The 72,089-nt window shown below is 37.7% G+C and overlaps 2 protein-coding genes across 2 annotated transcripts; one reads left to right on the forward strand and one right to left on the reverse strand.

Moving 5' to 3' along the window:
- The first annotated feature begins 35,367 nt into the window (after positions 1-35,367).
- LOC127101033 (protein ADP-ribosyltransferase PARP3) lies at positions 35,368-39,632 on the forward strand. The gene is made up of 18 exons (XM_051038345.1): positions 35,368-35,530; positions 35,614-35,906; positions 36,007-36,202; positions 36,307-36,420; positions 36,505-36,562; positions 36,639-36,708; positions 36,786-36,960; positions 37,050-37,183; positions 37,266-37,503; positions 37,600-37,727; positions 37,815-37,891; positions 37,969-38,129; positions 38,209-38,418; positions 38,501-38,603; positions 38,686-38,768; positions 38,856-38,999; positions 39,080-39,262; positions 39,343-39,632. The coding sequence occupies exons 1-18, from the start codon at positions 35,525-35,527 to the stop codon at positions 39,409-39,411; spliced, it is 2,442 nt and encodes an 813-aa protein (XP_050894302.1). The 5' UTR covers positions 35,368-35,524; the 3' UTR covers positions 39,412-39,632.
- A 451-nt stretch (positions 39,633-40,083) lies between these two features.
- LOC127101034 (beta-1,6-galactosyltransferase GALT29A) lies at positions 40,084-42,144 on the reverse strand. The gene has a single exon (XM_051038346.1). It carries the CDS (start codon positions 41,554-41,556, stop codon positions 40,294-40,296), a length of 1,263 nt encoding a protein of 420 aa, XP_050894303.1. The 5' UTR covers positions 41,557-42,144; the 3' UTR covers positions 40,084-40,293.
- Between the last annotated feature and the right edge of the window lie 29,945 nt (positions 42,145-72,089).

Below are 72,089 nucleotides of genomic sequence, written 5' to 3' on the forward strand. Positions count from 1 at the left end.
GGCATCTTTGAGCCCATCTCCATCAAGACTAGCTCCTGATTGACAAGTGCAAATTTTTGGGCATTCTAGTGTTCAATAATCTTCCACCTCCAGACCACGAATGGTGCACATACCATTCTACTCTCTCGGTTCAAGAATATTGAACAGGGGCAGCTGTCATACCCCAAAATTTGCCCAAGGCATTTTTCAAGACACTCCGACTTGTTATGCAAGACACTGACCTCAAAGGAACAAAAGCCCAGCTCACAACAGGCCCAATCCAGAAGATGGCCCAAACTGGCCTGCTCGTTAGGCGAGCAATTCCTTCGCCTAGCGAACACTTCGTTATGACACTCGCCCCAGCGAAGCACCAGGTCCAGTAAAAGCCCAAAATAGCTTGCTCGCTAGGCGAGCAACTCCTTCGCCTAGCGAAGCTTGCGAATATCAGAATTTCTGGGCTTCATTCTGAGCCCATTAGGTCATAACAAGAGCACTATAAATAGCCAAGCCTTCAGTCACGAAAGGGGGGGGACGAAAACAGACCAAGACGGACAGAGAAGGACGTGTATAAACCCTGGCATAGAAACCCTGCTAATCCGGAGAATTCAGAAGGAGGAAACCCTGAAGGCAGCCCCTCCGCTCCGAAGCTACCGCCGCCCAACTCCATCCGATACCAAAAGCGATCAGTCTCTTCAACATAGCAGCTTAGTTGCAAACAGGTTTGCGCATCATTATTGTTTTATGCTTTTAATCGGTAATCTCTATATACATAAAGCATCATGATTGAAGTTTCGAATACGTAATTTGATTTCACATGCGAATTTAAATATGCTTGAATATCATGAATGTTTGTCCATGCTGTTCCTGTAATCAAATGCCATAAAAGTTCAGGTTTTCGGAGGTCATGCTGTTGTCAAAATCCAAACCCGTGGCCGCTCGCTAGCACATCGCTAAGCGAGCCTGTAGCGAGCATTCGCTGAGCCTTCGCTAGGCGAAGCAGAGGCGAACGGGACAGTGGCTGCTTTGTTTCTTTTCTATTCTATCTTATGTTTGTCTAATCATGATTTATTATAGTTCTGCATCATTTGGCCTGAGTTCATGACTGTTATGTTTATTTTATGGTGCAATTGTCAAATCATACTTTATCTCAATGCTCTAACCCGTGTGTTAAATGGCGTAAAGGCTTACATATTCTCGAAGAAACGGCCGGCTAGGTATTCCACCTTAAGTATGGGATACCCTTATGGAGATTCATCCTGAATTACTCAATTGATTTTAATGTATTCATTTCATGGCGAAGATCCACCCTAATGGCTTAATTGATCTTAATGTACTGATTTTAATGTGGACCTAATTACCTACTTGATTACGGTTACCTAATTAATTGTAAAACTTTGCCTTTAAATAAGTGATCTCGGACCTCTCTTTGTTACCCTACAATTATGGTATTATGGTCATGTCCCGCGAATATGGGGATACACTTAGCGAAGACCCTTCGGTTAAATCATCATAGTCCCTCGAATGTTGCCTTTGTCCCTCGACGACCCTTCGGTGTAGCCTACGGTTAAATGATGATAGTCCCTTCGAATGCTAAGGTATCCTCACAACTGTTGCCTTCAACGACCAATCGATGACCCTTCTACTTCCAAAGGATAAAACTACTTACTTCTCAATAGTAAGGACAGTTTTACCCTCATAAGGATAGGAAATGCCCGGAAAGACCTCGGATAGGTATAACTCTTAATTGCTTATTCATAACTTAAAACTACTTTTCACACCTTACACCTTTCAAAACCTCCATTAGAAAATCACCACTTGGCATACATCCGCACTAGAATCATTACCGAGTTATATTTTTCTAAACTATTTTCAAAACTAAACGAGATAACCACTTTGTATACATTCATTCAAGAATCATTACAAAGTTAAATTCTCCTTTTCAAAACATTTCCTACACATTTCTCAACCACTTTTTCAAACTAGAAAAACATAAATGATTGAGCAATTAAGAGCCCATGGATAACCATGGATAAAAAGGGTGCTAACACATTCCCTTTGTATAATGTACCTCCCGAACCTAAGAATCTAAATTAAGGTCTTTCCTGTTCTTTTCCACCTTTCCTTATTGGATAAAAGAAAAGTCGATGGCGACTCTTGCTAACCGTGACATTATGATTAAAAAAACACAAAAAGTCTGTTCACCGTATGACAGAAAGGTTGCTAAAACTGCTCACAAACACCACACACACACTGGAAACAACACAGGTGGGAGAAAAGGGGAACGGGCTCGCTAGGATATCGCATCCTATGCCTACATATCTCATCTGGAATGAGAATCAGAGCTACCGTAGTTCAGCTCACGCACGCCGAAACAAAACACACGCAAACAGGCAAACATGGAAACCGAATGCCAATCGCTGGACTTACATCAGACTTCGAACCAACAAACACACACAGGAAACCAACTGCCAATCGCTGGACTTATGTCAGACTCCACGCAACAAACACCAATAGGATACGGAATGCCAATCGCTGGTCTTACATCCATCTTCTAACACACACAAGAAGGATAACATACAAAACAAGTTACTAAGGAGTCTGGCACTCGAGCCTAGTAACTGTCAAGCAAACACACACAAAAAGAAAAAAAGGTGCCCGAAGAGATCTCGTACGACCTCCTGCCTACGTACCTCATCTGGTATGAGGATCAGGGCAACATAGTTCCCCTTAACAGGGGAGAAACTTTCTCCTAACCAGAGACTGGGAAATGACAAACTAGAAGAGAGACTGACTCGAGCCTAATAGTTATCATGTAATCCACAATGGTCCTAGGTTGAGGTTTCTGTCTAACTTGCACAGGCAGCAAGCTATCTTAAACAGTACAAGCAAAGCAAACATACACACAATTAACAATCATATACCTAATTAGCACACACTATATACAAACAAAGTGGGCTCACACAAGGTTAGGCTGTGAAACACAAGCCAACTGAAATCGGGTGTAGTTAGCTCTTAACCCTAACATTGAGAGTTAGGGTGAAGCAGATGAAATGGGAAGTGAGGGTAAGACCTCACAGCTCTTATCCCTGGCCTAGGAGAGCTTCAGATAAATGAAAGCGTGGGAGTTCAGAAAGTTGGAACTCTTCTATCCACATATGACTGACACAACAAAGATCTTGGGTTAATATCCACAATGCATCAACACAAAGTGTGTGAGAAAAGTGGATGACACACTGAGTAGCAGGAGATGGATTACACATCTCTTGTATCTGCCAATTGCCTTATCAAAGGACTTTTCCTGCTTGGCACAAAGATAAACAAACACAAGCATTGCCTCTTAAGGAGGGCTTCAGACAGGTGCCTGCCCAAGTAACAGGACAGGTCTTCCAGACTACATGAAGTCAAAGAAATTATACCTCAATGCTTAAGCAACCAAGCAAAGCAAAAGCAAGTTCAAAAGAACTTAAGCAACTTATGTACCTGTGGAAACATCAAACAAATCAGTTAAACTGTACAGACAAACAAACAACATGAATATCAACAGTCAAACCCAATGATCAAAGGCATAAGCCAACAAGTCAAACTCAAATGAGTTAACAACCCTAAAAAACACACAATGTTAGTAGTCAAAAGCTAGCATCAAATGCTCAAGTGAGGTTGCATCATGAACCATATAACCTGGATGTTCAACCTGAAATCAAAGCTCAAAGATGAGACAAACCACTAGGTCAAGGCCTAGGGTCAAAGATGGAGAAATAATCCAAAACAGAACATGAAAATTGACATGAATCAACTTCAATCAATTAAGAACATCATCCAAAAGGTCTCATATCAATATCATTCACCAATTTCATTTCATGAACAAAATATGGCAAGGTATGCAAGTTGAAAGCGCATTGTGACAACAGAATGAACAAATGCACAATAATTCAAAAATGATTCAATTAATCTCAACAAAATTCATGGGTAAACAGAGCACACAATATGATCAACACACAAAAAATTAGAGCATTTGGACAAGATTAAGCATGGTAATCAAATTGTATAAGGCAAGGCAATCAAAACAAGCTCAAATGGGACACAATTTGATACATCAACTTAGCACAAGCCTAAAACAGAAATGAATCAAGGTAAAAACCTCAAACCAAATCCAAAATAAATTTTAACATGTCTAGAAAGAGTGTGCAAAATTTCACATCCATAGGATAAAGCACAAGCATTTCACAAGCAATTGAAATTCAAGACACTTCAAAAGCCCAAACATGACCATCCAGAATGAAAAATCTCAATCAAATCAGAAATGATTCCAAAAATTCCACAAAAACTCATGAGCATTCACAACATGCATATAAAGTACCATACAAAAAATCAGAACATTTGGAGATCATTTGATAGGGCAAATTCATCAATCAATTTGGACATCTCAAGGTGTGACACAAATTGTCACACCTAACTTAGAAAAATCATAACTCAGCATGGCAATTGATAAAAATGCAAACTCAACACCAAAATGTCCAGCAAGATGTCTAGTTTAAGCATATAAAATTTCATGAGCATTGGATGAAAATTGAGCATTTCACAAATGAAGAAGCAAGGCAAGGTCAAGAAAGGACATGTATACACAAACCCTAGCACAAAATATTATACAGCCATGCACAATTTGCAAAGTAATATTCATAAAATTCTAGACAAAAAATGTGACATAGTACAAAAAATCTCATCATTTTTGGATCTTTATTTTAATTGTTATGAATTTTGAAAGTTTAAAGAGAAAATAAAAAAAAAACATGTAATGCATATATGAACATGTGGAAGAAAAATGGAATATAGCTCATGAAAATCTCCACTGCCTAGTATCGAACCCAACACCATTTTAAAATCCAAATTGGCGCGCTGCATGGGAATGGCATGCAGCCAATCACAGCGCTGCCCTAACATGACCTACGGGAACGGTTTTGAAACCGTGGCCTAAAGGTCTGAATCATCTTCTTCAAATTCTCGCGCGTGATGAACAGCAGATGTCAAGAACAATCATGAACATTTTTTCCAGTTTTTTAAATTGAACACATGAACATGTAGATCTCTCAATGTAGGTCACAAATCAAGCAATGGTTAAGCATCTAACATCATGAATCGATTGGATCGAGCAAAATAAGATTCATCATGCAAACTTTAAATCATTGAATCTCAGTGAATAATGCACGGTTTTAAGTGATTCAAAGCTCAGCATGCTCACACAATCAAGATCTACAAGTTTAGCATAACAAAATTGAGAAATAAGAGACACGAATTTATGACCTCTTGAAGAGCAGTTCTTGAATTCGCGTTTTCCAGGCCTGGCTATGCTTAAATCTTCCTCTACAAAGCTTGTATGAGTGAATGGATGAAGTCTTGATATTCAATTGAGCACGATTCAACAGATTTTGAATTCCACCATTGATGATCTTCAAGCTTGCATAGGCTTCAAACTCCACGAATTCATGTGGTTCTTGCTTGCATCTTGCTCAGTAATGATACTAGATGATGAATGAGGCAAGGATTTGTGCTTCGATTTGGAGAAATTGAGAGAAAAAAATGAGAGAAAAATTTGATCAAAAATTCTAGATCTGAGATTTGTGAAGTGTTGTTATGAAATTCTGTTAGGGTTAGGCATTTATAGTCCCTCCTAATCAAGTCCTAATCATGCTTAACCAAATGCTAATGAAAATTAGGGAATTTAGAGTGTAAGTGCAAATTTACCATTTTACCCTATGCATGGAAATTGTTAGTGAACAGTACACGAAAATGAATTGAAATGCACTTAAAATGTCCTTTTGAAGCCAATGGAATTGATAGAATGTGTAAACAATGCCTTATTTTTAAATTTTAATTTTCCCTCCAAAAGTGCAATTGAAAATGCAAATATTTATGGGAATGGAATGCATGCCATGTAATGCCAATTTTGGAAACTAGATTAAAAGGAGAATGTTGCAAAAAGAGCCACTTCATTTGGACTTATGGTTTGAAAGTTATGCTCCTTTGAAGTTCAATGTTCAATTGACCAAGATTGATCCATATCTCTTCAACCATACCTGAGAAATCCATGATCTTGGACTTTTTGGAAATGGGAGAACAAGATCTACAACTTTCATGTTCAACAAAATTTCATTTGAAGCTTTCTTGATGATCTAATCTTGAGTTGAAAACCTTTCCATTTTTGGCAATTTCAAATTACAAGTCACTTTCTATTTTTGGAAAGTTTTGTCCTGACTTTATTTTCTTCAATGTTGATGTTTGAAATGTCAAATGAGACTTGTTTGAACATGAATGAAGTATTTCTAACCACTTCCCACCTCCAAATCCAACAGTTGACTTTTGGTTGACTTTTTCAGTTGATAGATGACTTGGTCATGCACAGATGAATTTGAGCCTCAATCTTCTGATGAAATGGCTCCAAAATGAAACCCTAGCTTATACAAGCTCAATAAAATCATATGATGATCCCCATCTCATTAAAGACCTCATCTCCTTGAAAAACCCTGACTGGCATAATTCAACTGATTAGGGTTGACCAGAGGTCAAAACCCTAATCCCAAGGCACATGATCGGGAATAAGGAACCTCTTGGTGATGATAAAACCATGATGATGGTGATGTACCACTTCAACCAAGATGATGATCAATCTCCTTGAGGAACCAAGAAACCCTACTTGAAGCACAAACCCTCATATGGCTAGTGATCAATTCATGAGACCCTCAAGCTTGAATCTTTTAACCTCTTCATCTTCTGAGCAAGACTTAGGATGATGACTTGCTTATTGTCTCCACATGATATGCAAAAAAATGTAATGCCTAATGTCCTACAAAATGAAATGCAATATGCAAAGCTAGTCCCAAGAGAGGAGGGCAAATTTTGAGGTGTTACAAATTGTTCATTAAAATTTTGCGTCGGGCAGCGGAACCCTTGGCCAACTCTGCGTAGTGTGATCGGTCGTCGAAATTTAATTTGGTTTATTTAATTAATAGAATTTAAATTAATAATAGTAATGTGTTTATTATTATTGTCTTGTGGTGATCGGTTATGGCCTTAGTTTTCCTTTATTTTGTTTTGAGATTTTAAAATACGACTTGCGTGTCGGGTCTCTCTTTTAATCTCTTAATGTATACTTCTTTTCTCATCTCACTCCCTTGTATGTAAAACGAGTTTCTTTTATGTAATGTGATGTTATGAAGAAAGAGAAGAATACAATATCAAAGGAGGACAACCTTGAAGATTTTGCTTGGAGAAGCTTATATCGTTATTATGTTAGCTTAGCTTCTCTCATTGGCTTGGGAGAACAATTGCGCTAGGGGTCATAACTGTTCCATTTTGTAGGTATGTTGATGAATGTGAATGTATGTTGATGCATGTGAGAGATGATTTATATGATAAATAAGCCAGTGAGATCAGAATAATTACAAATTCCCTCAAATTAAATATTAAGTTTATGCTTTCCAAGTTTTAGCACTCATCAAGACTAGTATCGAATAATGTAGGTTTCTCCTACGCGAGGTGCATATTCTATATTAGTAAGGTGTGATGGGATAATTGTAATATCCAATTGCTAAAACAATGGGTCAAACTTAACTAAACAAATTATAATAAGATTATATATGTTTAGAAGCAAGAGTTGGAAATGATCCATGTGATGGATTGGAATAAGGAGTTATTCACCCAACTAAAATATTAGAGAGTTGTATTAGATGCAATTGGAAGGAGTTCCTACCTAAATAACCTAGTTTTGTGTAATCCTCCTACGCGGACTTAAAACAAAGTGAAATGTGGATCTCGACCCACTAGAAAATCTTCTAACGGGATTTTCCGAATCAAATGGTGAGGGTCATTTGTTTTGAGTAAAATAGTGGGAGCATATTTAACTAAAGGCCTAATTAAATATGTTATTGGTACTTATATTTTCATTATTTTCATTATTTTCATGTAGATTACCATGAAAACAAACACCTCTAACAACATTTTACGATCAATCCTTGATAAGGAAAAATTGTCTGGGACAAATTTTCTGGATTGGCACCGAAATCTAAGGATTGTCCTCAAACATGATAGAAAGTTGTATGTCTTGGAGAAACCTGTTCCTGAAGAGGAACCTCCTAGTTTTGCGCCTAAGGCAAAAATAGATGCTTATAGGAAGCATGTCGATGATGCCAATGAAACTGCTTGCCTCATGCTAGCTACCATGAACTCAGAGTTGCAAAAGCAACATGAGAACATGGCAGCGTTCGATATGATCGAACACCTGAAGATGTTGTATCAAGAGCAGGCAAGGCATGAAAGGTTTGAAGTTTCAAAAGCCCTTTTTCAAGGCAAGTTAGCTGAGGGAGCCCCTGTAGGTCCCCATGTGCTCAAGATGATTGGGTATGTGGAGAACCTTGAGAGGTTTGGTTTTCCCCTCGAAAAGGAACTTGCGACTGATTTGATCTTTCAGTCGTTCCCAGATAGATTCAGTCAATTTGTCCTTAATTTCAATATGAATGATATGGACAAATCTCTTCCTGAACTGCTAGCCATGTTAAGAACTGATGAGCAGAATCTGAAGTCAAAAGGGAAGTCCATTCTGATGATCGAAAATGGAAAGAGACAAAACAAAAGACCCACCAAGCAGGGTGATAAAGGGAAATGCAGGGAAGTTGCCAAACCCAAACTCACTACTTCTGTTTTGAAGCCTAGTGGAGGCATAGAAAAGGAAGGCACCTGCTTCCATTACGGTAAGATCGGACACTGGAAGAGAAACTGCCCAAAGTACCTGGAAGATAAGAAGAATGGAGTAGAGACTTCAACTTCAGGTATTTTTATTATTGAAATAAATTTATCTACTTCTGCATCATGGGTATTAGATACTAGATACGGTTCTCACATTTGAACCAATGTGCAAGGGCTAAAAAGGAGTAGAGATTTGGCAAAAGGTGAAGTTGACCTACGAGTTGGCAATGGAGCAAAGGTTGCTGCTTTAGCCGTAGGAACTTATGTATTGATTTTACCTAGTGGTTTAATAATTCAGTTAGAGAACTGTTATTATGTACCTGCAATTAGCAGGAATATTATTTTTATTTCTTGTTTGGACAAGGTTGATTTTTCATTTATAATAAAGAACAATTGTTGCTCCATTTATTTGAATGATATATTCTATGCTACTGCACAAATGAATTATGGACTATATGTCCTTGATATTGAAATGCCTATTTATAACATTAATACTAAAGGATGAAACCTAATTAGTTAAATCCAACCTACCTTTGGCATTGTCGATTAGGCCACATAAATGAGAAACGCGTTTCCAAACTCCATAAAGATGGACTCTTGGACTCTTTTGATTATGAATCATATGAGACATGCGGATCTTATTTAATTGGAAAGATGACAAAGTCTCCATTCACAAGAAAAGGTGAAAGAGCTAATGATCGTTTGGCCCTAATACATACTGATGTATGTGGACCACTGAACATACCAGCCAGAGGAGGTTTTCAGTACTTCATCACATTTACTGATGATTTTAGTAGATATGGTTATGTGTATTTAATGAAACACAAATCATAGTCCTTTGAAAAGTTCAAGGAATTCAAGAATGAAGTACAAAACCAACTAGGTAAGAATATTAAAACTCTTCGATCAGATCGAGGTGGTGAGTATTTAAGCCTAGAGTTTGATGACCATCTGAAAAGTGTGGGATCCTATCCAAACTTACTCCTTCTGGAACACCCCAATGGAACATCTATCTGAGAGAAGAAACTGAACCTTGTTAGACATGGTCCGATCCATGATGAGTCACGCCGATCTTCCAAACTCCTCTTGGGGGCATGCACTGTTGACAACAACTTACCTACTTAACCGTGTTCCATCCAAAAAGGTTGAGAAGACACCATATGAGATATGGAGTGGTAAGAAACCACATATGTCTTACATGAAGATTTGGGGTTGCAAAGTTTATGTGAAACGAAAAATTTCAACTAAGCTTGAGCCCAAATCTGACAAATGCTTATTTGTGGGATATCCTAAAGAAACAAGAGGGTATTACTTCTACAATCCTTATGAGGGAAAAGTGTTTGTCGCTCGAAATGAAGTTTTCCTAGAAAAGGATTTTATTGCCAAAGGAATCAGTGGGAGGAAAGTAGATCTTGAAGAAATTCAAGAATCACAAAGCATTGATACACCTACGGAGGAATTAGAGCAGGAAACACAAGTAGTTGTGGAAGAGCAACCTGCTCAAGTAGAACAAGACCAGCGTAGGTTAAGCAGGATACATCACCTACCTGAGAGATATGGATATCTCATAACTGATCAAGGTGATGTATTACTCATGGATCAAGATGAGCCTGTGACCTACCAAGGGGCCATAATTTGTCTCGAGACTGAGAAGTGGCTAGAAGCCATGAAATCTGAAATGGAATCCATGTACACAAACCAGGTTTGGACCTTGGTAGAGCCTCCTGTAGGAGTTAATCCTATAGGATGCAAGTGGGTCTTCAAAAAGAAGACTGGCATGGATGGTAAGGTACATACCTATAAGGCAAGACTGGTTGCAAAAGGATATAAACAAATTCATGGGGTTAACTATGATGAAATCTTTTCACCAGTTGCAATGCTTAAATCTGTTTGAATTTTACTTGTTATCACTGCATATTGTAGCGGTAAAGTCATGATCATCAAGCTATGGATAAGCTAGGCATCAATAAAACCAGATTCGTCACCGCGCTTTTATTGTTTCCAAGGGAAAAGGGAAAAGTACGAACAAAACCCAAAAGTAAGAAGTTTTCAAATCAAAACTAATAAAATGTCAGCGATTACAGGTAAGGGGGTTGGTTACACAGAGGGAAGGTGTTAGCACCCAAAGTGTCCTAGGTACTCCTAGGGAGCCCTTTTTGTGTGCATATGTATTTAGTACAAAAATGATGTTTACAAACAAATAGAATGCGGGGTGAGAAAAGAATTCATTAATTATATTTTTGTGTTTGACAAGACCTTCGGACTTATGCCTACGTACCAACATAAAAATGAGGGATCAAAACCTCGTAGTTCGTGATACAAATTTCAAAGTGGATGCATTGCTTTTAACAAAATTTATGTTTGAAAGGCACAAAGGCCTGAAAATGGTTTGAATGAGTTAGTTCTTTTTTGGATTTTTGAAAGTTTAAGTCAAGTATAGTTAAGTTTATTTACAAGTTTGATTTAAGAAAAGAAGTTTTAAAATGCAATGGCATAAGGCCAAAGTTTCTATCTTTTTGCAAAGTGGTCAAAGTTTAGAACAAAACAAGTTCAAACAAAGAATTTTTTTTAAATGGAGGGAGAGATTTTGAAATTTAAGAAATGGGGAGAAGATGAAGAGACTAATCCTATGCACAAAATTAAAAGTTAATGGTTGAAAAGATCTGACCAATGGGTAGCAATCCAATAGACAAGAATGTCAATAGAAACCCAGATTCCCTTGAACATTTAGAATCAAGCAACACACAAATGCACAATTATATCATCTTGAAGAGCAATGAATCAAATAAAGATAGTCACATCCAAGATTTAGCCACTCCATGATCTTCTTCAAATTAGCCCATGTAACAGATGAATTCCACAAGTCACAGGTTCAAAATAACAACTTCACAATGATCATGTTGTAGATGAACTTAAAGAGATATTGAATGATGCATCAGATGAAGTTTCAAGTTGCCATCACTTGGTTACACAAAAGTTGGCATTGGCCAAGTCCTTTAGCATAGGAATGTTGCATAAGTTCTAAGTCCATTTGTCCAAGATCAAGTCAACAGTCCACACAAAAGTTTTTTAGGGTTTTTGTTGTTATTATGTACATTAATGATCAAAGACCACACAAACAAACAAAGTATACACAAAAATGGAATATATCACACAATATGGTCCAAGTGGACAAAGTGAAAATTGCATTAACATAAACAATTAGAATGGTATGAATAATGGCAAATGAATAAAGACTAAAATTAAATGACATTAAAGTAAATGGCTTGAGAATAAAAGTTAGTTGTTAATGAGTTAGAAGTTAGTATTTGTTTTGCTTTTGCTTTTCATTTTTTAAGTCATTCTTTGGAGAACACTCAACCCACTTATCACAGGCATGGATCCTTGAGCCAAGACATCTTCCAAAGGAAGGAAAAAAGGTCAAGTTTCCATACAATACCATGAAAGAGTGGAGACTTACAATCTCACTAACTAGAATGATATGCCTTTTATGTCACAAATTTAACGCTATGTTAAGCAATCGTACTTGGACTTATGTAGAAGTCGCAACTATTTGAGGTCAGGCAATAGAATTTTGGTGTTAATGCATGTTAGAGACATAGTATAATGGATTATGCTCATGAAACATATCACACATAAAAGAATATGCAAAAGAGGTGGCCTAATCTCATCCTTACTTATGTTGATTTTTCAATCAACTAGCCTTGGGACTTTGAGATATCATAGGCCAAATGAGATGAATGCATAAAGAATGGGAATGAGATGAAGAGGGAGGGGAATGGATCAAAACTCAAATTGGTCAAAGGAGGACTTTTACCTAATTAATATCATCCATTCATTTTGGGAGATGGAATGTACATTCCATCAATCCCCTAAATCCAATGATATTAACTTGACAAAGTCAAATCAACATTGACCAAGGCCCAACAACAAGAGTCAAACTCAAACAAGTCATCACAATTGGTCAACACAATTAATTGGCATTTATTCAAATTAAAAAGACTAAAATAATACATTTAAATTAAATATGGTTTGTCAAATTCCTAAAACCTCATCAAAACACCAAATAAATGGCCATGAGATTTATCATAGGTCAAACAAGGTCAAAGGACATTGGAGAAAAAATTTCAGAATTTTTAAAGACTTAAAAGTATTTTTAAACAATTAAAAATAATCACAAAATCAATTAAATCATGAAAAATATTAATAATGATCCAAAAAATAATTTTAATTCAAAATATGAAAGAGGAAATTATTTGAAAATTTTTGGTGAAACACTCATATTTTTTGGATCAATATTAAAATTAATATGAATTAATGAAAATAAGCTAATTAAAATAAAAATCAGAAAATAGCAAAAAAACGTGGACCACTTGATCTCCCTCATTAATTGAGGTGGCAAATCAAGTGGTCCTCAGCGCGCGTTCCACAATGGACACTCGTCAATGCACTGCAGGGATGGTATTTAAAACCAACGCACAAGATTAAAACGTTTGAAAAGGATCCTGTGGTCTGGAGAGATACCAACACATCGCCGGAGTTGTAACTCCGCTCTTCTTCTCCGATGGACCTCACCGGACTGGTCCACCCTCAATCATCACCAAAATAAAAAAGGAGGATATCATCTGAAAGAAAAAATAGCGTGGAGCACGAATCTGACATCAATTTTAACTAACTCCACATATATAGAAAGATATGAGGAGTTGAATTTTGAGGTGTGTCAACTGAGTTGCTTCGATTTGATCTCTAAGCAACTCAATCTTCTTGCCTACATTGGTAGGACTTCAGACAACCAAAGATCCAAGAGAATTGAGTTGAATTGAGTGAGAATCGAAGAGATGAAGTTTTCTGAAAATTACCTTCAATGTTATGCAGTTCTTGATGTTGCATGCTTCAAACACGATCTGATCACACTTGAGAAACTAATAGGAAGTGATTGGAGAGGTTGCAAGTTTGTGGATCATGGAGTTTTTGAATCTCCAACAGTTGAGATTCAAACTCAAATTTCAAATTGAAATTTCTCAGGTTTTCCTTTAAAATGAGAGGGTTTTAATGGGGGGAAAAACTGGCGCGCAAAGTGTGATTCAAATGAGCTCAGAAGCCTTCTATTTATAGCCAAAGAGAATGATATTTGCACACTTCAAAATCTGTCCAAAATTGGCAATGTGGATGGCACGAGTGCATGGGCATGTACAGGCCCATGATGCAATGCAATAAGGTCCAAAATGATTCAAATTGAAGTTTGAATGAAGCTTGAATGGAAAGGCATTGTGAACTGAAGTTTGTACAATTGATTCTTTCCAATGATACAGCCCTGTTAAAGCCATGCGCAGACCTAGCAAACTTTGTCCAAAATGCATGAACTTAGGTTCTTTGGAAAGCTTGGATCAAGATGAACAAGTTTGATGTTAAACACTTTTTCATTTGGAGCATGGAACATGGGGAATTTTGAGGTGGAAGTTTGGAAATTTCAACATGTTGAAAAAGTTTCTAAGTGTCAAGCTATATATCTCAATATCCCACCTTGCTTAACGTTTTATGTGAGCTTAAAATGAGAAAAGTGTCTTCGGAAAAGTTCTAGATATTTCAAAGACCTTAAAAATGATCACCAATTTCATGTCATTTGGATTCAAAATGATAGAGTTATGCATTTTTGAAGTTTGGAAAAATCACTTGTTCAATGGTATAAGTCAAAAATGACCTATAATGTATCCTCATGTCACATGCTCATAAAAGTTGAATTTGCTATCACTCCAAACATAAAAGTTTAATTAGAAATCTTGAATTTGATTGTGCAACTTGAAAATATTTCATCTCATAAAAATTGAGCAAGTTATGGCTTTGGGAAGTTGACTTTCAAATTAGGGTTTAGACAAAATGACCTATAATGTTTCAACATAGAAAATGGTTTTCCAAGCAAAACTAGCTCTAGGACTCAACATGAAAGTTGTTTGTAATGTCATTTAGAGTAACTTTTATCTTGGAATCATTTTCATATGGTGAAAATTATAGGAGATAGGGTCTAGGGAGACCCAGTTTTGATCAGATGAATTCATCTGGCCAACCACCATCAACCAACTTGCTAACCTTCAATTATCTTGACTTTCTAGGCTCATGGTAGATAATATATGCATAAGATGATGAATTTTGGAGTGTAACTTAAGAAATTTGATCAATTGGTGAGATAGTTTGTTGGAGAAGTTACTCAAGATACCCAGTCAAATTAGGGTTTCCAAGGCAAATCACCTCTAAACTCTTGAAGAAAATTTGATCTATATAACATATAGGAATCAATGGAACTCATATATGATGATCATAAACATTCTTGGATCAATTTATGGTTGTGCTCTTTGCCATGAGGGTCTCAAACCCTAGATATGAACCTGATAAATCAATGGGATTGTGCCTTACCTACAAAAGAGTTAGGCAAATGCAAAGACATATTTTTGGTATTTTAGTTAGTCAATTGATAAAATACAAGTATGATACAATAACATAGTGCTTGGTGATCTCTCCTAAAACAAACCCAATGAAAGAGGGGTAAGGAGGATGCCAAGGTATGATCCCAATGCTAATGCTTATGATGAAATTGCATGAGGGATCTTAGGGTCAAAATTGGGTCTTACACATATCATGATTATGAAATATGGCAGATGGATGTCAAAACTGCTTTCCTTAATGGAAATCTTCTTGAAGATGTGTACATGACACTGCCTGAAGGATTTGACATACCAGAAGAAGCCCCAAAGATATGTAAGTTACAAAGATCAATCTATGGATTGAAGCAAGCTTCCGGAAGGTGGAATCTTCGTTGTGATGAAATAGTAAAACAATATGGATTCATCAAGAATGAAGATGAGCCTTATGTCTACAAGAAGGTTAGTGGGAGCATGATCGTCTTCTTGGTATTATATGTAGATGACATATTACTCATTGGAAACGATGTCCCTACCCTACAACAAGTAAAGTCTAGGTTGGGTAAATGCTTTTCTATGAAGGACCTAGGTGAAGCAGACTATATATTAGGAATCAGGATCTATAGAGATAGATCATAAAAAATGCTTGGCCTAAGTCAGAGTACATACATAGACAAAGTGTTTAGACGCTTTAATATGCATGATTCCAAGAAAGGATTCATACATATGCAACATGGCTTGTGTCTATCAAAAACACAATCCCCTTCAACTAAGGAAGAAAGGGATCGCATGAATAAGATTCCATATGCATCTGTAATAAGATACATCATGTATGCCATGTTATGTACTCGACCAGATGTCTCGTATGCTTTAAGTGAAACGAGTAGGTACCAATCTGATCCTGGTGATGCTCATTGGGTAGCTGTCAAGAATATCATTAAGTATTTGAGAAGGACTAAGGACTCATTCTTGATATATGAAGGTCAGGAAGAGCTTGCTGTAATTGGGTACACCGATGCTAGCTTCCAGACAGATAAGGATGAATTTAGATCACAATTTGGTTATGTGTTTTGCTTAAACAGTGGCGTTGTAAGCTGAAAAAGTTTAAAGCAAGATACGGTTGTTGATTCTACAACTGAGGCCGAGTATATTGTTGCCTCAAGTGCAGCAAAGGAAGTTGTTTGGATCAAAAATTTCATTAGTGAACTTGGTATAGTTCCTAGCATTGTGGATCCCAATGGTCTCTATTGTGATAACAATGGTGCTATCGCACAAGCTAAGGAGCCTAGATCTCACCAACGATCCAAACACATGCTTAGGCGTTATCACCTCATTCGAGAGATAATAGTTATAGGAGATGCGAAAATATGTAGAGTACCTACACTTGACAATATTGCTAACCCACTCACAAAGCCTCTTGTGCAGCAGAAGCATGATGGCCAAACTAGATCTATGGGCATTAGGGGTATGCCTGATTGGCTCTAGTGCTAGTGGGAGACTGTTGGTGTAAGCCCTAGAGGCCAATACTTTTGGTACTTGTATTGAATTATTTATTAATAATAAAATGATTTTTCTTTATTATGTTTGTTTAATAAAGTCCCTCGAATAGATAATTCGTTTAATGTACCAAGTGTGACTTAATCATGAGATCCCATTAAACATAAGGACATTATTCTTAAAGTATTCGTAGTCGAGCTTTATTGTGAAGTGGGATAACATTAAAGCATTAAGACTATTATGTATATAGACTGATGATCACATCTCATGGATCGTGGATAAGGAGTTATCAAGTCTTAAACATAGGTATGAATATTAGGAGTAATATTTATACTGAATTGACTCATTCTGAGAATACCATATAGAATGTTATGCAAAGTGTCATAAGTTATTCTCATGGTGATAGTGGTGTATACCACCCTTCGACCTGAAACCACTATGGACCCTAGATGTATAGTCGAGTGCTTTATTGTTATTCAAACATTGTCCATAACTGGATGACCATAAAGACAGTTGGTGGGTACTCCACGAAGCATGATAAGGGACATGAGTGACCTAGATGGAATTTTCCCATCCTGCGTAACATGATAAATGTCTACGGGCCCAATATTGAACTGGACAAGGATGATACGATCTATGCCTTGTGTTCAATATAGATATAGGGGCAAAAGGGTAATTATACACATAAGTATTATCACAAAAGGATTTGTCAGATCACATGACATTTTCGTGTCTTAGGTAGCAGTGATGTGTTGCTAGATATCGCTCACTGTTTATTATGTTAAATACGTGATTTAATATAATTGCTAATGTCGCGAAAACCTACAGGGTCACACACAAAAGGACGGATTGATGAGAGATAGAGTAAATAAGGAACACCGTAAGGTACGGTACACTTAAGTGAATTGTAGAACAACGTAAGGTACGGTGTACTTAAGTAGAATACGAAATATGGTAAGGTACCACGCGCTTAAGTGATTTTGGCATATCATAAGATATGGGCCACATACACTTAAGTGGATTTTTTAGCTTACATCCCACACAAGTGGTTCTATAAAGAGAACCCTTGTGCAGAAGCATTTGTGTAGTTGAAATTTAGTTTCTCTCTCTCTCTCTCTCTCTCTCTCTCTCTCTCTCTCTCTCTCTCTCCCTTTCTCTCTCTCTCACTCATAGCCTTCATTCGTAGCAGCTACCACTGAGATTGAAGGAACTCATTCATATGGACTGAGTAGAGGCGTTGTCACTATTCAACGTTCGTGATCACTCCTTAGATCTGCATCAAAGGTTTCAATCTCCACAAGAGGTAACGATTCTATCACTGAACATGCCCATTCGCAAGGATCACTAAAGGAGTTTTTTTTTAATTTCCGCTGCATTTTGGATCGCTATTGTTCTTCATATTTAGCAGGGAAAAATAGTAATGTTGAATCCTATGTATCTGTTCCAGATGAAGTTTGCAAACAAATGTGGGCCATTGTTCATAGATTGCAAACTAAACTCATAAATAAGAGAACTCTAAGTGAAAATGTAGTAGAGGTTGATGTGGAAGATGGTAAAAGAAAAAAAGTTGAATCTTCAAGTCTTGCAAATATTTTCAAGAGGGGGATAACTTCTCAATCAACTATCAACAATGATTTTAAGAAAAAAGAGAATGAAGACACTGACTTACAAGTTGCAACTTATTTTTACAACAATGTTATCTCCTTTAACATTATAAAAGATGAAGAATTTATAAATATGTGTGAAATAATTTCTCAATATGGTAAAGGATATGAGCCACCATCTTACCATGACATTCAAGGTAAACATTTAAAGAAAAAAGTTGAGTCTATAAATAGCATATTTGTGGAGCATAAAGTTGGGTGAAAAAAGTTTGGATGTACAATAATGACTTATGGATGGACTGAACAAAAGAGGAGGACTATCATAAACTTTTTAGTCAAAAGTCCTATGGATACTTTATTTTTAAAATCAATTAATGCATCTGGCATTTCAAAGATAGCTGATAAAGTTTTCAAAATGATGGATGATATTATTGAGGAAGTGGGGGAAGAAAATGTTGTCCAAATTATAACAGACAATGCTGCAAATTACAAGCTGGTTGGACAAATGTTTATGGATAAAAAGAATAAGCTTTATTGGACACCTTGTGCAACTCATTGCATTGATCTAATGTTATAGGATTTTGATAGCAAGATACTTATGCATAAGGAGATTATTGCTTTGGGTAAAAAGATCACAACTTACATTTATGCTAGGATTGGTCTTATAACTTTGTTGCATCATTACACTGAAGGAGGTGAGTTGATAAAACCTGACATCACTCGCTTTGCAACATCATATTTGTGTTTGGGTTGCTTGAATGATAAGAGGGGAGGATTGTATAGGATGTTCACTTCCAAGCAATGGAAGGATAGTCAATTTTTCAAGACAAAAGATGGAAAATTTGTTGAAAATATAGTCACAAACAAGGACTTTTGGAAGAATTTGATTATTTTCCTTAAGGGTTATTTTTCTTTACTTAAAGTCTTATGTATGGTGGACTACGATGAGAAGGAAGTCATGGGCTATATCTATGAAGCAATGGATCAAGCAAAAGAGGAAATACAAACTAGCTACAATAATAAGAGAAAAAATGTATAATTTTATAAAATATCTTATATTGATTTATTTGATATAAAAATTATATTAGTATTATTTATGAACTAATTCAATGTTTTATTTCATAACCTATCAACCTTTATGGAAAATTATAGATAACAAATGGGACAAACAATTGCATAGGCCTTTGCATGCTGCATGTTATTATCTTAATCCAATGTTGCATTATAAACCTAATTTCAAAGCAGATAATAAAGTGAAACAAGGAATATATGCATATTTTAAAAGGATGATGGGAGGAGACATGGATATGGTGAATAAAATTGATGGTCAACTTGAGGATTTTAAGAGTAAAAAAGAATTCTTTGGGAGTGAAATAGCTCAACGTGGACTAGAAAACAAGACAATAACTCAATGGTGGGAATCTTACGGTGATGCACACCCAGAGTTGCAAAACTTATTTATTTGTGTGTTGAGTTTGACATGCAGTTCTTCTGGCTGTGCGAGAAATTGGAGTGCTTTTGAGATGGTGTGTTTTTAAATTTACCATATATTTTTTTTATAGTTATTATATGTTATGCATTTTAATTTAATAGTTTCCCTTTTTAGGTTCATACTAAGAAAAGAAATCGGTTGAAACAAAAGACTATAAATGATCTTGTGTATGTGATGGTAAATACAAGATTGACCAAGAATAAGGCTGAAAGGAAAAAGTGAGATCTAACAATTGATGATTTCTAAGATGATGACGATTGGTGGTATGTTGTTAAGGAAGAAAATGCATGTGGTAATCATGTCAATGTGGCTGATTTAGATGAAATTTGATGCAAAGTACTTGTGCTAAATCAATTGTACATGTAAATGAATTTGATGTCCTTGAAACTATAGAAAGTGACAATGAAGAAGGAAATGCAGATTAAGGTGATGGAGGAGATGATGATGATGATTATGATGGAGGAGATTATGAGATTAATGAAGATGAAGGAGTTGACATTATGGGGGAAATCCAAATTATCGACGCATTTGTGATTTGTACTAGCCTCTATGATTTTGAGTATTTTATTCTATGGATTTTAATATTTTAAGTTAAGATTTGAGATTTTTAATTTTATGGTTAAGATTTTAGACTTGATGGTTTTATATTTAATATGCAAACTTATGATTTTATTGTTACGCAGGATGGGCAAATTCCATCTAGGTCACTCATGTCCCTTAGCACGCTTCGTGGAGTACCCATCAACTGTCTTTATGGTCATCCAGTTACGGACAATGTTTGATCAACAATAAGGCACTCGACTCTACATCTAGGTTCCATAGTGGTTTTAGGTCGAATGGTGGTATACATCATTATCACCATAAGAATAACTTATGACACTTTGCATAACATTCTATATAGTATTCTCATAGCGGGTCAATCCAGTATAAATATTACTTTTAATATTCATACCTATGTTTAAGACTTGATAACTTCTTATCCATGATCCATGAGATGTGATCATCAGTCTATATACATAATAGTCTTAATGTTTTAATGTTATCCCACTTCACAATAAAGCTCGACTATGGATACTTTAAGAATAGTGTCCTTATGTTTAATGTGATCTCATGATTAAGTCACACTTGATACATTAAACGGACTATTTATTCTATGGACTTTATTAGACAAATATAATAAAGAAAAAGCCTTTTATTATTAATAAATAATTCGATACAAGTACCAAAAGTATTGGCCTCTAGGGGTTCCACCAACAGTCAACTCAAACACATGGCTTTTACCTTGCATTTCAATAAGAAAATCAAGCCATGCTTAGTAACTCACCTGCTAAACTGAAAGAGATCCAACATGGAATTGCAAGAGCATAGCCAAACTTACTGCAGCAAAGGAATCAAGCAAACATTGAACCAAATACATTCATCATTTCAAAGTACAAACCAAAGTCTTTTAAGTTTAAGCTGCAACATGAACAGCAGGTCATTGAAAATCATTTCCAATGACTATAATCTCATCCTAACTTGCAATAGCCAGTCTAATTTCATTTCACTCATTCACTAATCAACTCAAGCTAACATAACTAACTGAGTTAACTAACTGAGTTTGCTATCTACTTAGTGAGTCATCCTTAACTAACTCCTAACCACACTTAACTAATTCCTAACCTCACTCCAAAGCTAACAAGTTCCAAGCCTAACCTCTATTTAAGAAACTCATCACTCACATTTTGAAGCCCTTGAATTTTTGCTTGAACTTGCACTCTCTCTCTCTCTCTCTTGCAATCGCTTCCCTCACCCTCATTAGAGCTCTATTTTATCTCTCAAAGAATCCATTGAAGCTTCACATTGAAGCTTCAATTTCGCTTGAGTTAAGCCACTACATCATATTTTCACTGTTCTAGTTCAGAAGAAGAAGAAAGAGACAAAAGAAGAAGGAGAAGAAAGAATTAAGCTTAGGAAACTTACCGGTGGATTTTCCGATCATCTTCTCTGGTATGTCATTTTCCATTCAGTGTCATTTTCTTGCTCTGAGCTCATCAAGATGCAGTACCTAGGTTAGGGGGTAGAAGCCCCATAGTGTTAGGGATTGATTGGCACCGAGCGCCATTTAATTTAACTTATAGATAGTTAGGGTTCCTCCATTTAGCTGCCCGATTCGACCCATACAGAGACTGTTTCATAATTTCATCCCCATACTCGTGCTTATCTTGTCGTTGTGCTTCTAATGATGGTGGTAGTTAGTCTGAAATCCAACGCCGGCGCGGTGAGTCACGACGAACGAACGGTGAGATGAAAGTGAGGGTGAGCGCGCGCTTTGGTTTTCATTTTGAATTCGGTTGACTTGGACAAGTTAACAGAAGAGAGAGATTTGGGCTCAGTATTGGTTAGGCCCATGGATTTACTCATCATATGCCCTGTACCAATGACACACCCCCAGTGATTATGGAAATAATTGGAACCGGGCTTAACCAAGCCCATTAGCCTATTTTTCTAATTCACCTCACATTTCCAACGTGTACCCCCCTTTGAGTGCTTGAATTTTGATTGGGCTCAGGCGCAACCCAAGTTCTTTTTTTTCACACACCACCATTTTTTGGAATTAGCTTGCTGTACAAAAAATAGCAGTGGACTCATCCTGCAGCCCAATAACCAGAATCCAGTTCATACCACCCTTTCCATTTTACACCTCCTGATTTGATTACATTTCTTTGATTTTTCTTAATTGTTTTTAAAATTTATAATTAGACTAATTAGGATAATGTTAGTTTAATTAGGTTAATAAATCTTGATCATTAGGATATTAGGATTTAATTAGAATTGCCATTAGAATTTAACTAGAATTTCCCTTAGAATTTAATTAGGACTTTTCATTAGAATTTAATTAGGGTTTTATTTATATTTCTCTAATTAGGAACAATTAGCCTTTGATTAAGTTTAGAATCATGACTCTTTTAACATTAGGTTAGGGCCGACTTTAGACCATAAAATTTGACATATTTTGCAAATGACTATTTTGCCCTTATGGACTTATTTTTAGTATTTTGTGTTAGAATTACATGCTCCCTTTAGGATTAGAATATGACATAGAAGTTAATCATTTCCTTACAATTTTAGCACTTAACATAGAATTTTAATCAATATTTTGAATAATTTGCACATGCTCCCTTATGACTTCTAACTTAGATTTTTAAATCAATTTCTAATGCATGATCCCTTAGGGTAGTTTCTAACAGTTATTAACTTTGATTAGATCCAAACCTAGTTCCCTAAAAACAAAGCAAAACCCATGATTAAATTGATCAAAAGCAATTTTGATTAATTAAATCCTTTGAACTTGTATAATCCCATAGTCTAAATTGAGTGACCAAAAGACCCTTGGTTACTTAATAAGACTTTTCTTCCAAGCTGTGGAGCTCAAGGCCTCAACTCAAGATCTTCGATCAAGGCATCCTCAGTCATACCAAGCAGCGGATTATTCAAGCACATCAAAGGTAGCATCTTCAATACTTGTTAAATCAAAGTTAGAAGTTGTACGATACGAGCCTTGAGTAATAGAGAAGGAGTGGGATTGGAGTATTCCTACCCCCATTCTGAGTATCTTTGGGTATGGGAGGTATGACCCAGCGCTCATCGTATTCACCTCTATTCATAGACTTTAGCACAATTTTAACCATACGATTGACAAGTCTCTCACAACAAAAGCAAAAACAATAAAAGCAAAGACAACAATCAACAACTTATCAATCATGAATCAAGTCGTACGATACGAGCCTTAAGTAATGGAGAAGGAGTAGGACTGGAGTATTCCTACCCCCATTCTAAGTATGTTTGGATATGGGACGTATGACCCAGCGCTCATCGTATTCACCTTCATTCATAGACTTTAGTGCAATTCGAATCTAACGATCGACAAGGTCTTCATCATCAACACAAGAAACAACAACAAAGATCCTCCTCTTTCCATTCATATCACTTCAATCTCAATCATCTATTTCTTCTTGCCTCCAATCATCTTGTTTTCAGCTCTAGTGGGCTGAACTATGAAAGCTCTGATTTCCTTATTGCACTATAAGGGTACGTAGGCAGGAGAACCCAGTTTTTTCGTGAGCTATCTTATATATATCTTATTTATCAATCTACCTTCTATATCTCATGGATCACTCTTCATTCACTCAACCAATACCATCTTTTTGAGATCAATCATACTTCTCCTTGGACTCTTTGTCCATCCTTTTAGGACGTCTTGATGACAATCAATCTCTTCAATTGAGAGTTGTTTGGCCCGTATCCCAAACATATATACCATTCTTTTCCGGCTAATATGCCACTTTTCTCTTCGATTAAGAGTTTATCCTTCTCTTGGATCCAAGATACTATCCTGAGTTGATCTCGAATCGCCAATTCCACAGCAAGTGATACACTACTCCTTGCATCCCAGTACTGCAATCCTTCCTTGAAGATGTGTTTATCTTGTGAGTCCCTGTTGCTTAGACGAATCTCTTTTTCTATTCTCGTAGTTCCGAACTACGATTGCTCTGACTTTCTCATTGCACGATGAGAATACGTAGGCACGAGGATGTGAATCCTTGGCGAGCATACTACTAATTATTACTTCTTTCGCCTTAGGGAATCACTCATATCTTTCACTATTCATTACCTACCTTCGATCATAAATCATCCATCCAGTGACCTATTGTCTCTTTGACATCGAGATACACTTTCCTTGGAATTCCACATACACCCTTTTAGGACGCCCAACGAATAGTCCGTATTTCATAACTAGAGTTATTTGGCCCTTATCCCAAACATTTAATTCCTTCCCTTTTTTGGCTAACACCCTGTCGCGGTCAGAGTTGTTTCCCTCTATGGTAGAAATCTCATTTCTCTTATGGATTCCAATACAATTTCACCTTTCGATTTCAAACAATATTTCTTCAGTCACTTATCACTAAATATCCAATTATGTGACTTCGGTCACTTCACTCTATTCATTTCACGATACACTCATAATCTACCTTCCTTCACTCCACTTGATACACCTTAATCTTTGAGCCAAATACCCTATACCTTTGTGCTCCATCTTGTACCTCTTTCTGAACCAAGAGTTGTTTGGACTTTATCCCAAACACCTAATTCCTCTCTTTTTCGGTTGTCCCCATACAGTGATACAAGTGTTATACGCCCTCACTTGTCAGTTCATACCTGTTTACTCTTGGGTTCATGTTTTCACCCTTTTTGGAGTTCACATCATACCTTCTATCACATTTCTTTCCACCTTCTTCCTCTAGTTCCTTGAACTACGAAGCTCTAAATTCCTCATTGCATTATGAGGATACATAGGCATGAGGGCCCTAATCCTCACTGAGCACTCTATCTATTTCCCTTCCTTTCCCCTTATTCTTTTGCGAGTAATCTTTAGATAACACCTATTCGAGCGAGAACAATCAAAACGGTTCCCATGTAGTACCATGGATGTTTGGGGTGCTAATACCTTCTCCTTGCATAACCGACTTCCTTACCCAGTATATCTCTTTCCCCCGGATTTTATCGATGTTTTCCCTTCCCTTTGAGGATAAATAAAGTTTGATGGCGACTCTGTTGTATGTTTGAGCGTGTGATACGTTCGGGTATATTTCCGCTAGCTTCAATATGGAATCTTATTCATGTGATCCCTTTCTTCCTTAGTTGAAGGGGATTGTGTTTTTGATAGACACGAGCCATGTTGCATAGGTATGAATCCTTTCTTGGAACCATGCATATTAAAGCGTCTCAGCACTTTGTCTATGTATTTACTCTAATTTAGGCCAAGCAGTTTTTATGATCTATCTCTATAGATCCTGATTCCTAATATATAGGCTGCTTCACCCAGGTCCTTCATAGAAAAGCATTTCCCCAACCAAGACTTTACTTGGTGTAGGATAGGGACATTGTTTCCAATGAGTAATATGTCATCTACATATAATACCAGGAAGACGATCATGCTCCCACTAACCTTATTGTATACACAAGGCTCATCTTCATTCTTGATGAATCCATATTGTTTTACTGTTTCATCAAAATGAAGATTCCAGCTTCTAGAAGCTTACTTCAATCCATAGATTGATCTTTGTAACTTACATATTTTTGGGCTTCTTCTGGTATGTCAAATTCTTCAGGTTTTGTCATGTACACATCCTCAAGAAGATTCTCATTAAGGAAAGTAGTTTTGACATCCATTTTCCATATTTCATCATCATGATATGCAGCGATAGCAAGTAAAATCCGAACAAATTTAAGCATTGCAACTGGTGAAAAGGTTTCTTCATAGTCAACCCCATGAAATTGTTTATATCCTTTTACAACCAGTCTTGCCTTATAGGTATGTACCTTACCATCCATGTCAGTCTTCTTTTTGAAGACCCACTTGCATCCTATAGGGTTAACTCCTATAGGAGGCTCTACCAAGGTCAAAACCTGGTTTGTGTACATGGAACCTATTTCAGATTTCATGGCTTCTAGCCACTTCTCAGACTCGGGATCGGTTATGGCCTCTTGGTAGGTCACAAGCTCATCTTGATCCATGAGTAATACATCACCTTGATCAGTTACGAGATATCCATATCTCTCAGGTAGGTGATGTATCTTGCTTGACCTATGATGGTCTTGTTCTACTTGAGCAGGTTGCTCTTCCACAACTACTTGTGTTTCCTACTCTAGTTCCTCCATAGGTGTATAAATGCTTTGTGATTCTTGAATTTCTTCAAGCTCTACTTTCCTCCCACTGATTTCTTTGGAAATAAAATCCTTTTCTAGGAAAACTCCAGTCCGAGCGACAAACACTTTTCCCTCAGAAGGATTGTAGAAGTAATACCATCTTGTTTCTTTAGGATATCCCACAAATAATCATTTGTCAGATTTTGGCTCAAGCTTAGTTGAAATTTGTTGTTTCACATAAACTTCGCAACCCCAAATATTCATGTAAGACATATGTGGTTTCTTACCACTCCATATCTCATATGGTGTCTTCTCAACCTTTTTGGATGGAACACGTTTAAGTGTGTAAGCTGTTGTCAACAGTGCATGTCCCCAAAAGGAGCTTGGAAGATTAGCGTGACTCATCATGGATCGGACCATGTCTAACAAGGTTCGATTTCTTCTCTCAGATATACGTTCCATTGGGGTTTTCCAGGAGGAGTAAGTTGGGATAGGATCCCACACTCTTTCAGATGGTCATCAAACTCTAGGCTTAAATACTCACCACCTCAATCTGATCGAAGAGTTTTAATATTCTTACCTAGTTGGTTTTGTACTTCATTCTTGAATTCCTTGAACTTTTCAAAGGACTCTGATTTATGTTTCATTAAATACACATAACCATATCTACTAAAATCATCAGTAAATGTGATGAAGTACTGAAAACCTCCTTTGGCTGGTATGTTCAGTGGTCCACATACATCATTATGTATGAGGGTCAAAATATCATTAGCTCTTTCACCTTTTCCTGTGAATGGAGATTTTGTCATCTTTCCAATTAAACAAGATTTGCATGTCTCATATGATTCATAATCAAAAGAGTCCAAGAGTCCATCTTTATGGAGTTTGGAAATGTGTTTCTCATTTATGTGGCCTAATCGACAATGCCAAAGGTAAGTTGGATTTAACTTATTAGGTTTCATCCTTTTAGTATTAATGTTATAAATAGGCATTTCAAGATCAATGACATATAGTCCATTGTTCATTTGTGCAGTAGCATAGAATATATCATTCAAATAAATGGAGCAACAATTGTTCTTTATTATAAATGAAAAACCAAACTTGTCCAAACAAGAAACAAAAATAATATTCCTGCTAATTGCAAGTACATAATAATAGTTCTCTAACTGAATTATTAAGCCACTAGGTAAAGTCAATACATAAGTTCCTACGGCTAAAGCAGCACCCTTTGCTCCATTGCCAACTCGTAGGTCAACTTCACATTTTTCCAAATATCTACTCCTTTTTAGCCCCTTCACATTGGTACAAATGTGAGAACCGCATCTAGTATCTAATACCCATGATGCAGAAGTAGATAAATTAATTTCAATAACAAAAATACCTGAAGTTGAAGTCTTTACTCCATTCTTCTTATCTTCCAGGTACTTTGGGCAATTTCTCTTCTAGTGTCTGGTCTTACCGTGATGGAGGCAGATGCCTTCCTTTGCTATGCCTCCACTAGGCTTCAAAGCAGGAGCAGTGGGGTTGGGTTTGGCAACTTCCTTACCTTTCCCTTTATCGCCCTACTTGATGGGTCTTTTGTTCTGTCTCTTTCCATTTCTGATCGTCAGAATGGACTTCCCTTTTGACTTCAGATTCTGCTAAGCAATTCTTAACATGGCTAGCAGTTCAGGAAGAGATTTATCCATATCATTCATATTAAAATTAAAGACAAATTAACTGAATCTATCTGGCAACGTTGCAAGATCAAATCAGTCGCAAGTTCCTTTTCGAGGGGAAAACCCAACCTCTCAAGGTTCTCCACATACACAATCATCTTGAGCACATGGAGACCTACATGGGCTCCCTCAGCTAACTTGCCTTGAAAAAGGGCTTTTTAAACTTCAAAACTTTCATGCCTTGCCTGCTATTGATAGAGCATCTTCAGGTGTTCGATCATATCGAACGCTGCCATGTTCTCATGTTGCTTTTGCAACTCTGAGTTCATGGTAGCTAGCATGAGGAAAACAGTTTCATTGGCATCATCGACATGCTTCTTATAAGCATCTCTTTCTGCCTTAGGTGTAGAACTAGGAGGTTCCTCTTAAGGAACTGGTTTCTCCAAGACATACAGCTTTCTATCATGTTTAAGGACAATCCTCAGATCTCGGTGCCAATCTAGAAAATTTGTCCCAGACAATTTTTCCTTATCAAGGATTGATCGCAAATTGTTGTTAGAGGTGTATGTTATCATGGTAATCTACATGAAAATAATGAAAATATAAGTATCAATAACATATTTAATTAGGTCTTTAATTAAATATGCTCCCACTATTTTACTCAAAACGAATGACCCTCACCATTTGATTCGGAAAATCTCGTTGGAAGATTTTCTAGTGGGTCAAGATCCATATTTCACTTTGTTTTAAGTTCGCGTAGGCGGATTACACAAAACTAGGTTATTTAGGTAGGAACTCCTTCCAGTTGTATCTAATACAACTCTCGAATATTTTAGTTGGGTGAATAACTCTTTCTTTCAATCCATCACATGGATCATTTCCAACTCTTGCTTCTAAACATATATAATCTTATTATAATTTGTTTAGTTAAGTTTGACCCATTTTTTTAGCACTTGGATATTACAAGTATCCTATCGTACCTTACTAATATAGAATATGCACCTCGCGTAGGCGAAACCTACATTATTTGATACTAGTCTTGATGAGTGCTAAAATTTGGAAAGTATAAACTTAATATTTAATTTGAGGGAATTTGCAATTATCCTGATCTCACCGGCTTATTTATCATATAAATCGTCTCTCAAATGCATCAACATATATACAAAATGAAACAGTTATGGCCCCTAGCGCAATTGTTCTCCCAAGTCAATGAGAGAACCTAAGCTAACCTAATAACGATCTAAGCTTCTCCAAGCAAGATCTTTAAGGTTGTCCTCCTTTGATATTGTATTCTTCTCTTTCTTCATAACATTACATTACATAAAGAAACTCGTTTTACATACGAGGGAGTAAGATGAGAAAAGAAGTTACATTAAGAGATTAAAAGAGAGGCACGAAACGCATGTCGTATTTTAAAATCCCAAAACAAAATAAAGGAAAAGTAAGGCCACAACCGATCACCACAAGACAATAATAATAAACACATTATTATTATTAATTTAAATTCTGATAATTAAATAAACCAAATTAAATTTCGACGACCGATCACACTACGCAAAACTTTAATGAATAATTCATTTGAAATCGACGTCGTTTTTTACATCAACACTTAATGCTTTAAAGCACAACTCTTGTGCAGTCACGACCCTAATCACATAACTCTTTGACAGCACAATCCTTGTACCGTCATGAACCCTAATGCACCAATTTCATACCTTCAAACACACCTCCATTGTTAATTCAGTATGATTCATCAACACGTCATTGTTTCACCATACTTTCGTCGGATCAAGAAGCAAATGACCATTGATCGCTCAAAGGAAAACAACCATTAAGTGTTTGAATGAACGAAACAAAAATATTATATCATATATACCGTATTTTGCATCAGAATTACTTATATCATATATATAAATTGATCGATCTCAATTGTGTAACCTATGGACGATCGATGTATCGCTGCTTCACCATACTAATGTTGAATTTCAAAGCATAGTCAACATCAATCATCCAAATCATACACACATGATGCTAAATTTAACTACTCGTTTACTCTTTGATTCATTCTATCTTTTAATCGTATTAATACAGAAAATACAGAAAATAAACAGCTATCAGATGCATGGTTTCGTAAGTGGCTATAATACCACTGAAGGAGAATAGTGATCCAAAACGCAACGGAAATTAAAAATTTCTCCTTTAGTGATCCTTAGGAATGGGCATGATCAGTCATAGAATCGTTACCTCTTGTGGCGATTGAAACCTTTAATGCAGATCTAAGGAGTGATCACGAACGTTGAATGGTGACAACGCCTCTACTCAGTCCACACAAACAGATTCCTTCAATCTCAATGCTAGCTGCTATGAATAAAGGCTTTGAGTGAGTGAGTGAGTGAGTGAGAGAGAGAGAGAGAGAGAGAAAATTTCATATGCACAAATGCTTCTGCACAAGGGTTCTATTTATAGAACCACTTGTGTGGGTTGTAAGCTAAAAAGCCCACTTAACTGTATGTGGCCCATACCTATGATATACCAAAATCACTTAAGCATGTGGTACCTTACCATATTTTGTATTCTACTTAAGTGTACCGTACCTTACGATCTTCTATAATTCACTTAAGTGCACCATACCTTACGGTTTTCCTTATTTACTCTATCTCTCATCAATCCGTACGTTTGTGTGTGGCCCTGTTGGTTTTCGCGATATTAACAATTATATTAAATCATGTATTTAACATAATAAACAGTGAGCAGTATCTAGCAACACATCACTGCTATCCAAGACACGAAAATGTCATGTGACTTGACAAATCCTTTTGTGATAATATTTATGTGTATAATTACCCTTTTGCCCATATGTCTATATTGAACACAAGGCATAGACCGTTGCATCCTTGTCCAGATCAATATTGGGCCCGTAGACATTTATCCTGTTACGCAGGATGGACAAATTCCATCTAGGTCACTCATGTCCCTCAGCATGCTTCGTGGAGTACCCATCAACTGTCTTTATGGTCATCCAGTTACAGACAATGTTTGATCAACAATAAAGCACTCAACTCTACATCTAAGGTCCATAGTGGTTTCAGTTCGAAGGGTGGTATACACCACTATCACCATGAGAATAACTTATGACACTTTGCATAACATTCTATATGGTATTCTCATAGCGGGTCAATCCAGTATAAATATTACTCCTAATATTCATACTTATGTTTAAGACTTGATAACTCCTTATCCATGATTCATGAGATGTGATCATCAGTCTATATACATAATAGTCTTAATGCTTTAATGTTATCCCACTTCACAACAAAGCTCGACTACAGATACTTTAAGAATAGTGTCCTTATGTTTAATGGGATCTCATGATTAAGTCACACTTGATACATTAAACGGACTATCTATTCTAGGGACTTTATTAAACAAAAATAATAAATAAAAATCCTTTTATTATTAATAAATAATTCGATACAAGTACCAAAAGTATTGGCCTCTAGGGCTTACACCAACAGACCGTACATAGCCAAGAATCTGATACTTGTCTCCGTACTAAAATCAACCCCAACCAATCAAATCATTTTCTGCCTTAGGGCATCTTTCAAAACCTTTTCAGAAATGGTGTGTTACTTCCGTTCTTCCGTGAACGACGCTTAAGCTTCATGTGTGAGCAAGTAATGTTTAACTGCTAGAGTATGATCCAAGCGCATTCATTCTATCGCAAACAAACAAACACTTGACGCTCCCATGCTCGAGCATACAAGTAAGTTGATAGTAGAACGTGAATGTCAACATTGTTCATAAAAAAACCAAACAAATACTCTGTTTGTGAGCGGAAATAACGGAGCTCTGACTTCCTTATTGCACGAATGAGAATACGTAGGCACAAGGATTCGAAACCTTGGCGAGCACACAAATTTAAAACTTTTTTTCTTTTTCCATCTCATTATTATTCATCTCATTTCACTGATAGCAAGCAACGTTCAGATAAACAACATCCATACACATTGATACAAGCTAGTGGTTCCCATCGAGTATGATGGATGTGAGTGGTGCTAATATCTTCCCCTTGCATAACCGACTTCCGAATCCGCTCTTGGTTGCGAAGACCATTCTCTTTTGGGGTATTGACTTTGAGTTTTCCGCGGCGCGACACCTCCTGAGAGGCCTAATGTCTCGCCTGAGGGATTTATAGTCTCATTAGACAGGTTCAATATATAACCTCACATAAGGTACTTTGAGTTTTTCGAGCGGGATACAATCTAAAGTAACATCCAAGAGACGTGACTGAAGTCTAGCCTATGAGATTCAACATAAAGTCTTGTTTCAGGACTTGATAGAAGTCTCGCCCGAGAGGCTCATATCTTCACCCCAAGGACTTATAGCCTCATCAGACAAGCTTGATACATAACATCGCCTGAAGGACTAGGAGTTTCCTCGGGAGAGATCCAACTTAAAGTCTCTCCCAAGGTACGTGATTGAAGTCTAGCCTAAGAGGCTCAACTTAAGCTATTGTTTGAGGGCTTGATATAAGTTATGCCTGATAAGCCCAATGTTTTTCCTTAGGGACTTATAGTCTCATCAGTTAGGCTCAATACATAACCTTGCTTGAGGGACTAGGAATTTCCTTGGGCGGAATCCAACCTAAAGTCTCGCTTAAGGGACGCGGTCGAAGTATAGCCTCAAAGACTTAGCTTAAAATCTTCTCTAAGAGCTTGATAGAGGTCCCACCTGAGAGGTCCAATGCCTTGCCTTAGGGACTAATAGTCTAATCAGTTAGGCGTAATACATAACCTCGCCTGAGGGACTTGGAGTTTCCTTAGGCGAAATCCAACTTAAAGTCTCACCAGAGAGGCTCAATTTAAATTCTCGCCAGAGAGACTCAATTTAAAGTCTCGCTTGAGAGAATCTACTTAGAAGTTCCCCCGACACAATGTTAATTATAAACTTCATCCTTTATCAAACCCTTGTTCTTAGGGGACTGTGTAGTGATATATTTTTATTGGGCCCCAAGAAGGGACCACCTTTGTAAAAGTGAGGAAGGACAACACATGAGCGAGAGGCGAGTTATTCGGCGAAGTCACCACCCACTCAAAATGGGCCACAAAGCCGTCCGAAAAAGGTTCATTAAGTCACCCTACTAATCCTAGTAACATCCCACCTGGTTGGGCTTTATCCCTCTGGACTCTTTCCACTTATTTAGTAGGATGTGGAAGATGATGTGTCCTATTACAACGGACTAGAAGAATAGGTCAAATTATGAATAACTCTTTCCTCCCCATAATCTAATAGTGAGAGAAGTAAATTCCATTAACCATATGCCCAAGAGCCTCTATAAATACATCATCCCAATGAGGATAAAAGATAGATCATAACTTAACCCGCATAACGCATAAATATGGAGGCTCTCACCTCACGTGAGCTGACCCTCTCTCGCGTGAGGTAAAAGACTGTTTATGTGTGGCAGGACAAATTCTCAACATTCTTTCGTATCATTTGTATTTGACACTTTTGACCTTGTAGCACTAAAGACAAATGATCTTTTAAAAAATGTCCAAAAATTCATACATAGCATAGGAATGTTATGTTTCATATACTGATGAACATAGTTTTTAAAAGAAAACTTTACCCCATACACCGTCATTTTTTCCCGTACCCTTACGTTATTTTTTTATCAAAATACCCTCATATAAATGATTTATTGAAATTTAAAAATATAAAAAAAATTGACTACGGATTTTTTTTGGAAAGTATTCTGATACACAAAATAAAAGATAAAAAATATTAATAAAACTGACTAGCAGAACTCTTTTGCAAAGTTTTCTGATACATAAAATAAAAGTTAATGTTAAAAAATGATTACCATAACTCTTTTGCGAAATCTTCCGGTACACAAAATAAAAGTTTAAAATTTGACTATTGAAACTCTTTTCAAAGTCTTTCCGTACACAAAATAAAAGTTTAAAAATTAACTACCGAAACTCTTTTGCAAAGTCTTTCGGGATACAAAATAATAGTTAATATTAAAAATTAACTATCAAAACTCTTTTGCAAAATCTTCCGATACGCAAAATAAAAGTTAAAAAATATAAAAATATTGACTATCTGAAATCTTTTGCATAGTTTTCTAATGCACAAAATAAAAATTAAAAAATATTTAAAAACTCACTAACTGAACTCTTTTACAAAGTCTTTCGATACAAAATAAAATTTAATGCTAAAATGTAATTATCGAAACTATTTTGTAAAGTCTTTCGATATAGAAAATAAAAATTAAAAATCTTTAAAATAAAATAAAAAATAAAAATATTTAAAATAAAATAATTAATTAATTAAAAATATACAATGATAAAATTGATATTTTTGATAAAATACAGAGGTATAAGAATAAAAATAACTGAATAAGATAAAATTTTCTTTTTAAAAAGATTGAATTTGTGAAAGAAAAAAAATAACGCAACTTATTATCTATTTATCTTCTCTATATTAGTGTTTAATAACACTTTCTTCTTAAAAAAAAATTAAAATTCCAGATTCAAACCAATAACCTTTAGGATTGAACTAAATTTAAATATTCTATATTTATTAACACATCAATTTTCTCTTTTTAACATATTGATCACTTTTTAGACAATTTGAAAATGAATATTCAAATAAATATTGAAATCACATTTGAATATTATGAAACACATTTGATGACAAATTAAAATTACTTATTTTTTAATAATATTTAATTACACTTAAATATTTAAATTTTTTTAGTAACATTAAAATACAATTAATAATATTCAATTAATGGTGTAATATTCAATTTTCAATATTAGAATTTCAAAAACATTTACGGGAGTCGCTCATACGGTCAGAAGAAAATTGTTATTAACCCTTTAATAGATCAAAATTAAAATGTAGCTAAATTGTTAGCAGCTCAAAATGTTTCGTACAAATAAGGAATTTTTAAAAGCAGAAAGCTAAATATCTCTGACCAACCTCTACTTTACTCATGCATTCCAAAATCAAAATTCAGTATCCTTGACTTGATTTTTGTCTGCACGTAATTTGAAACAAAAAAAATGGAACTGTTTATCTTGATTCTCGATTGGCTTGCACCGTTTGAGTCCAACCAACCGAATACTAATAGTGTAAGACAAACCAGAATGGCATGATATTCCCACATGTCAGCACTCCAATGCGTTAAAGTGTCCATAGTTTCACACGTGTCAAAAATTTGTAAACCTTAGCTGACGTGGCATGTTGTAGTGAAGACATGAGATTTAACGTTGTTGTCTCATCTACAACCTATGATCTTGTGAAATTGTTCACACAATCAGAAAGGCTATTTATTATAAACCATATCCAATTCCAAACACTCTAAACTTAAACTACATGCTTTGCTTTTCATCATTGAAAAAAAAAACATCGTTGCAAAATTCTCATTAAGTACTTAACACCAAAATGAAGGTATGTTCATGTTTTTTTTTCATTGAAATGTCTTTTTTTTTTGTTTTTTTACATATAGTTTTATATTTGGTTTTTATGGAAAGGTTCATGAAGCGAGGTCGCATGTTCATCATGCACATGGGGAAGAAGAGAAGGTGATGACGAGGAAACAGAAAGCAGATTCCAAGGCACAAGAAGTTGAACATTCTCCTAAAAAGGCTAAGGTGGAAAATGAAGATGGTTACACTAATGGAAAATCTGCAGCTAATGTTGTACAAGAGTATGATGAGTTTTGTAAGGCCACTAATGAGGAACTATCTTTGGACCAAATGAAAGAGATTCTTGAGGCTAATGGTCTTGATTCGTCTGGTTCTGATCTTGAAATTACAAGAAGATGGTTGGTTTGATTTTGATTATGATTATGATTATGATTAGACCACTTTTCGAAATGTTCATATATTAGTGATGTGACTCAATTGTGTCGTTTTCTTGAACAGCCAAGACTTGCTGTTTTTCGGTGCGTTAGAGAAATGCTTGGTTTGCAATGGCAATTTGGAGTTTGATGGAAGATGTTATGCTTGTAGAGGGTTCTACAGTGAGTGGTCTAGTTGCACTTTCAGCACCAGAGACCCTCCAAGGAAAAAGGAACCCATTAAGCTACCAGATTCTGTTCAGAACTCTCCAATTTCAGATGTGATTTTTACCATTTTTTGTTTTTTCATTGTGTATATGTATAGCATTGTTGTAACTTGTCACCTAAGAATCTCTCCTTTCTTGCATGTGTGTGTGTGATGTAGTTGCTGAAGAAATATCAGGACCCTAGTCAAAGGCCTCAAAGGGATTTAGGCTTAGCTATAAAGCCTTTTACTGGAATGATGATTTCTTTGATGGGTCGTCTTAATCGGACACATGTATGCACCTATGTTGTTAAACTGCACTTTGTCCTTTAGCATCAACTGAGTTTTGTTGATGAATTTTTTGTTTTTGGCTACTAGCAATATTGGAAGACAACTATTGAAAAGCATGGAGGGAAGGTGGCAAACTCTATCATTGGTAATGTGATACAAAAAGTTTATTTTCTCATCCTTTTATTGCTAGGAACTTCTATAAACTGTTTTAAATGTTTCAGGTGCAACTTGTTTGGTGGCTTCACCAGCTGAGCGAGAACGCGGTGGAACATCCAAACTCGCAGAAGCCATGTGAGTGTAACTAAGGCTTTGGAAAACTTTATAGTTGGAAAACATTCATAAGTAATAATGAACCTATTTTACTATAGGGAGAGAGACATACCTGTGGTTAGGGAGGCTTGGTTAACTGACAGCATCGAAAAGCAAGAACCGCAACCTTTGGAAGCTTATGATCTCGTATCTGATCTTTCTGTGGCTGGCAAGGGAATCCCCTGGGACAAGCAAGATCCTGGGGAGGAGGCTATTGAATCACTCTCTGCAGAAGTACATAATTTACTCTTTGTTACTGCTTTTTTTCATTATTTTATAGAATTTTTGTTCTATGATTGATAAAATTTTGTGAGTGGTGACAGCTCAAGCTTTATGGGAAGAGAGGGGTCTACAAAGATACCAAATTGCAGGAACAAGATGGGAAGATATTTGAAAAAGATGGGATATTGTACAACTGCGCCTTCTCTGTTTGTGACCAAGGGAGAAAAATTAATGAGTAATAATACTTTGAAATATCAATTGCTACTTTGAAATTTATAAGAAAACTATGGCTAATTAGTGTTGTTGATTTGTTGCAGCTACTGTGTCATGCAACTGATTGTTGTCCCAGAGAATCGTTTGCATCTGTATTTGAAGAAAGGAAGAGTAGGGGACGATCCAAACGCAGAGGAGCGATTAGAAGAGCGCGAGAACGAGAACAGTGCTATCAAAGAGTTTGTTAGGCTCTTTGAGGAAATGACAGGAAATGAGTTTGAATCATGGGAAAGAGAGAAGAAGTTTCAGAAGAAGCCACTGAAATTTTATCCTATTGACATGGTACATATATGCACCCCTTAAATGATTATAAATTTATCGAATATCCATGCCACTTCTGTTTGGATTAAACATCGATAGCATTATGGCATTGAATAGGATAATGGCGTTGAAGTTCGACATGGGGCGTTAGGACTTCGGCAGCTGGGGATAGCGGCGACACACTGTAAACTTGAGCCTATGGTTGCAAGGTTTATGAAGATTTTATGCAGCCAGGAGATTTATAAGTAAGCACAATAACTGAACACTATTTTGTATGAATAATGAATATTAATTGAGTTTGAGTTTTCGATAATAACCTTACTTGAATTCAGGTATGCATTGATGGAGATGGGTTATGATTCTCCAGATCTTCCAATAGGAATGGTTACAAATCTTCACCTGAAAAGATGTATGTACAATGGAGACAGTTATATTTTCAATTTATCTAATCTCATTTATTGTGACTAACAATTTAACAACTATCAGGTGAGGAAGTTCTGTTGGAATTCATAGAGAAAGTGAAGTCATTGAAAGAGACAGGGCCCAAGGCTGATGCTATTTGGTCTGATTTTAGCCAGAGATGGTTCACTCTGATGCACTCCACAAGGCCTTTCATTTTTAGAGATTATCAAGAGATTGCAGATCATGTAATCCAAATAATTCACACCACTGATATTGGTTCAACCATTTATTCTAAAGACTGAATCTTTGTCCTATTTTTTCTAGGCTGCAGCAGCTCTGGAGGGTGTTAGAGATATAACCCTTGCTTCTCACCTCATTGGAGATATGAGTGGAGCTACCATTGATGATCCATTATCAGCCACATACAAGAAATTAGGTTGCTCAGTTTCTGCTCTTGAGAAAAATTCAAATGACTATGAGATGATTGTGAAATACCTTGAAAAGACTTATGAGCCTGTCAAAGTTGGTGACATTGTAAGAATACAACTGTTTCCCTTTGTTTCAAGAATGCTGAAATCTTCTTGAATTTTTACTGTTTACTTGCTTTGAACTTCAGGAATATGGAGTATCAGTTGAAGACATATTTGCTGTGGAACCAAGTGCTTGCCCTTCTTATGAAGATATAGTAAAGCTTCCAAACAAGGTTCTTCTATGGTGTGGTAAGACAGATGTAATATCATTTAAATTGTAAGGGGGAAAAACATCATCTACCACTCTAATTCAATGATTATTTAATGGAAGGATCACGAAGCTCAAACCTTTTGAGGCACTTGCACAAGGGATTCTTGCCAGCTATCTGTTCACTACCTGTTCCAGGTTACATGGTAAATTCAAATAAAACTGAAAAATCTGTAAAATTATGATGCTTGTGACTATTTTCTCATCACTTTTTGTGTGTTCTTGGCAAGCAGTTTGGCAAAGCCATTGTTTGCTCAGATGCTGCAGCAGAGGCTGCAAGATATGGTTTTACTGCTGTAGACAGGCCAGAAGGGTTCTTGGTTTTGGCCATTGCTTCACTGGGAAATGAGATTACTGAGTTGAAAAGTCCACCTGAGGTAAGCAATAGTTTTTATCCTTTATGGTTTTCATTAAGGAAACTATTGTTGATATGATTATGAAATTGATTCTGAGACAGGATACAACATCTTTGGAGGAAAACAAGATTGGAGTGAAGGGGCTTGGGAAGAAGAAAACAGATGAATCAGAGCATTTTGTTTGGAAAGATGACATAAAAGTTCCATGTGGTAGAATAATTGCCTCAGAGCATGAAGATAGTCCATTGGAATACAATGAGTATGCTGTCTATGATCCTAAGCAGGTATAACATGTCTTATGCTACAGGTATAAGCCATATTTCAGTAAGGTTATATCTTGGTTTGAGCACAATGTTGTTTTCAGGTACGCATATGCTTTTTGGTGGGAGTGAAGTTTGAAGAGAACGGTACCGTGATAGACACTGCAGAGTAAAAGGCACAACAAAATGATAATCAAAAACAACTTTTTGTAATGCATATGTAACTCAAGCCCATCAAAGACTTTTTGTAATGCATAAGTAACTCGAGACCATCTTGTTCGAAGCTGTGTCTCTTAATGTACAGGTCCTACTTAACTTAAGAGTAAATGTTTTGTATGTGTAAGTTGTGTTATGTTTAGATGAATGTACAGGTTCTACTTAACTTCAGAGTAAATATTTTGTCCTACTAAGTATTAAGCAAAAGTAGTTAAGTTAACCACTTCAATATATGAATAATAAACACCAATAACTATTATGATAATCTCTAACCACTTCAATATATGAATGATAATGAGTTATAAACACCAATAACTATTATGATAATCTCTATTTAAGTTATAAAAATTGAGAATGGGAAAAGCTGTAAATAAAGAAGATAAGACTGCACAACAGTGACCTTCTACTAATGTTAATATTAATTAAATTCTAAAATGGAAAGAAAGATGGATGTAGATTTCCATATCTCAGGAACAAATCATTTGATTTATAGAAATGTTATTTTGACAACACTGTTGTATTTTTAATTACTTTTTTGTCTATTATAAATGACACAATTTTATAGTGTTGGATCTTTTGATTTAATTGGAAACTCAAGAAGAAACTGAAAATAGATACAACACAAATCATAGATGCTTCATAATTCTGTATTGATCTAACCAAAATTTACACTTATATGTTGCCTTGAGGCTACATTTGGGACGGTACAAACTTGAGAAAACAAAAATTGAATCTCAAACCAAACTCGGTAATCCCTTACACACTATCTATTCATTTCACAAGTATTACAACAACAGAAGGCATGAAAAGAACCCAACCCCTTCAACAACAATTCACTGTCAGTGATACATTACAACAGGAGGGATCTTAAACTTCTCCGATATAAAGGGTATAGGCGTATACCCATCCACAAGGTCACGATAAAAAGCATACTCAGCCTCATAATCATGCAAATGAAGTTCAGCTTTCTGATTAGTATGATAATGATGTTTAGCAGAAGGTGATTTACCAAACCCAAATATACTAACTTTATCACATACCCCCAAAGCCAACATCACAGCTTGCATACCAGAAGAATAATGAAACAAAGCACCCTCATGAGCAGAACCCCATAATTCCAAACCCTTCCCTGTTTCCTCTACAAACCTCTTCAATGAGTAATACTTGACAATCCTAGAACATAACACATCAAACCTAGGATCTGTAACCAACAAAGGAGACTTATGAGAAACATTACAAACAGTGTAATCCAAGAAATGCACAGCTTGACAAATGTACATAACAATTGGCACATTAGCACCATAAGGATGACAAAAACACCCTGTTCTTCTTGCACATAAATGCAAAATGTTGCTATTCACAAAGGAAATACTTGTTTTCTTCCCAACTTTGTTTTCATAGTTATCAACCCTAGCATTGTTTAACCTTATAACAAACTCATGCGCATCAATTAATGAACCATAGTTTCTATTAAGCAAAATCCCACTATTACCAACAACAGCACAAGAAGAGTACTTTTTATCACGAGAATCAGTAACAACTTTGTTAAACCGATCGAGTGGAACCTTCACTAACCGAGTTAACTCATTCATGATCCCGGGTTGAAACCTACGTTTCCTTGCCCAATCATGCAAAACTCGCCGGAAATCAATCCAATACCGATAGAAAAGCGGCGACCGGAGTGTCGCCGGGAAGCTTCTATCGCCGTCATGGTGGATAAACCTTCGCCACGAAACAAATGTTCTATGCCGTGCTTGACTAGCAAAGTCGCCATCAAGAAGCTGCTGAATCTCTTGCCGGGATTTCTCCTCGCCGATCTCGACGGCGGCGTGTTTGAGAAGCGTGGCGTTTAACGGCAGCGAATCTCGAATGAGCAGACGCGTTTCGAGCTCGATAGAGATTATACCTCTACGAAGAATGGAGCGTGAGGTTAACGTGGCAATGAAGACGAGAAGAAGGAGAAGAACGAAGAGAGGACGAACGGTGCGTTTCATAGGGAGATTGTAGTTTTTAGGTTTTGTTGATGCTAAATGAGTAAAGGAATCGATGCATTTTGCTGTTTCCATTTCAGATCCATCTTTTTCTTCAGAAGATTTAAGCATTGGTAATGATAATGATAATGATGAAGATGAAGATGGATAAGAAGATTCGAATCCAAATGCTAGGGTTTAGATATGGAAAGTGAGAGTCGAATCTGAGTTTCCATAATTGGGGAAGAAGAAGTGAATAGAACCCTAAAAGTTGGGATTGAGTGTGAATTATTGTTTATAAGATTTGTTAAGGGTTATGCAATGAAATAACGAAGAAGGGTGCATAAGAAAAGGATGAAGAATTTGCTGTAACAGCAGAAACTGAACATTGAACATGGGGGTTTAGGCTATGGTTGTTTTATTTTTTGTTGGTTTGGTTTGGTTTGGTGTGGAACCAAAACCAAACCCTAATTAGGATGGAAATGGAAGAATGATTATGGTGGTAGAGAATGATAAAATAATGGTTTTGTATGTGTGAGAGAGAGGGTTAATTAGGGTGTGGTTATGAGTGGTGTGGGGAATGCAATGCAATGCAATGCATAAAAATAGTGGGTGGTTGGTTGGTATTGTTAGAGCATGTTTTAATGGTCTGATTAGTGCAATTGGGGTGGGGTAAGGTAAGGTCATTATGGCGTGGGAGTTAGAGTGAGTGATGATGTGCTTTGCAAGTGAATGATCATCTCATGGGATTTGAGGTGGGTCCATCAGATTAGTTTATGGCTGCGTAGAAAATAGATCTAATGTTAGAATCTTGTTTGTTTTTAGAATTACTGGCATAGATCTATATGTGAATATGAGTTATTGGAGTATGCAATAATTGGAATTAGGAGGGGGAAGTTAAGTGGGTTTAATTATTTCTAAGTTTACACGTCTTTCCATAAAATGGAATATCTTTCTAAGATAAGCCCTTGATGCCGCTAGATGCACGCATTACAAATAGAAGCTTTTCTTTTTGTGATTATAGTACTACTTTGTCCGTTTAAAATGACTAGTACACACATTAATGTAATATATTACTGCATTCTTATTAAATTAATATTATTAAAATATTAAAAGTACGGAATAAATATTTTTTTAAAATAATTATGTTTTTGAAATTAAATTCTTAAATAATTTTTTTTTTAAAAATACGAAAATAATCACATTTTTTATTAACCGATGCGTCAGTTGAACTGGCGCATCCAGGAAGCGTCATTGGAGTTGGCATTGTAAGGGCAAATTGTCAGACAACATACAATCATAAGTTTCGATGATGACAAATGACCATCATGGATGAATCGGCATTGTCGATTCCACGTCCACAAACAAATGCAACATATCACCCATCATATCCTTCTCTATGATCATCTAAGACTGCTATATTTCTTAAAACATATGTGGATAAAATGTGATCATGACAAAATGCATGAAAAACCAAAAAAATATGAATTTTTGCAGATTTGTAGGCTTTGAGTCGACCGCAAGGGTCAGCGCATGAGCCTCGGGTCAGCGCATAACACAGGCCAGTTGGTGACTGGTCAGCGCATGGTGGCTTGAGTCGACCACAGGTCGGCGCATGGCATAGTGCAGTTGGCCACGGGTCAGTGCATGGAAGACTTGAGTCGACCATAGGGTCGGCGCATGGAACTTTCATTTTTCCACGGGTCAGCGCACGCCGACCTATGGTCGACCGCTCGTGCGCAAACTCAGTTTTCTGAATATTTTCCACTGTTTGAAAAGCTGTTATTTTTTATTGGCAAGTTGGTTACTATATATAGAAGTTTAATTATTTGTATCAACTAACATTTGTCAAATTGATTCAAGTGTTCAAAGAAACAAGAAAAAGTAAAATAGGTGTCCAAGATTCATCATCTTCATCTTCAACATCTCACAACACATCAACTACACACAACCATTTTTGAAGTGCTTTGTGATTGGTTAAAGGTGATAAGGTTCGAAGCCGAGATTGGGGAATCCGGTTCGGGTTGAAGCTTGTGACAGGTTTTTTCTTGAATAAAACCGTTAGGGTTTTGTCCTCCAAGACTGGTTTGTGTTTAGGGGGTTTTGGACGAATTTCTTCATCAATTTTCAGCTGAGCGAAGGTGATTGAGAAGAGGAAGTCTTCGTCAATCTAGTAGCGGATTCAGTGATATTGAAGGGAAGAATTCGGGTTCGATTTGTTGTAGTTGAGATCAGCCGGGCCGAGGGTTTGAAGAACTGAGGGTTATTCAACAAAGGGGCTGGAATCGGAGGTCTATCAACAACAATCGAAAGGCTTGATTCATCTTGAATCAAGGAACAAGGAGTGGAAACAACATTCAACATCTTGAGAATTCTGTTGCATAATTGCTTTGCAATCCTTGTATAAACTGTTAAATTCAACAGGTGATATCTATTAAATCATCTCAATTCTAGTTTTAGAATTGAGGGCAGACGTACCCCGAAGCGAGGACGGCGGGGGAATTGCCTCATCAAATCCTTGTCTTCTCTAATTTTCTGCATAATTGATTTTCAGCTTAAAAATTAAGTGATTTTAGTATAAGCACTTTTATCAAACATTGACATTAATTGAGTAAGAGGTTAAAACTCTGTTTTTGAATCCAAAGTACAATAGGATATTGTACTAGATTAATTGGAATCACTTACTCAACACAAATATCACTTGGAGTGTTTTTGCACACCAAGTGTTTGATAATTTGCCTAAACCAAAATTATCTTAAGTGTGTATCTAGTTTGTTTTGGTATTTGAATCATTGGAACTAGGAATCCTAGTAAGTGAAACAAATCATTGATTGTGTAACTAGTGTAGTGATTCGTATTTTACATTATCACTAATCCATAGGCTTGACGCATATCTGGTTTTCCAACAACAGTTCGTTTTAGACTATATTTTCCTCGACCGCTTCCGCACTTAAAACAATTTTTCAAAACCAATTTTTAATTGGTAGCGCCGACGTATTTTTTAATTGGGATCTATTCAACCACCCCCCCCCCCTTCTAGATCCGTGCCATAGTCTAACAAGTGGTATCAGGAGCTCCGGTTCACTCCGTGCTTCAAAATATAACTTTGATAGAAAATGGCTAACGAACCTAAAGGGGCTTATAATAGAGCTCCCGTTTTCAATGGTGAAAATTATAGTTATTGGAAAGACTGTATGCGGGTGCACATAAATTCCATAGATAGAAAAATATGGAATGTTATTCTCAATGGTCCAATTGAAATAACCATGACCAATGAGAATAATGAATTAGTGCCAAAGCCCGAAGCACAATGGACCGATGATGATGAAAAGAAATACAATTATGATTGGAAAGCCAAAAACATCCTAATCTCCTCATTAGGCGTAGATGAATACTATCGTGTATCCCATTGTTCTACTGCTAAGGCCATGTGTGATTCACTACAAATTGCCCATGAGGGGACGAACGATGTTAAGTTGGCAAGAATCAACACACTAACACAAGAGTTTGATCTCTTTTTCATGGAGCAAGGGGAAACCATTGCTGACATGCAAAAGAGATTTACTCATCTTATCAATCGATTACATTCACTAGGTAGGCCGGTTTCCAATGATATTGCTACTAATAAGATCTTGAGATGTCTTAACAGGGAATGGCAGCCGAAAGTGACCGCCATCAAAGAAGCAAATGATCTTACCATATTAGACTTGACAACATTATTTGGCAAACTACAAGAGCACGAACAAGTACTCTTGAGCCTAGAACAACACGAAAAGAAAGAAAAGAAGGACAAAGCAAAGGTGAGTGAAAAGAAATCTATAGCTCTAAAGACTTCCTCCTCGAAGTCTCAAGCAAAAGAGCAAAGTGATTATTCCTCGAGCGACGAAGAAGAAGAGGACAAGAGTGAAGATATGGGGTTGTTCGTTAAACGCTACAATCGTTACGTGAGAAAGAACGGCATCCAACATTTCGAGAAGAACTTGGTAAACTTCCGGAAACAATCTAGGTACTCTAAAAATGATGACTCAAAAGGTAAAATGACTAGAGGGTCGTGCTATACGTGTGGAAAGCCCGGTCATTACAAACCGGACTGTCCGATGAACAAGAAGACAAAGGAAAAGGAATCATACAAATCATACAAGAAATCATCAAAGCCAAGGAGAGCATACATAGCTTGGGAAAGCGATAGCGACTCCTCCGATGATGAAAGTTCTAGTGATGAAGATGAAAATGCAAACCTATGTCTCTCTGCTCATCAAAAGAACAAAAAGAAACAGGTACGACATGATAAATATGAAAAATCCTCTAGTATGTCTCATCATGAATTGCAAACTGCTTTTGATACTTTACACTGTGAAGCGAAAGAGGCCTTTAAAAGGCTTGCCTCAAATAACAAATTTTTTACTCATTTGGAACAAAAAATTCGAGAATCCGAAAGGAAACTTGAGGCACTTAAAGCTTCTATAGTAGAAAGCACAAAAGCAGGTTGTGAGGACCTTAGAAGTAGGATGATCAACTTTGGGTGTGATACTTGTTATATTTGGCAAGGTGAAGTAAGAAACCTAAAGACCAAACTTGACAAGGCTCTTGAGCCCAAGATTACCTTCGCAATCGATAAATCAAACTTTCGAAAAAGTATGGTTAACCCATATCAAAAATATAAATATGTTATAAAGGATGAAGACAGCAAAGGTAATCAAAATGTTAATTTCTCTTGCCTTTATTGTTGCAAGAAAGGCCACTCCATTGCTAAATGCAGATTTAGGAGATTTTTAGTTCCTAAAGGCATTTATCAATGGCTGCCCAAATGCAACCATTTCGTTACTCACCATTCAGGACCCAATAAGCCATTGGGTACCTTCTCGTGTTAATTGCATTTCCATAGGTATAATGCCTCGAGACTACCGAGAGAAGATGGGTTCTCGACAGTGGATGCTCAAGGCATATGTCAGGAGACATATCACTCTTCATTGACTTTGTGGCTAAGAAGAAAGGATATGTAACCTACGGTGACAACAACCATGGAGCAATACTTGGTAAAGGTAGTGTAGGTAACCCTTCTTCCACTACTATTTCTGATGTATTGCTTGTCGAAGGTCTTAAACACAATCTACTTAGCATTAGTCAATTATGTGACAAAGGATACAATGTATCGTTTTCAAAAGATTGTTGCAAAATTGTACATAATGATGATAAGAAGAGCATGTTTAATGGCCTGCGTGTGAATAATATCTATATGTTAGACTTGAATGAAGTATCGTTAACAAGTGATAAATGCCTTATAACAATGAGTGAAGATTCATGGTTGTGGCATAGGCGTTTAGCACATGTTAACTTTGACTTACTAAACAAAATAGTCTCAAAAGATCTAGTCTTAGGTCTCCCCAAAATAAAGTTCACCAAGGATCACCTTTGTGATGCTTGTCAAAAAGGGAAGCAAACGAGGATCTCATTTAAATCCAAAAATATCGTTTCAACAACGAGACCTCTCGAACTTCTTCATATGGACTTATTTGGGCCATCTAGGATTAAAAGTCTATGAGGAAATTATTACGGTTTCGTAATAGTGGACGAGTTTTCTAGATTCTGTTGGACTATCTTTTTAGTAAGCAAGAGCGATACGTTCGCCGCCTTTGAAAGGTTTGCTAAGCTTTCCCAAAATAAATTAAATACAAACATTGTTTCAATTAGAAGCGACCATGGGGGTGAGTTCGAAAATCATTTATTTGAAGAATATTGCGGTAACTATGGTATCGATCATAACTTCTCCGATCCACGTACTCCTCAACAAAATGGGGTTATGGAGCGTAAAAATCGAATTTTGGAAGAAATGGGAAGAACAATGATTAACGAAAGTGGTTTACCAAAATATTTTTGGGCCGACGCCATTAGTACGACGTGTTATGTTTCGAATAGGGGGCTCATTCGCCCCATTCTAAATAAAACATCGTATGAGCTTTTGAAAGGGCGAAAGCCAAATGTTTCTCACTTACATGTTTTTGGTTGCAAATGTTTTGTATTAAATAATGGAAAGGAAAACTTGGGCAAATTTGATTCCAAGGCCGACGAAGGTATCTTCCTCGGATACTCTCAATCGAGTAAAGCATATAGAATATATAACAAACGATTACTTGCTGTGGAAGAGTTTGTACATGTCACTTTTGATGAATCCTATCCGAGAAACGTCGGAAAGGGTAGTGTTGTTCATGGTGCAGGTACATCTACGAAAGACATACTCAAAGGTGGCGAGCCAGGGATTGATCAACCCGACAAAGTCAAAATTGAGGAGGATAAAGATGTACTCCATGAGGAAACCAAGGTAGCTCATCCGCCTTCAAACGATGATCTCCCACAAGCTTGGAAGTCTTCCAAAGACCATCCAATTGACAACATTCTTGGAGATATCTCAAAGGGTGTTACAACTCGATCGAAGCTAAGTAATTTCTGTTATCACTTCGCTTTCGTTTCACAAATAGAACCTAAAAACCCTAAAGAAGCCCTACTCGATGAACACTGGTTTTTTTCAATGCAGGAGGAACTACATCAGTTCACTAGAAATGAGGTTTGGGACCTTGTCCCTCCTCCGCGAGATCATCGAGTAATCGGCACCCGATGGGTGTTTAGGAACAAGTTGGACGAAAATGGGGTAATAACCCGTAACAAGGCACGTTTAGTCGCGCAAGGGTATAACCAAGAGGAAGGCATCGACTATGAGGAAACTTATGCGCCAGTTGCCCGACTCGAGGCTATACGCCTTCTCCTTGCCTTCGCTTGTGCGAAAGACTTTAAACTATTCCAAATGGATGTTAAGAGTGTGTTCCTTAACGGTCACATAAATGAAGAGGTCTACGTCGCACAACCTCCGGGTTTTGAATCTCATGAGTATCCTGATCATGTTTATAAACTAAAAAGGGCTTTATATGGTCTCAAACAAGCTCCTAGAGCTTGGTATGAGCGACTAAGCAAATTTTTACTCGATCAAGGTTACTCAAGAGGAAAGGTTGACACAACTCTCTTCATTAAACGTCAAGGAAAACACTTGATATTAGTACAAATTTATGTAGATAATATTATATTTGGGTCGACTAACATGAATCTCGTGAGAGAGTTTTCTGATCTTATGCAGGGTGAATTCGAGATGAGTATGATGGGGGAGCTCACGTACTTTCTCGGTTTGCAAATTAAACAACTCAAAGAAGGAACATTCGTGAGTCAAACAAAGTATTGTTTGGACCTTATCAAGAGATTTGACATGGCAAAAGCTAAGGCCATTGACACCCCCATGCCAACATGTGCAAACTTGAATAAAGATGAAAACGGTAAGGACGTACAGGTAAAAAGGTACAGAGGTATGATTGGATCTCTTCTCTATCTTACTGCTTCTCGTCCCGACATTATGTTTAGCGTGTGTATGTGCGCAAGATATCAATCATGTCCCAAGGAATCCCATCTAAAAGCTGTCAAACGAATACTTCGATACCTATCCGGTACTCCGAAGTATGGACTATGGTATTCCAAAGGTAATGATTGCTCATTGGTAGGTTTCTTCGATTCCGATTTTGCCGGTTGCAAATCGGATAGGAAAAGCACTAGTGGCACCTGTCACCTATTTTCAAATTCCTTAGTCAGTTGGCATAGCAAGAAACAAGTTTCAGTTGCTTTGTCAATCGCCGAAGCGGAATACGTTGCCGCCGGTAGTTGTTGTGCTCAAATCCTATGGATTAAGCAACAACTATTGGATTTTAACCTCAAACTCGAACGTATTCCCATTTTCTGTGACAATACAAGTGCCATTAATCTTACCAAAAATCCTGTGTTGCATTCTCGCACCAAACATATCGAAATTCGACACCACTTTCTTCGGGATCATGTAGAGAAAGGTGATATTGTATTTGAACATGTTAATACTGAAAATCAACTAGCGGACATCTTCACAAAGCCGCTAGCTACTGAACCTTTCTTTCATATTCGCCGAGAACTTGGTATTCTTGACATTTCGGAACGGGAATTATAAATTGCTGGACTTATCTCATTTCATTTAGAACTATAGTCTTGTACTTCTAACAAGCTGATGTTGTTGCAAGCACAAGTGTATTGTTCATCAAGCTATTCCGGCATCGAGGTGATATTGTTCCTTTACCATTCTCTCTCTCTCAACCTTCATAGTTAAATGGTTGTTCTACATGAATATATTGTACATAGATGTATCTCTTTGGTTGTTTAATGTTGTGTGGCATTCTAATTATGCATCAAACATGTGAGCGTATGTGCAGAAAAGTGAAAAATTGGAAATTTTGCCTGTTTGAGTCGACCGTAACAGGGCAATGGTCGACGCACACTTAATTTTTTTTGTGTTTTTCAAAAATCAAACAGTATGCGTCGACGCATGCAGAGGTATGGTCGACGCATCGCTCAAAAATTCAGTTTTTCTGCAGAAAACCTTCAAACTTCTCATGCATCTACATTCAAAATTCTCATTAAGTGTGCATTTACATTTCAAACTTCCCACTACATTGTGAGTTGCATCTACCTAGTGTCTATTGTCCCTTGGTCTTTCCTCTTCCCAAAACCCTAAATCCTCATCTACAAAAAGGGAAAACCTCTCTCTTGCAAAATCATTCTCAAAAAAACCTTCACCAAGCTTCACTCTCTACCCACACACACAAAGCTTCAAATCATTTCCAATGGCTTCCGCATCCCGCAGACCTACCGGTAAGAGATCACAGGAATCATCCTCCGCATCTCTACCCATCTCCGCTGTATCGCTAGTTCCACCGGCTCTCGTCGAATCCTTCAACAAAGATATTGGCAACAGAGGAGTTGTAAGGCAACATGCATTCTACAAACTCACTGCCGAACGCATGCATCTCGTGGAAATCATGTCTTTACTACAGTACCACGGCATTGTCAAATTCCTGGAATGCAATGCCAAATACAGCGAAGACCTGGTCCGAGTGTTCTACGCCTGCCTTCATGACAAATTTCGTGGGCACAAGTTTCACTCCAGGATCGGCACGAGAAAGGTATCATTTAAGTCAAATGTTTGGAACAAATATTTTGATATGTCATTGGATGCTGATGAAAATCCTCTAGCTGAGGTAACTGACTCTCACCCAATAGAAGGTTACGAGTTTAAGAGCGCGTTGAACGACATGCTGAAACGACCCTATCCTGATCAGATGGTGAACAGTGATGCGTTCCCACGAACTGTCACTGCCGGCAAGCTGAAAACAGGAGAACGGATTCTCCAGTGGATCGTCTCACGCATCCTGAGACCTAAGAAGGGTGGTCTTTCCAGAGTTGAACAGGCTGAGGTTCATCTAATATACATTCTGAAAAATAAGCGGAAAATCAACTGGCCCTACTACATTGCCAGTAGAATGTTCAGTCTACGTGACTCCGGACGAGGAACGGCTCTTGCCTACGGATCTTTTATTTAAGAGGTCCTTACTGCAGCCGAAGTTGATCATCCGTCCTTCCAGTATACCTCCATTTCATCAGACAAAGAGTTCAGCCCAAAAACTCTGTCTATGATGGGATATTTTTGGTGTGATGAGCGGAGAATCTACAAGTTTGTTCCAAGAGGGTATGTTCCTGCGACTGTTGAAGCAGATGATGAAAGTGATGAAAGTGAAGAAGAAGAAGAAGATGAAGAGGAACATGAAGAAGAGGGAGCAGGACAAGCCTTTGATCAGCATGGTGGAGATGATAGTCCTCCACAAGTTGACACTCACGACTATTCAAACTCCGCTTGGGTTCAGCATTCACATTCAACTGAAGAAGATGCCCCCAACCAGGGTGGCTGGGGTGAATGGCAACATATGGGCTGGTCAACACAACGCCAATTCTACCCGCCGTATCACTATGGTGATGAAGAATCTCCTCCGTCTCCTCCACAGCACGCAAACTCTTCCGAACTGTTGGATATGATGCGAAATATGCAACTGGCTCAACAATCCTTCATGCAGACTTAGGATGAGCGCTATGCTCATATTAGCAGCCAAATTCAAGCACAAAATGAGAGGCTCGATAACCTCTCTACAAGTATGAATGAACAATATGCAGCATTTAGCGAAACGTTTGAACGCCAGGAACGGTCGGTCGACGGGGGTATCAAGTATCTAGGCGGTATTGCTGAACAAATATCATCTCTGGCTGACCCCTACAGAAACCCGGATATCTGTTACCATCAAGGACGACACCATTAGGACATAGGACTGCATATGCATCTGAATTTGTTTGTTGTTTGACTGTATTCATTTTTCTGTTATGCTTGTTTGTGCAAAATCAATTGTAATGATTATCTTCTTTTAATTAATCATTATCGTTCAGTAATGATATTTGGTGTGATATTGTTATCTGATAGTGTTATTTCCTGTTGAATTTTATGTTACGTTGAATAATCGTTCCTTGTCTCTTTTTGATGTTGTCAAAGGGGGAGAAGAGTACAAGCAGCCAAGCCAAAAAGCCAAAATGTTCACCAGCCAAAATGTTCACCACAATTAACAGTCTGTCTTGCAGATAGCCTTAGATTACAAAAGAAAGGGGGAGTGTGCGTAATGTGTGTAAATACTGCATGTTGTTTGGGTCTTTGGTTTTGCACAGGTTGTCATCATCAAAAAGGGGGAGTATGTAAGGGCAAATTGTCAAACAACATACAATCATAAGTTTCGATGATGACAAATGACCACCATGGATGAATCGGCATTGTCGATTCCATATCCACAAACAAATGCAACATATCACCCATCATATCCTTCTCTATGATCATCTAAGACTGCTATATTTCTTAAAACATATGTGGATAAAATGTGATTATGACAAAATGCATGAAAAACCACAAAAATATGAATTTTTGCAGATTTGTAGGCTTTGAGTCGACCGCAAGGGTCAGCGCATGAGCCTCGGGTCAACGCATAACACAGACCAGTTGGTGACTGGTCAGCGCATGGTGGCTTGAGTCGACCACAGGTTGGTGCATGACATAGTGTAGTTGGCCACGGGTCAGCGCATGGAAGACTTGAGTCGACCATAGGGTCGGCGCATGGAACTTTCATTTTCCCACAGGTCAGCGCACGCCGACCTATGGTCGACCGCTCGTGCACAAACTCAGTTTTCTGAATATTTTCCACTGTTTGAAAAGCTGTTATTTTTGATTGGCAAGTTGGTTACTATATATAGAAGTTTAATTATTTGTATCAACTAACATTTGTCAAATTGATTCAAGTGTTCAAAGAAACAAGAAAAAGTGAAATAGGTGTCCAAGATTCATCATCTTCATCTTCAACATCTCACAACACATCAACTACACACAACCATTTTTGAAGTGCTTTGTGATTGGTTAAAGGTGATAAGGTTCGAAGCCGAGATTGGGGAATCCGGTTCGGGTTAAAGCTTGTGACAGGTTTTTTCTTGAATAAAACCGTTAGGGTTTTGTCCTCCAAGATTGGTTTGTGTTTGGGGGGTTTTGGACGAATTTCTTCATCAATTTTCAGCTGAGCGAAGGTGATTGAGAAGAGGAAGTCTTCGTCAATCTAGTAGCGGATTCAGTGATATTGAAGGGAAGAATTCGGGTTCGATTTGTTGTAGTTGAGATCAGCCGGGCCGAGGGTTTGAAGAACTGAGGGTTATTCAACAAAGGGGCTGGAATCGGAGGTCTATCAACAACAATCGAAGGGCTTGATTCATCTTGAATCAAGGAACAAGGAGTGGAAGCAACATTCAACATCTTGAGAGTTCTGTTGCATAATTGCTTTGCAATCCTTGTATAAACTGTTAAATTCAACAGGTGATATCTATTAAATCATCTCAATTCTAGTTTTAGAATTGAGGGCAGACGTACCCCGAAGCGAGGACGGCTGGGGAACTGCCTCATCAAATCCTTGTCTTCTCTAATTTTCTGCATAATTGATTTTCAGCTTAAAAATTAAGTGATTTTAGTATAAGCACTTTTATCAAACATTGACATTAATTGAGTAAGAGGTTAAAACTCTGTTTTTGAATCCAAAGTACAATAGGATATTGTACTAGATTAATTGGAATCACTTACTCAACACAAATATCACTTGGAGTGTTTTTGCACACCAAGTGTTTGATAATTTGCCTAAACTAAAATTATCTTAAGTGTGTATCTAGTTTGTTTTGGTATTTGAATCATTGGAACTAGGAATCCTAGTAAGTGAAACAAATCATTGATTGTGTAACTAGTGTAGTGATTCATATTTTACATTATCACTAATCCATAGGCTTGACGCATATCCGGTTTTCCAACAACAGTTCGTTTTAGACTATATTTTCCTCGGCCGCTTCCGCACTTAAAACAATTTTTCAAAACCAATTTTTAATTGGTAGCGCCGACGTATTTTTTAATTGGGATCTATTCAACCCCCCCCCCCCCTTCTAGATCTGTGCCATAGTCTAACAGGCATATGCTCCCAATGGTTATGCATGTAAGCGGCATGCCTCTTGGCGCATGCATGTGTGATGCCACATGCATTGACGTATACATGCAATACATAGTGTATGCGCCAATACATCTGACGCATGCACCTTTAATTTTTTTTTAATTTTAAATGTTAATTTTATAATTAAATAAAAAAATGTTGAAAATAAAAATTATATTTATATTAATAATAAAAATTAAATAGAATTGACAAGAAATTCAATGACCGGTCCGATTGAAACGTCCCCCTGTTCCACATCCAGGTGCGTTAGTCTGTCTTCGAGGTCTCCCACGATTTTCCTGAGGTGTTTGGGGTCTTTGAGTGCTGACATGATCCAATGGTGGTTGGTGTGAAAGTCCGATGGAAGGTCCAGCAATATTTGATAGATGTGTCATCATTTGTTCCCAATAGTTGGGGGGGGGGGTTCTCGCCAACTGCGCTTCCGTAATTGAGTTTGGTGCCCATATTGTCGTAGTTGGGTCGATGTGGTTGGGTGAATTGTGGACGGTATAGTTTCCCAAATTGGGATATTGAATCGTTTTAGAAACGAAATAATGGTTCCTGGGGTGTACTATAGTTAAACAATGGTTTGGTGTTGTGGTTATGGGATGTTTGGGTGGTCATTGGTGGGGGGCTATGATGGCTTGAATTGTATGGATCATCTGTGTTGTAGACTGTTGTGGTGGTTGTGTATGGTTGTTGGTGGGTGGGGTTTGATTCTTGGTTTTGAGGTTGAGTGTGTGGTATGAATGGGTTGCGAGGTTGGGTGTTTGGTTGTTGGATGTATGTGATAGGGTGGTGGTGTGAGGTTGGTCGTTGGGTTTGGGTGGTTTGACATTGTTCTTGGAAGGGAACTTGTTGTTGGGCGTACGATGACGAAGCTGGTTGGCGTGGATCAATCAAATACCTTGGCCAGACACAAATTATTGCGTTGTTACCGACCTAAACCATGTCATATACTGTTGAGTTGGTCTAGCACCATGTATGAATGATTCGTTTAAGATGTGTTGTCGTCGACTCCTCCAATGACGACGCATCTCTTTTGCGAAGTCTCTCCAATCGGAATAATCCCATTGGGCATCGACTTTTTTTATGTCAATCTCCCAAACACGTCGGAGGTTCTGGAATTTGTTGTTGCATGCTGAATTGCAGTTTTACCCAGTCACTCTGGTGCATCTCCACAGTAGTGAACCAGATAATTGGTGTTTTTGTTGTCCAAACTGCAGCGTCATCATGGTTAACATGATGCAAGACCTAGATATGGCCTCCAGATAAACTGTACAACAATACGACATAATTAGATGATAAATAATTTGATAATTATTTTTAAATCAAAATAGAGTTGTGTATGAGTATTACATCGTCTAGTCCAATGTGATCCAATAGATTGCGATAGACTACTATAGCGTATTTTAGACATCTATTGTAGTTCATCCCTCTAACTAACCACCTAGATCAAAAACAATTGAAAAATATTATTTACAGATAATTGTAATATAAAGTCTAATTAATTATATTGTAAAGTTTTAAACTTACTTTATTACAAACAGGAATATGAATTGTTTCTCGTTTACCGGGGCGAGTGACAACATTCTTGACCAATCCCATGCTTGTAGCAAATATGCGCATGAATAAAGCGCACACGTATTTTTTTGACATTTTTACACATCGCACTATATATACGGACCAAAACAGTTGAACCCCAACTATATGTGCTCACCTTATTTATGTTTCGTAACAACGGTAAATACATAACATTTATTGTATTACTAGTACTTTTGGGAATAAAAAATTACCAAATAAAATCATAATATCGTTGGTGTAAGCCCTAGAGGCCAATACTTTTGGTACTTGTATCGAATTATTTATTAATAATAAAAGACTTTTTCTTTATTACGTTTGTTTAATAAAGTCCCTAGAATAGCTAGTCTGTTTAATGTATCAAGTATGACTTAATCATGAGATCACATTAAACATAAGGACACTATTCTTAAAGTATCTGTAGTCGAGCTTTATTGTGAAGTGGGATGACATTAAAGCATTAAGACTATTATGTATATAGACTGATGATCACATCTCATGGATCATGGATAAGGAGTTATCAAGTCTTAAACATAGGTATGAATATTAAGAGTAATATTTATACCAGATTGACCCGCTATGAGAATACTATATAGAAAGTTATGCAAAGTGTCATAAGTTATTCTCATGGTGATAATGGTGTATACCACTCTTCGACCTGAAACCACTATGGACCCTAGATGTAGAGTCGAGTGCTTTATTGCTGATCAAACGTTGTCCGTAACTGGATAACCATAAAGACAGTTGATGGGTACTCCACGAAGCATGCTGAAGGGCATGAGTGACCTAGATGGAATTTGCCCATCCTGCATAACAGGATAAATGTCTATGGGCCCAATATTGAACTAGACAAGGATGACACGGTTTATGCCTTGTGTTCAATATAGACATAAGGGCAAAAGGGTAATTATACACATAAGTATTATCACAGAAGGAATTGTCAGATCACATGACATTTTCGTGTCTTGGGTAGTAGTGATGTGTTGCTAGATACCGCTCATTGTTTATTATGTTAAATACATGATTTAATATAATTGCCAATGCCACGAAAACCTACAGGGTCACACACAAAGTACAGATTGATGAGAGATAGAGTAACTAAGGAACAACGTAAGGTACGGTTCCCTTAAGTGAATTGTAGAACATCGTAAAGGTACGGTGTACTTAAGTAGAATACGAAATATGGTAAGATACCATGAGCTTAAGTGATTTTGGGCATATTATAAGATATGGGCCAAAATACACTTAAGTGGGCTTTTTAGCTTGAAGCCCACACAAGTGGTTCTATAAATAGAACCCTTGTGCAGAAGCATTCATTGCGGTTGCATTATTTTCGTTTTCTCTCTCTCTCTCTCTCTCTCACTCAAAGCCTTCATTCGTACCAGCTAGCACTGAGATTAAAGGAATCCGTTCGTGTGGACTGAGTAGAGACGTTGTCATCGTTCAACGTTCGTGATCGCTCCGTGGATCTGCATCAAAGGTTTTGATCGTCACAAGAGATCTGCACCAAAGGTTTCAATCGTCACAAGACGTAAATATTCTATCACTGATCATGACCATTCGTAAGGATCTCTAAAGGAGAAAATTTTAATTTCCGCTGCGTTTTGGATCGCTATTCTCCTTCAAATATAACACTGAGCTTTAATTATTTTTTCATACTCGATAGATTCTTCGGTTAATGTTATACTCGCATAATATTGTTTGAGATATCTTAAATTAATACCTTGCCCCCTAGCTTGACCAGATGTCTCTCTCGCAACTTGGTCGTCACACAAAGGGGCACCCAATAATTCATTGCAAATAGAGTTATCCTAGTTAACTATACCATTTACAGACTTACCATTGATACGTAGACCCAACAACATGTAGACGTCCTCAAGTGTGACGGTACACTCACCGAAAGGAAGGTGAAATGTATGGGTTTCGGGTATCCATCTCTCCAACAAAGCAATAATAAATTTATAATCAATCGATTATGAGACTATATTGAGGAGATTACCAAAACCGCATCCTCGAATATATGGTTCTATCAAAGGATCGTGGGGTACATATTCATGTACACGACATCAAAATCGTTTTGGGTCCTAATAAAACATAAGTAAGAAATATAATAAGAAGAAGTAATATACAATAAAAACATAAATAAGAAATAAATACGAAATAAATACGAAATAAGTAAAAAAGAAGTAATAACATACAAATGTCGAGATATTTTCGATTGTTCCTCGATGTTCATCGCTCATAGTCAATAGAGACATAATGCTGCAGAGGTTGAGTGTTGCAAAGGTTGAGTGTTAGTGTTGCAGATGTTGAGTGTTGTGAGTTGATGCCCTATTTATAGATGAGTAAGTGTTGCAGAGGTTGAACAGGTATGCAACATGTGAAGCATTAGATAGGGTGCATGCATGTGAGATAGGTGTAGGGGCTTAAGGCTATGGCGCATGCCTGCTTTATGACATACATGGTCACATGCGCCAAGGCTAGTGGTGCATGCATGTCTTTTTATGCAGGCAAGGAAGAGGCGACTAAGGCTATGGAGCATGCCTTGCTTTATGCGCCATTGGAATGGGAGCCTGCCTTGGATTATTAGGGAAAAGATTCCTTGTGTGCAGACACATGCTTGTAGTGTTAGGGCAGAGATTCTTTGTATGAAGAGATTCCTTGCAGGCGTATGCATTGTATTATCTTGTCTCTGCATGGATTCTTTGCATTACATTATCTTGTCTTTGCAGATGAATTGTGTGATTAGTGCATACACCGTCTACCCTATTTAACTGCATGTGAATAACATATCAATGCATTCACCATCAGTACCCATACAGATCAGTAGAAACACTAAAGTTACATATATAAAAATGTCTTCCTCGCCATATTACATGATCAGTGCTCATACCGAAGGTGAAATATTTTAGCATCTATTATTCGGTTTTTGTTTTTGCAACACAGAAGTAACTCGGTTTACAATAAATCAACGATCAAATTTTTCACATCTGAAACAAAGAATGGAAAAGAAATTGTAGTGTAGTCTTGTGGGATAAATCATCTATAAATATCCGGTGTGGTTTACAGACAACCAGGTAAAGTTTTACCAGTTGAAGATTCGAGATGATGATGATGTTCATCATATGTTTGTCAGCCATGAACAATCTGGATACATCGATATAAACTTGTATAAATAACATAACAACAACAAGTGTCTCAGTTCATTTATCAGTCACAAGTGTTTTATGAAACTAATGACGAGGAACAAGTTGAGGTCAATATTGTAGATGAGGAAGAAGAAGAAGCCAAGTTATTGGTTGATTCAATGGTGAACGATGAAGAAGAAGAGGAGCCATTACTAGCTAGTCATGTATACTATCCACATCAACACATGACAAGCTTGAATCTGGGTGTTGATGAACCTTCATCAGATATATTTTACAACCCTTATATGCAAATTCAAGGATCATTGAAATAAGGAGACACATTTCGCACAAAAGAAGATTGTGTAAAAGTTATTAAAAAGTTTCACATGGAACTATCAGCTGATTACAGAGTTGATAGAACTAATGCAATGAGGTACAAGATTTATTGTCGAAATGAGCAATGCCTTTTCAAGTTGTTAGCTTCGTATCGGAAAAGGAGTGATTCTTGGGAGATTGGATCCATGGGTCCAGTTCACACATGCATGCTCACGAACCCAATGCAAGACCATTGGAAACTTAGCTCTCAGTTAATATGCGATGAAATTTTGTATGTCATTAGCGACAATTCATCGTTAAAGGTGAGTACAATAATCTCGCATATTGTAGCACAATACAACTATACTCCATCATACAGGAATGATTGGATATCTATGACAAAAGCGGTTGAAAAATTGTATGGCAATTGGGAGGAGTATTACAAACAACTTCCAAAATACTTGGTGGCTCTTAAATAGTATGCTCCAGGGACTATTGTCAAGTTGGAAACGTTGTCGGCGTATACCCTGCTCTCATGTCATTGCAGCATGTTCAAAGGTTCTAAGGGATCCATCCTACTTACTATCTGACGTTTACAAAGTCATAAGCCTATCCAATATTTACAAAATTAGTTTTTCAGTAGTTGTAAAAGAGGATTACTGGCCAGAATATCAAGGGGGCATTCTCTGGCACAATGAAGTTATGCGAAGAAAGAAAAAGGGTAGCCCAAACATCACCCGTATTCGAACTGAAATGGATACGGCAAACAAAATGGTTCGATTATGTAGTTCATATCGTCAGCCTGGTCACAATCATATTAATTGTCCTAGTGTTGGAACGAGCACAACAAGATAATTTTACATGTACCTCTTTTGCAATATATAAAAAATAAAATTTATTTCATATGATAACTTTGTGAGGAAATATCATCACAAACAAATACAACACATTCGACACACAAGTAACACATAAACAACAAAATAAACAACTACAACAATTAAAATACCATTACTATAACTAAACGATTACAACCATCAAAACAATTTTGAACATATTATGCACCATCTTGCGAACGTCTTTGTCAGTCTTAATATTCACCCATTCACGCACTTCTCCATTTTGGTTGAACGTGGACTCAAGCCATTGAATTCTTCTAATCCTTTCACCATCTGCAATTTCTCCTTCTAACCAACGATCCAACGTCCGATTAAGACATTCTAACGAATCTATATCCCAAAGTCGAATCTTTATCGGCGGTGCGACTGCTGAAAAGATCCGCATTTCTCTTGTGAATGTATTAAGAAATGATTAAAGAAAACAAAATTGAAGGTGATTGAAGTAGAATGAAAGAAAATTAGGTTGAAGGTTAAGAAGTAGTATGCAAAATATGGGAGATGCGGATGTTATTTATAGATGAACCATGAAATGCATGCGCTAAAGCCCTAGGCCCCACACACACAAGCACATGCATGCGCCAGATGTATGAGCGCATTTACTAAAAGGCACATGCATGCTCCAGCTACCATGGCGCCTACATGCAATGGAATAGGGAGCATGCGCCAATGGAGTTGGAGCCTCCTTTTAGGGTTTATTGGATGCGTCAGTTCAACTAGAGCAACAGTTAAAGAAGTTGGTTATTTTGGTATTTATTTTTAAAAATTGGTTATATTGATAATTGAAGCTAGCGGAAATATACCTGAACGTATCGCACGCTCGAACATACAACAAAGTCGCCAAACATCCATGGTACTCCATGGGAACCATTTTGATTGTTCTCGCTCGAATAGGTGTGATAACTAAAGATTACTCGCAAAATAATGGGAAAAGGAAAAGGAATAGATAAAGTACTCGGTGAGGATTGGGGCCCTCATGCCTACGTATCCTCATAGTACAATGAGGAATTCAGAGCTTCGTAGTTCAAGGAACTAGAGGCAAGAGGTGGAAAGAAGTGTGATAGAAGGTATGACTTGAGCCAAAGAATAATGTTGTTTGAACCCCAAAAAGGGGTGAAGATGTGAACCCAAGAGTATACAGGTATGAACCGACAAGTGAGGGCGTAGAGCACTTATATCACTGTACTGGAACAACCGGAAAGAGAGGAATTAGGTGTTTGGGATGAGAGCCAAACAACTCTTGGTTCACAAGGAGGTACAAGATGGAGCACAAAGGTATAATGTATTTGGCTCAAAGATAACTGGTATTGTAAGACCCCAATTTTGGCCCTAAGATCCCTCATGGCCCATATCATATCATATCATGGCCTCAAGGATCACTGCATGCCCTTGCTTCCCTCCTAGTGGGTAGTTTGCCTTGTGAGTGTTGATTCTTGATCACCAAGCATGCCTTGCATTTGTATATCTTTGCTTTTCATATGTTTATTAACCAAAAAGTACAAAAAAAATTGTCAGCTAACCTTGTTGCTTGCAGCTGAAGCAATCATCAGCAATTAGGTCAAAGTCAGTCATAGTCAGTCAAAGCAATGGATGGTGACCATTCTTGCAGAATTTGGGCACCATGATCAATAATCAAGAGTTCATACATCTTGAGACATCATTTGAAGTCAAGTCCTCAAGGAATTAGGGTTTGGAATTCATCAGAAGTGGTCCAGTCATCCAAAACCCTAGAAAAGTCAAACTTGGTCAACTGTGGATTTAATCAGTGATTTGATGGGTAGAATTGATTTGAAGGAGTTCATTCATGCTTGTATAAGCCTCATATATCATGTCAAACCTCATCATGGAAGAATTTGAAGTAGAATCAGAAATTTCCCAAAATAGAAAGTGGACCTGTAATTTCAACTGCCAAAAATGGAAACTTCTTGATCCTCAACTTACATCATGATACAAGCTTCAAATGAATTTTTGCCCAACATGAAAGTTGAAGATATTGTTCTCCCATTTTCAAAAAGTCCAAGAACTCTCAAATCCCATGTATGGTTGTCAAGATATGATCAATTCAATTTCAAAAATTTATGAACTTCAACAAGCCATATCTCATGAACCATAAGGCCAAATTTGGTGGGGTTTTTTCCTACAAACCACATTTTTCCTCCTCTTTCCAAAAATATAAATTTCATCCTCCAAAACCTTGCCAATCAAAATGGCATTTTTGGCCTTGACTTTATTCATTTCAAGTTTGACTCAAAGTTGACTTTTTGATTCATTGATTTTTTCTCACTTTGGCCAATTGGGATTTGTTTCATATGTTATTTGCAACATGTTCCAAGTCCAATTCATGCTCATACTACTATCCTACTACCATTTTGGCATAAGGTGCATAACTTGAAATTTTGCAAATGGCTTCATAAAAACAAATCCTTGTTGGCAATCCATCAGCAAACTAAAAACAGCAAATTGGAAGGTCATGAGCAGCCTGTATCAAGCCCAAACCGTGCAAGCATACACCCTCCACTTTCACTTGTGCAAAATTTAGCAAAATGCATTTTGGTTCCATTTGAGCTAATCCAACTTAGCATTTCTTAAACCAACCTTAAACAGACCTTTATAAGTCCATTTTCTGCTCATTTGAACCCTAGAATAGCAGCAGCCACAGGCAGAAAAGCTCTCATTCTCTCATTTTCGATTTTTGGACAATTTGCATTCCTGTCCAAAAGCTTCAAAAGGCACGAGCAACCTTTGTTTTCTTCATCATCCAAGCATCATCTGGAGCCCTGGTGCAGCATCATTTACCAGCTGGAACTCCACTTTTGAACTCTGTTTTCTTCAAGCATCAGCCATGGCAGTTGTGAATTCGAGCTGGATTTGAGCTGTTCGAGCCAAGTTGCTTCAAGCAATCATCACTGTCAACCATCATTTGCATCTGTCTGAGCTTAAAACCTTCAAACAACCACTGTTCCTCGATTTTCTTCACAACCAAGTAAAATCTCGACTCTCTTTTTTCTCTTATCCATGTTATGCTTCTGATGGTCCTTGCATTGCTGAGTGTTATGAACCTAAGATCGTGTTAAATGGTCGAGTTATGTGGAAGAAATCTGATTTTAAAGTATCATGTGCAAAGTTGTTTTTGTATGATTCTTCTGCTTTAGTTCGATTTAATGATTATGGCTGTTAGAATATGCATGAGTGATGCTTGTTTGTCATGTTGATATGTATCATTTCATTTTCTGGGTATGCTTGTTCTTATTGATTTTGATGAAGATGATGAATACCCTGTTGTGTTAAACCCTAGCAGTCCCAGAATTTCGCATGAACTGATTGTGTTGGTTTGTTGTTATGTTGTGATTGCATGAAGAACTTTGTTAAATGCCATGCTATTGTGTAATTTTGCTTGAAACTTGTTTTATGATGATGAACACATGATGCTGCTGTTAAACCCTAAGGCTCCAAAACCCTAACAGCATTTTTCCAGAAAAAACATGAATGATTGGCTGCTGATTTGAATTTGCTGCGTGCTGTACTGTTCCATTGGTTGCTAACCAATTAAAACATTTCGTGGTCTTTGCTTAAGCTGTGTCGTTTTGCTAAATGAATGTGGTAATTACCACCGTGCCACTGGTCAACCTTGGTTGACTCATTATTTCATGTCCTTTGTTCATGATTGCTTCAATTATTCTTCAACTTGCAAAATTCATTTCTCCTTCATTGTTCATCCAAAAATCCTGAAATTTTTTGCATAATGATCACATGAATGTCTACTATTTTGTCCTGATTTTTAATTAATTTTTGGTTGGCTGGATTTTAAATGGTATTAGGTTTCTTGACATGTATGCTTAATTTGTACCTTTTGCCATTTCTTTTGTGAAATAATGAGGATGTATCCAATGACCCTGAAATTTTTTGTGGTTAATCTACACTCATTCATGTTCATTTTGATGTAAAGTTTGTGCATTTATCATATGTGGTTTGTGAGATATGAATTTTTGAAGTAGGGTGTGACAATTTGTGTCACACCAATGATATGCAAGTTCATGATTTTTGTTGACATGCTTCCTGGCCTTCAAATAATCTGAAATTTTGCATGAGCCATCTCTTATATGTCTAGTTGATGTGTGATTTTTTCCTGGAATTATTTGTGCCATTTCCTATTTGTTTGGAATTTTTCTTCCATGCCTAGTCAAATGGTTGACTTTATGTGATACATGATGCCAAATCTTTTGTGAAATTCTCATATCTTATTGTATGACCATGAAATTTCATATGTGATAACTAGACATCTTGAGCTTTGCATTGGTGTTAATCTCATTCATTTCTCATCTGTTTTCAATTTGATATGATTTTTTGAAGTTGACCCATGTTTGTTGACCTTCATTGTGCATGCTTGAATTTGGTTTGACTTCTTGATTTTAATTGACTGCCTTCCTCTCATCCAAATGCAATGAAATTTGACATGCTTGCCATGCTAGATGTTAGGATTGAATGTGATTTATTTGATAATTTTTGGGATTGTTTGGGTTGACTTTTGAATGAAGTCTTGCTGTTGACTTCTATATGCTTTCCTTTGCCATGCTTTGCATTCTTTTGTGTATGAAATGACAATTAATGCATGATTTGATTGTGAATCCAATTGAGATAGCTTCTTAAATGTTTGAACATGAATTGGGTTGACTTTCCTTTGCTGTTTTGACCTTTTCTTTCATCTTTGACCCTAGGCTAGTCCTAGTGGTCTTTTGAGCTTACAATTGAGTTAATGTTTCAGGTTAAGCACCAATGCCTCAAAGATCATTCAAATTTGATTGAGCTGGATTATATATATCATGTGCTAACCCTTGTTTTGTAGGTGTGACTCATATAGTTGAGTCTTGTGCTTTGCACATTGGTCCCTCTGTGGTTGACTGTTGTTTATCCATTCCTTTTGTTTTAAACTATTGAATTGTTTACTAATTGGTTTGACTTTTTCAGGTACTTTAGTTGCTTAAGTTCTTTGAACTTGCTTGCTTTGCTATTTAGCATTTGCTTTGAGGTATAATTACTTCTTCTTCATGTAGTCTGGAGACCCGGTCTGTTATTTGACCGGGCAAACTGTCTGAAGTCCTCCTTAAGAGGCAATGCTTGTGTGTGTTTAAAATTGTCCCAAGCAGGAAAAGTCCTTCAAGTAAGGCAATTGGTAGATCAAAGGGATAAGCAACCTATCCCCTACTATTCAGTGAGTCCTCTCCTTGCTCCCATTTCATGGTTGAAGCATTGAGATAAAAACCCAAAATCTATCGAGTCAATAATGTGGAAAGAGCTCCATCTTTCTGAGCTCCCACACTTTCTGATATGCTCTCCCTGATCAGGGATAGAAGCAATGAGGCACACCCCTCATCTCCTTTTCATCTGCTTCACCTTAGCCTCTCAATGGCAAGGTTAAGAGCGACATTTACCTATTACAGTGGACTTTCATAGTCAAACCCTCTTGTGTGAGCCCCCTTGTTTGGCTACAGAGTGTGCTGTTTTGTTTTTTTCATTGACTGATTGATTGCTTCATATGCATCTGTTTGCTTGTATGTTATGCATTTACCATCATCAATTGCCATTAATGCACAATCATCTCATTTGTCTTTGTGATATTGTCATTGTTGCTTACCCATTGAGGACAATTGTAAGTCCATTGCTTTGGCATTTGCTCCTATGATATGGAAGGATAGAGTGTAAGACCTCATTGGTCACTCATATCTTTTGTTGCCTTGATGTTTGTATGTGAGGTTGCAACTATAAGTCCCTGTAAGTTGGCATTTGCTTTCCTGTGATCATGTGTTGCTTTTGTTCTTGTATGTGAGGATCCACTGTAAGTCCCTGCAATGTGGCATTGGTTTTCCTATGAGCATCTGTGGAGTTAACCTAAGTCCAGACAGATTGGCAGTTAACTTCCATTTCTCATCTTTGTTTTTCTTTTGAGGAGATTAGTGTAAGTCCATAGAGTGGCCTCTGATATCCCGTTTTGTTTTAGGAGATTGGTATAAGACCATTGATTGGCATCCGGTATCTGCCTTTCTTTGCTTTGTTTGTTTATTATTATCCATTGCTATTCCAAAGGACACACTTGAATCATCTGCTATATGATTTCAAGAAGTGAACCTTCTAAGAAGTTTTACAATCCCATCCTCATCCATTCATCATTCATTATGTCCTAAACCTTTTCACACTTTATCTTTCAAACTTGACATAAGTGTTGTGCAAACATCTTCATGTTTGCAAATTAAAAACCTGGACTCAAGTCCTTGACTTTTTTCAAACTCCATTTCATAACACTTCTTTCGAATCAATCTTAATCATACTCTGACTTCACTTTCATAATCACAATCAATTAACTTCACTCATTCACTTGTTTTGGCTTTGTCCATTGTTAATCTTTTCATGCATTAGCCATAGGTTTCAATTATCTTTGTGGTTGATGTAAATCTTGCCTATCCTTAGTGAGTCGACAGTAAGACTTCCGTACTGAAAACAGGGCTAACCCCTCTAGTACGTCGAAGCTATCCTCGCATGGTGGATGTTGTTTTTGGTCGAGTGTTCTCCCATTGATAATGAAAAGCCTCAGTGCTTGTGTTTAAAATTGAACCCAACTAACTTTTGGAAATCTTTTAGCCGAACTACGGCGTTTTGATCCTTACCTTTGATGGAAGGTACGTAGGCAGCGGGTTCATCCGTTCGAACACAAAAATAATTAACCCAATAACCCAATAAAACTTGTATATTCTTTTCTCATCATCCCAATCATGTTTGCACAATACATATGTCATAACAAATAACAATTTAGTACAACAAGTGTGAAAAGGGCTCCCTAGGAGTACCTAGGACGTAGTGGGTGCCTAACACCTTCCCATTGCGTAATTTACCCCTTACCCAGAATCTCTGATCTTTTTATTAGTTTTCTACGTGTAAAACTTCTTAGGCTTTTGTTCGCTTTTTAGCCAGTCCTTTGGATAAATAAAAGTGCGGTGGCGACTCGAAAATTTCAATGTATCTCTTAGCTTATGATTTAATCGATAGATCATATAGCGACGAATACACCGCTACAGAAAAGTGGCGACTCTGCTGGGAAAAAATCCTTGGTGGTATTGCCTACTTTTCACCCTTGTTGTGATATATTATTATTTGTTATATGACATATTTTTGTACAATTTGGGATCACTGTATTGATTGTAATGTTTGAATTGCTTGATATACATTTGCTGTTTGCTTTGGTGATCTGTGAGATGAGTTCTATACCCGAACTCGAGTGCTCTCTAGGATAGGAGAATGGCATAGTCTTGTCGATTGGTGTGGAGTAGTCCTTAGCCAGTTGACTTGCGAGTCCATTCACTTGGTGGAGGTCATGTTGAACTAATAATGTCACACAAGTTATTTGTGGTTAGGCATTATTCTTTCAATCATGTGCCGCAGAAGCCAAGGACCTTAGTTTACCAAACCCATCTTGGCCTATTTTTAGGACCGTAGTGCGGAGGTCGTTCAGATGTCAGTTCTGATACGATTGTTACGCGATACTACACTCATAAGAGTTTCTCTTGAGAATATTCTTGGAATACGAGTATTCGTTCCTCCGGTAATATTCGAAAGATGGAACGATGATTATGGGAACCTCTGATATAACATGTCTGGCAGGTTTAAACCCTAGTACACTCCCTTTGGGTGGTTCTTAACCGAAACTCCATGCTCGTGACTCTCAACAAACCCATGATTCGTGGTTGAGTCGTTCAAACATTGTTAATATCAATGGATCCCGGATCAGGTGTAAAACCTAAGATCCACCAAAGCGGCTGGTTGATATTAAGAATGTTCGAACCGGTTCATGTACCGTTAATATCAATGGAACTTGGGTGTCGATAAGGTGAAAACCTAAATCCACCAAAATGGATGATTGATATTAGGGATACATAGAGCTTTCCCACGACCTTTGTTTGGTGTGTCTTGCTTGATCCTTGAGTGTGTTTGTTGCATTCATGCATTCACGCATTCATCCGCATTCATGTCATCAAAAAAAAAAGAAAATTTTCAAGGAACTTAAAGGGTTATTTGCAAAATTTTCAGACATGGAAAGACCAAAGAGGTATACAAAGAAATACAGCTTCAAGCAGCCTGATGTAAAAGAGTTAAGGAATCTGACATTATATGTATTAGATCCCTTGGGTTTCAAAGCTCGCTATGGGAAGCTCCTACCTCTGCTCACCACTCAGGTTGATGAAGGATTGATGAGTACTCTGGCTCAGTTCTACGATCCGTTGCATCACTGCTTCTTATTTCCGGACTTCCAGTTGCTGCCGACTTTGGAAGAATACTCTCATCTTATTGGGATTCCGATTCTGGATCAAGTGCCGTTCAGTGGCTTAGAGAGTATTCCATCCGCTCGAGAGATTTCCAGCTTGTTGCACATAGATGAAGATCTGATTAGAGCTAATCTGACTACCAAAGGCGGAATTCAGGGTTTTCCTTCCGAGTTCCTCATTGCCCAAGCTACCTTTTATGGGAAGGCCATGAGTGAGGATGCCTTGGAGGCTCTATTTGTGCTGCTCATCTATGGATTAGTGCTATTTCCCAACTTCGACAAGTTCGTGGACATGAACGCCATTAGGATCTTCTCAGTCCTTAATCCAGTTCCGACTTTGTTGGGCGATGCGTATGTTTCCTTGCACTTGAGGAATATGAAGAATGGAGGAGTCATTGTCTGCTGTTTACCCCTGCTGTACAAGTGGTTTATTTCGCACTTGCCGCAGACAGTTGCTTTCAAGGAGAACAAGGGATGTCTACGGTGGTCTCAGAGATTCATGTCTCTCACCAATGATGATATCACCTGGTATGATCGCGTGTATGATACCGTTCAGATCATCGATTATTGTGGGGAATTCCCGAATGTGCCTCTTCTTGGTACATGTGGTGGGATTACCTACAATCCTATTCTTGCACGTCGTCAGCTTGGGTTCCCCCTGAGGGATAAACCTAATAACATTCTGTTAGAAGGTGCATTCTTTCAGGAGGGTAAAGATCCCCAAGGCCTGAAAGCCAGATTTGTCCGTGCATGGCGCAGTATTCACAAGAAGAGTAGGAATGAGTTGGGTCCAAAGAACTGCATTGCTTTGGAACCATACACCTCTTGGGTCAGACAGAGAGCTGCCACCTACCTGATGCCGTATGATCATCCGAGACCTACACTGTTGGATGTGGCTGGGCCTTCAACCCTCCCTACCCAACGTGTAGAGGAGTTGAGAGAAGAAGACCTTTCGCGTGCTTGGATCCGTGAAAGGGAGGAATTGCTGCAGCAGCTCAAGGAGAAGGATGCTATGATTGAATTTCTCGAGCACCGAGTGATCGACGATCCGAACGACACTTGGACTTCTCTGCTTCCTCAGTCATCCAAATTCTGGAAGAGGAAGTATGATCGACTTGCAAAAGAGAAAGCTGATATGGAGGCTGCCTATGAGAGAGAGATCAAGAAGTTGTGCACTTCTCGTCTTCCAGCATCCCGAGCTAATAGGGATCCATAGGATGTCATTTACCTTTTCTCTTTGTAATAATTGAATCAAAAATGCTGTATTTCTTTGTCTCAATATATTGAATGAAATATCTTCCATGAGCAATTAAAATGTTTTAAATATTCAAAATATTGCAAATAATACCCTAAGGGTTCCTTGAAAACAAAGCATTTGCACAAGCATTTCATGCATCATTCTTGCATAAACAGGTACCCCTTTGTTTCTGGTCTTCTGGTTCTAACCCTTGCTCTTCATTTATTTTGAAGACAAGCTGACTCACCGGTATTATACAAGAGTCAACTCTGCCAGAATCATGGAGCAGTTGGAACAAGAGAACCAAAGTCTGAGAGATGAGGTCGCCAGACTTGGCGCTTTGATGGAGCAACTCCTTGCTGCTCAGAATCAGCCTGCTCCACAGCCAGCAACTCCCGTTCAGCGGACGGTCATTTCTGAAGTCGCTACTTCAACGGTGCCTGTCAGTGCCCATCAGCCTAATGCCATGCCTCCCGGTTTTCCTTGGGGGATGCCTCCAGGCTTCATGCCTGATCTGCCAGCCCCAACATTTGCTCAAATGCCGGCATCTAGCCCGGTCCCTGTTCCCGCTCCTCCTGTCGTGCATACCATGCCTAGGGTAGACGACACCATCTATCACTCTGAGGCTTCTGAGGGCTCAGATGTTCACGAAAAGATGGACGCAATGAACGATCAATTCCTTGAGCTGAGAAAGGAATTGAGGACTCTCCGTGGCAAAGATCTCTTCGGCAAGTCTGCAGCCGAACTCTGCCTAGTTCCCGGTGTCAAGATACCAGTCAAATTCAAGGTCCCAGACTTTGAAAAATATAAGGGGAACACCTGTCCATTGGCTCACCTGGTCATGTACGCCAGGAAGATGTCAACACAAACTGATAATGATCAACTCCTGATCCATTATTTTCAAGACAGTTTGTCTGGTGCCGCGCTCAGATGGTACATGAGCTTGGACAGCGTCAACATCCGGTCTTGCAACGATCTTGGCAAAGCTTTCGTCAAGCAATATAAGTATAATATCGATATGGCGCCTGACCGAGATCAACTCAGGGCCATGTCCCAGAAAGATAAGGAGTCGTTCAAGGAATACGCCCAGAGATGGCGTGAGCTGGCAGCTCAAATCACTCCACCGTTGGAAGAGAAAGAGATGACCAAGATTTTTCTGAAGACTCTTGGTTCATTTTATTATGAACGAATGGTGGCTAGCGCTCCCTCTGATTTCACCGAGATGGTGAACATGGGGATGCGTCTTGAAGAAGGTGTCCGCGAAGGACGGTTAGCTAAAGATGATGGTTCTTCCTCTAAGCGATATGGAGCGTTTAAGAGGAAAGAAGGGGAAGCGCATGCCGTGCAGTCTCAGCCCAAACAAAGAAGACCCTCTGTTCAGAGGAAGCCTGCACGACATTCCGGTCATCAGCACCAGGTGGCTCACGTAGCACCTGTTTTCAAGGACAACACTCCTCAACGTCAGCAATATCAACCTCAACAGTATCAGCATCAGCAACAATATCAACAACCCCAGTATCAACAACAAGCTCGTCCGCAGCAACAGGCTTATCAGCCTCGTGGGAGCACGAGTAATCAAGCAAACATGGGTTATGAAAGGAAGAAGATCAACTTTGATCCGATTCCTATGTCGTATGCGGAGTTATATCCCTCTCTGATAGAGCGGAAGTTGGTTTCTCCGAGAGATCCTCCGGCTATACCGGTCAACCCTCAGTGGTGGTATAAGCCAGACCTACACTGTGTCTATCACTCTGGCGCTCCGGGCCATGACATTGAAAATTGTTTCCAGCTGAAGACTAAGGTGCAAGACCTTATGAGAAGCGGAATTCTGAGTTTTGAAGACTCAAACCCGAATGTCACCAGGAACCCATTGCCTTCGCATGGGAAATCTGTGAACATGATCCAGGAATGCCTTGGGAAATACAAGGTTAAATATGTCAGCCACATCAGGCAGTCGTTGGTTGATTTGCATAAGATGCTGTGTCAGTACAGCTATTTGGAGCATAACCACGACAAGTGTTGCGTCTGCTCGGTCAACCGTTTGGGTTGCGACCAGGTCCGCCGTGAACTTCAGAAGATGTTGAATGAAGGTACCATTGAGATTCTCCAGAATCGCAATGTTAATACAGTCGAACCTGAAGTGAATGTCATATCACCAGTGTTCAAGCTACCCGAGCCAGTTGTTATTCGCTACAATAGCAACAAGTCGAAGGCTTCACCTTCTTTGATTATCAAACCAGCTGGCCCTGTGCCTTATACATCTGACCGAGCTGTGCCATTTCGGTACAATCCTGTTGCTGTCCAGGATGGGGTCGAGGTGCCTTTGCCTTCAACTTCCGTGACCACTATTGCTGATGTCAGTGGGTTGACCCGAAGCGGTCGTGTATTTTCTGCGCCTCCAAAGGCTACTGTTTCTGATACTGTTGAGCACCCTGTGGGGACCGCTGTGAATGTTCAGAATCCGGCACTTGATGTTGCCAAACCCTCCTCGTCTGTACAAAAGACTCCTGTTTCTTCAGTTGGCCCAAGCGGCATTGTTGATGGAGAATCTGATGAGATGCTGAGGCTCATCAGAAAGAGTGAGTACAATATTATAGACCAGCTTCTACACACGCCCTCCAAGATTTCCATTCTTTCTTTGTTGCTGAATTCAGAACCTCATAGGGAGTCTCTGCAGAAGGTCTTGGACCTGGCGTATGTCGATCACGACGTCACCCTTGAACAGTTTGGTAGCATTGTGGCAAACATTACCGCTTG

Source organism: Lathyrus oleraceus, chromosome 7 (genome assembly GCF_024323335.1).
Source record: "Lathyrus oleraceus cultivar Zhongwan6 chromosome 7, CAAS_Psat_ZW6_1.0, whole genome shotgun sequence".
In the NCBI taxonomy this organism is placed as follows: domain Eukaryota; kingdom Viridiplantae; phylum Streptophyta; class Magnoliopsida; order Fabales; family Fabaceae; genus Lathyrus; species Lathyrus oleraceus.

Excerpts from the sequence above, each read along its gene's own strand:
- LOC127101033 (XM_051038345.1), top strand. Across the intron at positions 36,563-36,638 it reads GGTGGCAAACTCTATCATTG|GTGCAACTTGTTTGGTGGCT; the intron begins GTAATGTGATAC and ends TAAATGTTTCAG. Across the intron at positions 38,604-38,685 it reads CAAGGTTCTTCTATGGTGTG|GATCACGAAGCTCAAACCTT; the intron begins GTAAGACAGATG and ends ATTTAATGGAAG.
- LOC127101034 (XM_051038346.1), bottom strand. The coding sequence starts at position 41,556 with ATGCTTAAATCTTCTGAAGAAAAAGATGGATCTGAAATGGAAACAGCA.